The following is a 51768-nucleotide window of genomic DNA, read 5'->3' as shown; positions in this document are numbered from 1 at the left end:
GGTTTTTCAAAAGCCTTTCTCTGGGCTTTATATCATGTTTGTTTGGCCAATCTCTCTTCATGCACCTACAGGACAGTCTTCGTGATATGTATAGAGTATGTTTTAGTATCTGCCGAAACGCTTTCTGTGGCTCTTCTTTTTTCCGATTTTCTTACCAAAACCACATGAAATTTGGAATCAAATTTCTAGCTTCAGAGAGGAAAAATGTTGCTATTTTTCTTGGGATTGCATTAAATTCATATATTAATGGGGAGGTATCCAGCATTGTTATGCTGGTGAATCATCCTATCCTATAGCAAGGAACAAATCCACTTTTTTGTCTCAGCAATACTTTCAGGTTTTGCACATAACTTGTTAGGTTTATTCTTTTGTTTTGGGTGAGGTGGTTCCAGGGATTGAACTTAGGGGCATTCGATCACTGACCTACATTCCCAGCCCTATTTTTTTTATATTTTATTTAGAGATAGAGTCTCACTAAGTTGTTTAGCACCTCACTTTTGCCGAGGCTGGCTTTGACTTCTCAATCCTCCTGCCTCAGCCTCCTGAGCTGCTGGGATTACAGGTGTGCACCAGCGCGCCCAGCTAAGTTTATTCTTAAGTAAGTAATTTATCTTGCTGCTTTGATTGGTACAATTGATCTTCCAATTGATTATGCAAAGCATTTTCTTTTCTTTTTAACAGCTCACTAGGTGATTCTCATATGTAGCTGGGTTTAAAAAACACTACTTTAAATGAAAAGTCAGCATCAACCTTCAAATTAAAGGTTATGATTTCAGTGATAATTGACCCCCAACCCTCCAAACTTGTCACTTTTTTTTCCGTGTTCACTATTGTCATAGTCCCATTTGTTCTCCATTCCATCCCTCTGGTAATATCCTGGTGATCTTTGATCTTTCTCTTCCATGCCCTGCATTTAGCCAGAGAACTAAGTTATCTGCTTCCTTCTCCTTGACATTGTTCAAACTCAGGGTTACTCTTCAGTCCCATCTCTAAATCCCCTGGCGAGGCCCTGGGCCATGCCTGATTCTTTGCAACCTTCTCTCCCTTGGAATCCCAGTCTTCTCCTGTCCCACTCAAAGCATTCTTCCCTGCTTCCGTCATGTTGCTTCATGCTGCCAACCACATGAGCCCATCAATCATCTGAGTCTAATGAGGCCTTTCGATGGTAGCTGCCAGTAATTAGGCACGGTGGAGCATCTTCTCTTCGCCAGCTGAATGTCTCAAACTGGATTGGCACTCTCCTCCTTAGTTCTCTCCTTAAATTTTCCAGGGTGTGCAGAATTGTGACCTTACCTGGTCATTCTTCAGCCTCAGGTGTGTCTCACTTACCAATTGGGGTCTGGTGTTTTCAAGAAGTTTGCTCTGATCCACCTTGCAAACTTCCCAACTAATATCATAATTCCCAAGCCATCTATCCCATGATCTCTTCTCATATAGTTAATGAAGTGGTTCATACCACGGCTTTGACATCAAATAGAACTGAATTTTAATACTAGCTGCCTGCCCTTAGCAAATTACTTTTCCTGTCTTCAGCCTTGGCCCCCTCTTCTGGAACACAGCTCGTCACAGTATCTCTGTCACCTTCCTCACTGAGTTTAAAAAAGCATCGGATGAACTATGATCACAAAATCCTTAGAACAGTGCCTGGCAGAGATTTTTTTTTAAGCTAGCAATTTGTATCCTTGCAATACTAGCGACCTCTTATAACAGGCTATATCATGTCTTGAAGGCAGACATGATAACTCATTTTAATTTTATTGGCATTTTTCATACTATATCTTTTGAAACTTAACAAATTCTTAGACTAGCTAACACATAGATCAAACACATATTTCAAAATTTATAAAAAAATTTTTAAAAACCAAAAGGATATCTCCCTCTCCTCTATGCCCTCTCAGCTACCTGGTCCCCCTCCCAGGGAAAGAAAACTTTTGAGAGATCAATAAATGCTTGTTTCCTATGGACTTGGCTTTTCTCACTCCCTGAAAGTATCTACCTTTTGTCTTTGCCCTGCTGCTCCCCTCACCAAAAACCTTCCCTCGACTGCATTTTCTTGTATCACAGTAGTTCCCACTCATCTAGGTGGGATGCATTCCCAGACTCCCAGGGGATGCCTGAAGTCATGGAGAGTATCAAACTCCAGATACACTGTTTTCCTGCACATGCATACCTGTGGTCAAGTTGCATTTATATAGGAGACACAGTAAGAGACTAAGGGCAATAGAGTGACTATAACAATATGCTGCAATAAAAATTATGTGAATATGGACTCTACCTTGAAAGAATCCAGATACATGCCACATTAATATCTTCAGCCCAAAGTTGACCTTGAGTAACTGAACCATGGAAAGAGAAACCATGGATAAGGGAGAACCAATGCCTCTTCACAAAGGATCCCAGGGCCCTCATCCGCTGGGTCCAGCTGGAAGTTACTTTTCCCTTATTCAAACACCATAGCATTTGTGCATTTTGGTGGCACTCATCATTTTTGACCTTGTACTACACTGGAAATGGGTAAATGTCTTACCCTCTGCTCATCCCTGGAGACAGAGACCTCCGTGTTCTTCACTGGGCACATAAGAAGTACTTAGTTTAATGCTTATGTTATTAAAAAATAAAATTAACAATATAGAAGGAATGTTCTAGACCAAAAGAAGCTAGAAAGTCAAAGCAAACCAAGATAATGTCCAAAACCAAACACAATCATAATTTGGGGAGAAATGAACCCAGTGATGTACTTGTGTGAAGAACTGGAGAAATTTGAGTATGGACTACATAAGAAATGATACAGAATTATTTTCCATTTGATTAAGTGAGAATATGGCATTGTGGAGACCGTCCTTATTCCTAGGAGATACACACTGAAGTATTTAAGGGTGAGGTTTCATAATATCTGCTATTTATTCACAATTGCTATAGTCAAAGAAGATGGACAAGAGAATGAGAGAAAGAGGAGAGTGAGATGGAGGGACAGGAGCAAAGGGAGAGAGGGCAAAGCAAGTTGGCCAAGTGTTAACAGTTGTTTCATTTAGATATGAGTGTGTGTTTATTATGCTTTGTACTTACCTGTATGTTTGACAGTTTTCATAACAGAAAAATACGGAGTAATGCCTATTGTTGAACTGAACTAAAAGAAGACTTATGGCCTCTCCCTGTTGGAACTTCTCTTTGGAGCTCTGAATACTGGCTCAGGACCCCTACCTAACACCTCAGTGCCAGGGAACCGTCTTGGCTCAGAATAAGCGAGTTCCTCATATCCAGTGACACCTAATCCCTCTCACAGTGGGACATGGAGAAGGCATTCGATCCTGAAGGTTATGTGCCCACTGATGCTGACTTCATGCCCTGGCAGAGAGCGAGCCTGGGAATGCTGCTGCCTGGCTGGGAGCCCCTGTGTCCATGCTGTGGAGCCAGACATCAAACAGGGAAAATAGTTAGGGAAGAAGCTGCCAGGAAGGGCAAAGTGGGCTCCATTCGGTGCTTCCCAAATGGGCCTGCATTCTTGAGACACAATCCATTTTTTTTGCAGCTCATGGGGATAAATGCAGCCCTCTGCTCTGCCTGGGGATTAGCTATGGCTGTGGAATGGCTCAAAGGACAAGGGCTCCTTCTGTTCCCAAAAGGCAGCTAATAATATACCAATAGGTCATCTGTCCCCTTTTATCAAAGGGAGAATTCCACACCAGGAGAGTATCAGTTTGCTCCTGAAGCTGCTTCTTGAAGTAGCTAGATGTTCTCTTCCTCAGGATTTTCTCTTGGGATAGACATCTTCTAAAAAATAATAATAAAATAAAAATGTATGACTATCTCTTTACCTCATCACATGACAATAAAAACATATTCAGTATAATCTATTCACCATTATGATGAAGAAAGCCACTCATACCAGGATATAATACCTTCAGGAAGAAAAGAAAATTTATATTTGTCAAACATCAATGTGCCAAATGCAGCATGGTGGGCCTGAGATTTGAATATCCTACTGAACATACATAACTAGTCCGGGAGGCAGGTGTATCCTCCCCATTTCACAGATGAGGAAACTGAGGAGAATGGTGCTTAGCAGTGGGGGAGCTGGGAGCCACAAGCAGACTCTATTTTTTCTGCCACAACCTACAGCCACTGCTACTGTGTGGTTCTCCCCTCTCCTACAGATGATTTCCTAAATGACCGGATCTTTGATTCCTGATATCTAGTTTTTATATTGTTTTTATTTATACTGCAGTTGTCTTCACTTCTTTCTTCCTCATGATGTCTTCTATAGAGTTGAATTCCATCCCTGATGCTTCTCTTTGTGGCCTCCGGAAGTTTCCTCCCTCTCCCCATCCTCCATTTTCTCACAGACAGAAGAAAAGTGATTCACAAATGAGCCCCTAAGATCTTCTAGCTGAACATTCTGTTCCATGTCTCTGCCATGTTTTCTCCTAGTTTCCCTTACATCTGCTTGCTGAGGATAAGAAATTTGATAGAAGGAAGAAAGGATGGGTAATTTTGGAAAAGCTGGGATGGGAAGCCACCAGCATTTAAAGTTTGCACTAGGTTCAGTAACATGACATGGGTTCTGTCTTACAAGAAACTCAGAAGCACAGATGATTTCTTAGACTGGATGTAGTTAAAAGGATAGGTGAACTGGTGACCACACAGGAAAAAGCAGAATTAGCCCATATTTCATGTCCATAACATCTTGCCCAACAAATCTGGGTGTTAAAGAAGGAACTGCAGACCCCCACCCTCCAAGCATCCCATGGCCTGCCCTGAGTGAGTCTCTGCCCAAGATATAGACAGGGCCCCTTGCACTGTCCCTTGTCTACATGGGGCTTGTTAACACTGCTGCTCTCCTAGCTGACATCTACCTGTCCTGCGGCTGTCCTGACTAGGTTTCCCAAGGAGGCAAGCAGTCAATAGCCTGATAACTAGGGTTGATGCGTCCCTGGAAAGGCAGGACAGAGCTCAGGAGACAGCTTCCGCCCAGGACATGAATGTACTTTAAGAAAGAAGTGACAGTGCTCGAGAGGCACAGCTGTTTGAAATAAAATTGGGTGGGTTAGATGGGGCCAGCCCTTCTTATTCCCTTGGCAACCCACTCACCTTGCCCAGCGTTTACAGAACTGGCATTTGATAACCATGCACTGCTTTGATCTGAAATTGCCTAAATCTTGGAAGGGAGTCTATATGGTCCACATGACTCATCATTTACGATATAATCTATTCAGGAGAAAGCCCTCATCTTCCATTACCTTTGTGTCTTCTTGAAGTACTCTGGATAGGAGCCAAGAATACAGAGGGTGTTTAATAAATGCCCCCTCACCACGAGGACTACTGTCCTGCTTACCCTTCCCACCCACCGCTCTTTGAGAAGCCTGTACGTCTGAACTGGATATGGGTGCTGTGGGAGGGGACAGTCTTTTTTCTGAAGTGGGACATGTTCTCTTTAGAACAGTCAACTATGGGATGCTCACGCAGCACCCTCCCAAAGATTCAGTTGGAAAATAAATAAAAAGGAGAGTGGAAATGGAGACAAGCTTCAAATATATCCTTATTCTTTTCTTAAGGCTTGATTTTTCCAACCCTGATTTAGAAATGACCACATTTGTTAGACAGCCATCCAGTTCCCCCTCCTCTGTAGGCCACCACCTTCCCCCACGACCTCCCATCCAGGCCAGCAGCTGGTCTTTGCTACTTGGTAATATATCACAGTAACAACGGGCCCTTAAGCAGCTGTCGCTGTGAATACTGGCTGATGGCATAGTTCCCTGTCATTAATTTACTTGTTGGTCCTACAAGAGCTTAAGAAAGGATTTAGTTAATAATGATACTAATGAGACAGACAGTTACAGGGTGAAAAAGAAGAGGAGGGAGAAGTGGAAAAGGAGAAGAAGAAGCAGGAATTATTATTATTATCTATGATTGTTATTATTCCTGGCATAAGTTTTACAGTCACACAGTTCTGCGGCACCCTGCGTAGTGACAAAAGTCTCTGTGAAATCCTCCAAGAGGATTTCAACTTTTTTATCCTCTATTATATTTGTTTTTCCATACGATGAGATTCCTAATCAAAATGCCTGGCTGCATGTCCCCTCTTCCCATGAAGTGAGGGACACTGACTGCTCAGGGAGGTGACAACTGAGGAAGGGAATGAGGGGCCTCCCCAGTGAGGCTGCTCCCTTGCATCCAGTGGGGGAAGCACCAACCCCAAGTTTAGAGAAAGGCATCTCAAACTCCCAACTTTCTACAGTTGGAAAATGGTCATGGATCCTGCTCATTTCTATATATACCTTTCCCTTGGCAACGACCAAAAATACGTGTGGAAGGAGCTTGTTCTCAGCTTGTGGCGTCGGTCATTCTCTTTCCAAATATAGAGAAAGAATGAGCTGAGGGGGTTAGTGATGGCCTATAAAAGCCCAAGGGAGCAGCCGCCCCTCTGTGGCTCCTCTCTCGTGGGCGTGGGTGGAGGTAAGTCCCAACACTCCTCTCTCATGCCTCCTCTCAGCCCCCTGCTCCTTGGAGGATACTAACCTGGCAAAGGTTCATTGCTCTGTGCTGTGGCCCTTCCTGGCTTTTATATGGTGGCCCTCACTTTTCCTCCCCAGTGTTTCCACAGAATTATTTAGATGTAGAGTTAAATCTCCCTGGGCCCAAATGCTTAGCCATGATCTGCCTCCAACACCTCACCGAAGTTGGGGCTCTCTCCTCCTCCCACTCTTCCTGTCCTCCTCGAGTGCCTTCGTGGGCAGGATCGCTATGGACCCCTGTGAGTCTGTCCATGGGCTGATGTTCTCCTGTTGCCTCTCTGATAGAGGAACTGGGCCAGTGTCTTCCCTACTTGGGCTGGACACCTGTCAAGTGTCTCTTCCCTGAGGATCACACTGGCTATGACCACCAGGTGGAAATCAGCCAATTTCAGAGATTTCTTCCATTTGCAGATAACAAGGAAGCCTGTTACTACAAGCGTTTTTATCAAGGGCTCTGTCCCAATTCCTGCTTCTAAATGGAAAACATTGCAGACTGAAGAAGGTGCCAGAATGAACTAGGGGAGCTGGACTGCTGGATATTTGGAGGCTTTCCTTCCTTAATGGCCTCCTTGTGGGTCATCCCTATCCATTCCTCCAGCTCTCCTCTGGGCTAACACTTTCTTTTCTTTTTTTAATTTCTTGTCCTTTATTCTTATTACTTAACTCCCATCAAGAGCTGATTCCAAACAGAACCATACCAGGCAGTCCCAACTGTACCTAAGCTCCTCTGTGTGTGTACTGTCACAGGTCCATAGTTCCACGGCTGCTGCTGCCTTCTGCTGTCCTCCTGCGGGTGTGACTCTCAGGTAAGAATCAGCCATGTCCCTTGGCTACTGAAAGTTTCTGGGTGGTTCCAGGTCACCCATTACTCCCTCTTCCCAGTGGCCTTCTGAAGCTACAAAGCTTAGGCAGGAAAGATGAGGTACAGAGTCCAGAAAGGTGGCAGCACTGTGACCTTCCACACAGGGGCTGTAGGCAGAGACTCACTTCTATTCTTAGCCACTGAAGGAGCTGCACACTATCTTTGACGAATGCCTTTGTTTCTCCATGGTGTTTATTTTTAAATATTCCCTCTGCCACACACGGGTATTTCAGAAGAGGAAAATAAGGTCTAGAGAGTAGTGCTCATCTCTAGGACCCATTCAGCAAATGGAGAGAACTAAGTAGTTGGGATTAAATAAGGTCTATGCCTTTTGCATGCAGTAGCTACTCAATAAATATGTGCCAATTTGATTTTCTCAGCCTAAATGCTTTGAGTGGAGCTCCATCAGGCATGAAGTCAGCCTTGTTCTTGGGGGAATCCCATTTGAGGGTCAGGTGGGGAGCTGCCTGGTGCCAAGACCGGGAGGCAGCTGAGCCATGGGTGGATTTGCCTTGCAGCTGACATCATGAGTAGTGATTCTGAAATGGAAGTGTTTGGCGTTGCCGCTCCTTTCCTCCGGAAGTCAGAAAAGGAGAGGATCGAGGCTCAGAACCAACCTTTTGATGCCAAAACCTACTGCTTTGTGGTTGATTCAAAGTACGAATATGCCAAAGGCAAAATTAAGAGTACCCAAGACGGGAAGGTCACTGTGGAAACTGATGACCACCGGGTAAGACTTGTACACTCCCTTTGTGGGCAACTGGCCTTCTGTTCCTCATGTTACCTTGTATATGCCCCCATCCTACCTCCAGCCACTTCCAGATGAGGCTCTTGGATGCCTCATAGGAAATGGATTTAGACTTCATGGGTGTCCTCAGAGAAAGCAAGGCAGTACTGGCCTCAGGTTGCAGAGTGGGAAAAGAGTCCCACTTGTGGTAGATCAAAGCAATTAGCTTTCAGGTGCCTTTATCAATGTTCACATGCTCTGGGCCAGAGAGGATCAGCTTTATGTGTCTCAAGGGTGTGGAGTTGGGAGTCCAATACTAGGAAGAACGCTTTTAGAATATTCTCCTGTGGTAGTCTAGGTTTCTCTCTAATTCTAGGAATGGCCATCTAACAGAGGACATATGGAAAATACATAAGGGATGCTAGTGGATCATAAGCTCAATATGAACTAGCTGCTTGCCTGGATCAGAAATGCGATTATCATTGTGGTTCACTATAATCTGTTCCAAGCCACTGTGGGAATGAATGCTGGGAGAAATTCTGGATTTGGACTTTCTATTTTCTCTAATCTTGAACACAAGAATCTGCAAATGTTCCAAGAAAAGTCAAAGAGTAAGAGACAGATAGAAGAGGAGTGAGGGAGGGAGAAAAAAGAAGGGAAAGAGGAAAAATAAAACCCGAGAGACAAGTAAAGGCGATGACGTCATTGAGTTGGATGAAGGAAAAGGGCATTGAAACTTGTCATCTAGTGCTACCGGGCATTGAAGCCCCCAAAGGTAGCTGTCTACATATTTTAGATAAAGAAGCTAAGAATGGGCTTATAAAACGGTGCACGAGGAGCTAGATTTCATGAAGGGTAATCTAGGACCGTCTGAGAAGCCTTGTGCAAGGAGGATGGATGGTCCTGAATGGTGTGGATGAATTCCTGCTTGGAGGCAGGGAAAAGGCAGGCTTCCACTCACATTGTCTGGAGACAGGAGCAGGAAAACTGGCCAATTTCAGAAGGGGTCACATAAAGAAAGGAGGTGGGGGCAGGATGAGGAGAGGAAGATGGCTCCCCCCAAGGATGCCTGAGGCTCTGCCCCGCTAAAGCCTGAGGGCCTTGGGGAAGAGGTTTTGCTTTTTGAGAGGAGTGCAAAGACATTACAGTGCACGGAGACACTGCATCTGCCTTGTGGTCCCCTCCCCTGGCTCATAATCCTCTGTTTGCAGAAGGGCCCGGAGGGGTAAAGTGGGGCTGCAGGACTTTTATGAGCATGTGCAGGGAGGGTGGTAAAGGGGGCAAGGTGTGGGGTCAGGGGGCTGGACAGCTGCCTTCAGAGTACTCCAAATCTTGGCTAACTCAGAGACCACTGACCTGGGGATCCAATGCCACCTCCCTCTCTGTCTTCTCTCCCTGCCTCAGGACTGCCCTGTGGACATGCCATTTTCTCTGAGTAGGGAGGAAAACTCCCCTCAGTTGCTGGAGCTAGGTTTTGGCATAGTGAGCACTGCAGAGCTGAACGGTTCCTATTGGCTCCCCCTCCTGCCCTCAGTCCCCACATCCTGCACAGAGATCCTCTAGTCTCATTTCTGTCATTGTTCCCTCACTCCAGGCCCATCAAAGCAGAAAAGGGAAAAAGTCTTCAAGAAACCGAAACAAAGCATATTCTACCATCAACATCATAGCCGCCTAGTAGCCTCGTCTTCCTTTGCTGTCACTCAGGTGTTCCCCAATGTTCCCCTGCTGTCGCTGTGCCAGTCTTTATAGGAGATGGACACCTGCAGCAGCAATGCACAAACAATAGTTAAGCACCAGAACTCTTCCTCTTTCAGACCCTGGTGGTGAAACCGGAGGATGTGTATGCAATGAACCCCCCCAAGTTTGACAAGATTGAGGACATGGCTATGCTCACTCACCTGAATGAGCCTGCAGTGCTGTACAACCTTAAGGACCGCTACACGTCCTGGATGATCTATGTCAGTGGTGATGGGCCTCGTGGCTTTCCTGGGACATTTGACATGAGGGGAAGAGGGAACGGGAGGTGGAGACATTTGTGTGGGTGACAAGGTCTTGAAAGATGTGTGTTTGACCTGCTGTTGAGGGGAAATGGAAAAGAAAAAAGATGAGAAAGCAAGAGATGAAGGGGGTAGGAAGAAGAGGGGTTGTTGGCAGGAAGGTGGGGAGGAAGACAGAGAGCTGGCAGAGCGGGAGAGATGAGGCCAGGGTGGGATTGGCATTGTCACTTTCTGCATGAGGTCCAGCCACCCTCCTCCCTGAGACTCAGTTGCCTCATCTATAAGTAGAAGCCATGTCTCCTCTCCATTATGAGTTTTTCAGAAAGAAACACAAATAACAACAAAGGCTAAAGTTTTTAATATACATATACATGGATACATATGTATATGGTTTCCCCCACAGACCTACTCGGGCCTCTTCTGTGTCACTGTCAACCCCTACAAGCGGCTGCCGGTGTACAACCCAGAGGTGGTAAATGGCTATCGGGGCAAAAAGCGCCAGGAGGCCCCTCCCCACATCTTCTCCATCTCGGACAACGCCTATCAGTTCATGCTGACTGGTGAGCACCCTAGGAAGGGGCAAGAGGGCGAAGCCTGCACTGGACAGGCTCAGGGCAGCTGTCCCTGAGTCCTGGACCTGCCCCCTCTAGTGTCCAGCACAAGGAAGAGAGGGGGAGGAGCGCAAAGAGGCCAGACCATTTAGGGCTTTGCAGGCCAGGACAAGTTTACAAGAACTGGTTAATGTAAGGGAAGAAACACACAAAGGAAATACAGAGAGATAGGTGAGGCTGCTCACAGCAACACAGGTTTATTCCAGACAAACCTGCGGAGGGGGGTCCTGGCAGAGGCTGACACCTGGCTTCCACTTAAAGCCTCAGGAAGTTATAGGGGAGGGAAGGGGTAGGGAAAATTTTGCAGTTTGGCCACTGCTAGGGGATAGCAGTGGAGCAACAATGAGAGGTAAACAGGGCATATGACAGAATAACAGGGGGCCAGGTGTCCAGGTTGTCAGGGAAGGATTCTCGTGGTCATCACCATCATTCTTTATGCCGGCCACTGTACCACGTCAAACTGGATGTCTCTCAAGATTTCAGTTCCAGGGCACAATTCTCATCATAGGATATTATTGTCTGGGGTTTAGATCAGGCTGACTGTTGTTCTGGGTCACAGTAAACACAGGGTGACAGTTGTTCTAAGGTGGAGGATATGTTTTAAAATGGCATTGCCTAAATCAAATTCTCCCTAACTTACACCACATGAAACTGACATTGCACAATTTAATGGACTGCTTGAGAGATAGATGGAATTAGGGAGCTTTTTTTTTTTTATATTGCCATCAACTCTGATTTATTTTTCTTTTGGCAGATCGTGAAAACCAGTCCATTCTGATCACGTAAGTATTCAAGGAATAGACTGGTTTCATAGCTGTGGCCAAAGGTGTTACTTGCATTATTCTGTTCATTTAAAAGTTTTGGAGAAAGTCTACAGTGAACAGATAGGTTTGGGATGGGCACAAAAGCATGCATAAGACCCCAGAAAATGGGAATTACCTATCTTTGAGTCAACTAAGCAAGTGACTAGGAGGCCTCCTGCCTGGGGCTCTGTCTCTTTAAGTGGTCTCTCAAGTTTGTTTGATAGGTGTATATCAGATGTGGTTCAGGCTGTCCAGATGGGTGATATCTATATGATATTTATACGTTTAACAGGACTTATTTCTTCTTCTTTTTTCTCCTTTCTCTGTCTTTCGATCGCTCTGAATAGCGGAGAATCCGGGGCAGGAAAGACTGTGAACACCAAACGGGTCATCCAGTACTTTGCAACAATTGCAGCTACTGGAGACCTCGCCAAGAAGAAGGACTCCAAAATGAAAGTATGGAGGGGAGAAAGGCTTGTTCAGCTTGTGCTTCTAACCTCTGTCTTAACTTCAGAATTAGGAGGCTCAGTGTCTTCACATTTCCCTCTGCAAGGAAAGGAGGGCAGGCTAGGATGTAAAATCTCAAAGGATAAGTGATCATCTTAGACAACACAGTATGTAGATCTCACAGGACCAGATCCTGTGATTTCTTCAGAAATAAGGCTCCAAGCCGTAACTAAGAAAGATGAAATTGGGGGCATCTCAGGATGCCTGTCTTTAAGGGTAGAATCAGATACCAACCAAAAAGAGCAATAGTCCATATCTGCCTTTGAACTCAAATGTGTAGCCACATTATGAAATGAATACAGACGATCTAAATGAACTGGAGAATCAAGTGTTCAAGTAATGTCCTAAAGGGAGACCCAGCTAGTGTCAAATACGAGGGGATGGGAAAAGTGTTTTGAGAAGGGCATGCTGTTGATTTGGTTGGTCCTCAAATTGGAAAGTCAGGGAGGGAGGGACAGGCCTCACCAGAGCTGCCAGGCAGGAGAAACAGAACTGGTGAGAAGTTTTCATTGTCATGTTTGTGGTTTAAAAATAAATCTTCCTTCCTCCCTTGATTTCTTCATCAGGGCACTCTGGAAGATCAAATCATCAGTGCCAACCCGCTGCTGGAGGCCTTTGGGAACGCCAAGACTGTGAGGAATGACAACTCCTCCCGCTTTGTAAGCCTCAGTTGGTTGCAATTGAATCTTATTTGTAGATTACAAGACAGGAAAGATGCCTGTCCCAGGGAGTTTAGAGACCAGTGGAGAGCAACAGTGAGACGATGTGACAAATAAGACACTTTCCCATGAACATCAATAAACAGGGCATGTGACAGAATAACTGGGGGCCAGGTGTTCTTTAGATGGGGTTGGTAGGTAAAGCCTCTCTAAGGGGCAGTTCTTTGGCACATGAACCAAGATCTGCAGGATGAAAAGGAGCCAGGCTTGAAAGTCATCAGGAGGAGGAAGGATGAAGGGAAGAGAAGCACACAATCCCTGAGGTGGGGAAGGGCCTGGGGAAGGGACCTAACGAGAGTCTGTGAGGTAAGGGGGCAGGTTGCATGAGACAGGCAAGAGGGAAGAAGTGACCTGGTCATGGAGGAGGACACAGGCCACAAGAAGTTATCTGGAATCTACTCCTAGTACAACAGGAAGCTCCTAAAGGATCCTGTAAGCAGGGAAGTGATATGGTTTGATGCACATGCTGAAAAAATTAGTCTAGTTACTTTGTTGTCTAAATATGTGCAAGGGATGGGGGAGCACAGGCCATGAGGAACAAGAGCAACAAGGCCACACCATTACTGGAAAGAGAAGAAGGGAGAAGTGGGGAAAGGTTCAAACTACAGGGGAAGGCTCCCGTTCACACTGCCCTGGAAACCAGGTGGAGTCACTGGAGCCATGGTAGGATCAGGTCTCTCTTTCCCCCTCTGCAGGGAAAATTCATTCGAATCCATTTTGGTACCACTGGAAAGCTGGCCTCGGCAGACATTGAAACTTGTAAGTAGATAAACTGGGATCAGATGAGGTCTCAGCAATTGGGGAGCACTTTGGAAGCCAGGGCTTTGTTTGTGTTCCAGATCTGCTGGAAAAATCAAGAGTCACCTTTCAGCTGAAGGCTGAGAGAAGCTACCATATCTTCTACCAGATTCTTTCGAACAAGAAGCCTGAGCTCATAGGTAAGGGAGTTACTGGCTGCCTTGGTCTTCATGCACCAGGGGTTGTGAATCACTACATCATGGAGAGTTGTAATCTGTCCATAGGTGGCTCTACAACCAATGAAGGACATTTATTTTGGGCCCATCATGTGGCTGTTTGGGCAATGACATGCCAATGTGAAAAACATAATCAGAGAGTCAGTAACAAGATCAAATCACTATTGGATTCAGCCCTGGCTTATCAAAACCTACTGAATAACTAAGCCTTTAATTGTCTTTGAGCGCCCCCTTGTGTTCTGGCACAGAAACCAACCTCTCATCAAATGTGAGGCCCAGGCATCAGCCTGTGGAGAGTCACTCTGCTCCTTGTTCTGTACCTAACAGAGGCATCCGTGCACACTGTCTTCTCTGCTCTCTGGCTGTGTCTGCTCAGCCTCTGGTCAGCGGCTTTTCAACAAATTTTTTTAAAGGCTATGATTATACCAAACAACCTGTGCTTCCCACAGGCGGGGTAACCTCCTGTCCTGACTTTCACTCAGCCAGTTTTCCCTATTAGCTTTCCTTAACCTACAATGACATGCATCTGTCATATTTGAAGTAAGAAAATTTAAATATTCTCTCTAAGAGTTTTTTTTTTTTTTTTCAATGCTGGGGATAGAAACCCAGGGCCTCAAGCATGGTAGGCAAGTGCTCTACCACTGAGCTGCATTCCGAGAGTTCTTAATCTATGTAGCATTGAGAGACTGCAAAGTCTCCCCTGGACTGTGTTTTTAGTCATAGCCTTAATATTGTGAAGCTGTCTAGAGGTTACTAACTCTACATTTAATTTGGCTCCAGCAGTTAAAGTCCTAGGCCAGGATGCAAGAGCTCAAACCCACAAGGTGACATTTTCTTGCATCTCCTCAAACTATTTGTCATTTCAGAGCTGCTTCTCATTACGACCAACCCTTATGACTACCCATTCATCAGCCAGGGTGAAATCCTGGTGGACAGTATTGATGATGCTGAGGAGTTGTTGGCTACAGATGTAAGTGGGAGAGATGGAAAATGTAGTGTATTCCTCCTCCATCAATGAGGCAATGGACTAACAAGCTGTTCTTTCCATGCCAGAGTGCCATTGACATCCTGGGCTTCACCCCAGAAGAGAAATCTGGACTCTACAAGCTGACGGGAGCTGTGTTGCACTATGGGAACATGAAGTTCAAGCAGAAGCAGCGAGAGGAGCAGGCGGAGCCAGATGGCACAGAAGGTAAAAAAATCCCCACAGCAGACCATAGGCCAGAACTGGTAGGTTGTTCACCATTTGATGTTTCTCTTGAAACCAGTTAATACTTTTTCTACCTAGAGGGGTACAAGACCCTTTTCTGGGCCTCAGATGCCTATAAGCACCATCACTTCCCACTCTAGCAGAATCCCTAGAAAAGTCCTGTTTCAGATGCAATGAGAAGTAACCAGGGCTTTCTGGAACCTAAGTCTGCCTTTTCAGAAAATCCCCATCATATTCTCTGAGTGACTTTCCCACATAAGCAGCTCAATGTTATGGAAATGTAAGACATACCAAGATGAGCTCAGCCAAGCTTTGAACCACTGCATGATTTTCAGAGTCTCTTCTACCTTGTTGAACATTAGCTTTCTTTTGTTAACAGTGGCTGACAAAACAGCCTACTTGATGGGCCTGAACTCCTCGGATCTCCTGAAAGCTTTGTGCTTCCCCAGAGTGAAAGTTGGGAATGAGTATGTTACCAAAGGTCAAACTGTGGATCAGGTAAGGTACTAGCTCAAGGCCAGAAAGGGACCAAAGTCCCTTATGGTCACTGTCTTCCTACTTATTAGCTGATCTTCCCCACCCCTCACAGGTCCATCATGCTGTGAATGCCCTTTCCAAATCAGTTTATGAGAAGTTGTTCTTATGGATGGTCACTCGCATCAACCAGCAACTGGACACCAAGCTCCCTAGACAACACTTCATTGGGGTTTTGGACATTGCAGGCTTTGAAATCTTTGAGGTTTGTATGATTTGTACTCTTCCTTTTATACATGTTTGTATGGGGAACTTGTTTTTCATAATCCTAAAGGGAAGATGTCAAAGTGTTTATTTTGTAGAAAAGCTAGATAGAGTGAATCAGGTTAAAAAAAAAAAGGACCATCTTGGGAGGGTTTGTATCATTTTGAGAGGCAAAGACTTCTGTAAAGTGGAATTTTAAAGGACATCGCCAAATAGTTTAACACAAACAAACAAACAAACAAAAAATGCTATCAGTGACTTAGGGAAAGCCAGAAAGACAAAGATACAATTTGAGAGTAGTAAGTCAATCATGTAATATTTTTGTATAATTATTCTACTGCGTCCATGAGAAAAGCATACAGATCATCAAAGTGTGTATTTAGTCTCTAGGCAGCACTAGACATGCAGGAGAAAAAGAAAAAGCCGAGCTTGTGGTTGTAGTTGGGGGAAAGCGCAAGTCAATAAGGTGCACAGAAGAGTTAGCACAAAACAAAGTGCACAAGAGATGCTCAGACTATGGGAACTCAGGAGAAGGAGAAACAGTTTCTAGTTGGACGTTTGGAGGTCAGACTCCATGGAGGAGAGGTGGTCAAAGCCTGGAAGAATGTGACTTGCTCTGAAAGGATGAATGAACAGGGGAGGTCCAAGGCAGTAGGCAGGAATGCTAGTGGGTCTCTGCTTTTGAAAGTAGACTAATTTTTCAAATGAATGTTATATTTTGGTATCAGTATAATAGCCTGGAGCAGCTGTGCATCAACTTCACCAACGAGAAACTGCAACAGTTTTTCAACCACCACATGTTCGTGCTGGAGCAGGAGGAGTACAAGAAGGAAGGCATCGAGTGGACCTTCATTGACTTTGGGATGGACTTGGCTGCCTGCATTGAGCTCATTGAGAAGGTAACCTTCTCTGTCTACTTGGTTCCTTCTGCCCATGTACTCTGCTTTTCACATTTACCCAGATGCCTTTTTGCCTTGTCTTAAATCTAGCCACTGGGCATCTTCTCCATCCTGGAAGAGGAGTGCATGTTCCCCAAGGCAACAGACACCTCCTTCAAGAACAAGCTGTATGACCAGCACCTGGGCAAGTCCAGCAACTTCCAGAAGCCCAAGGTGGTCAAAGGCAGGGCTGAGGCCCACTTCTCATTGATCCATTACGCAGGCACTGTGGACTACAGTGTCTCGGGCTGGCTGGAGAAGAACAAAGACCCCCTGAATGAGACTGTGGTGGGGCTGTACCAGAAGTCCTCCAACAGGCTCCTGGCACACCTCTATGCAACCTTCGCTACTGCGGATGGTAAGAAACTCCAGAAACAGGGAGGGTCTTGTCCTCACATGATCTCCTTCCCTTTGTTCCACAAGACCCAGTAGACTTTGTAGATCCAACAGCACCAACCCTCTTGTTTCTTTCAGCTGACAGTGGGAAGAAGAAAGTTGCAAAGAAAAAGGGTTCTTCCTTCCAAACTGTCTCTGCACTTTTCAGGGTATGAAAAATACAAGTTTATTTGCTTCTGGTTCACTTAAGTAATATCAAAATGAGAAATGGAGAGAGATTCTCTACCCTGAGTTTATTTTAGAATAGTAATACTGTCTGAAACTAATCACTGAGGTCAAGGGATAATATGATCATACATACATGAGGTGGAACAAATGTGGAGCCAAAATTTCTTTCCTTTTCTTTTTGAAGGACAATTTTTATTATTTTTATGTGGGGCTAAAATTTCATTGTCAATTGTACTGCATTTGGCTGAGTTGGCTGGCCAGGGAGGAGAGTTCCCACCACCAACTCTCCAATTCACCTTTAGGCAACAGTAATAGCAGCCCATGCTGTGGCAGGAGCAGGACACAGGTCCAAAGTTGATTTCAGAAACCATTTTATACTCTGGCTCACTGGGAGGTAAAAGACTGACAGGTTGAGTTCCCCTTATCTAAAATACTTGGGACCAGAAGTGTTTCAGATTTTAGACATTGGAATATTTCTTATACACAGGAAATTTCTTGGGGATGGGACCCAAGTCTAAATGTAGAATTCATATATGTTCCATATATATCTTATACATATAATCTGAAGATGTCTTTATGTAATATTTGTAGTGCACCTGCATTTTCCTTATGACCCATCACATGAGGTCAGGTGTGGAATTTTCCTCTTGTAGTGTCATGTCAGCACTCATAAAGTTTTAGACTTTGAAGAATTTTGGATTTCAGACTCTCAGGTTAGGAATGTTTAACCTGTGAATCAGTTCTTTTCCTATACCTCTAGACATAGGACTATTAAAGGAGAGGGTTCATTTTACTGTTCTTTGGAATTCGTGATAAATTTATATACCTAACTTATTTTTCATTGTAACATATCTGTGTCTTTGTAAAAGCCATCAGTGGGCTGTTAAATTGATCTTTTCCTTTTAGGAAAACCTGAACAAGCTGATGTCAAATTTAAGAACTACTCACCCTCACTTTGTGCGCTGTATAATTCCCAACGAAACCAAGACACCAGGTGAGGCACCTGATGGCTCTCTAGAAGGTGCTCAGTTTGTGAGAAATTCTGTGTGAAGCTGACGTGTCTTGCTTCTGCTCTCAGGGGCTATGGAACACAGCCTGGTCCTGCACCAGCTGCGGTGTAATGGTGTGCTGGAAGGCATCCGTATCTGCAGGAAAGGATTCCCAAATAGGATTCTCTATGGGGATTTTAAGCAAAGGTATGCAATAAAAATATTGTATATGCTTCTTAATGAGATATACAAAGACTAGAATTTTAGAGAGATATTGGCATGAAAAAAAAAGCATTTCAAAAGAACAGTTGTAGGCTTTCATATAAAATAAATAACCTGCCACTCAGTCAAGACAAACTACACTTGTTTCTTCCATGTTTTTCTCTGGGACTGATCTGATATACAGAATGGCAAAAAAAAAAAAAAAAAAAAAAAAAAAAAAACAGGGCCTAAAGGTCCCAAGGTCTAGATTCAGGCTAGTTAGCAGTGAGACTATGGTCCAGTTTGGTTTTCTTTTCTTTTCTTTCATTTTTTTTTTTTTTTTTAACTCTTGTGAACTTGGTCTTCTGGCCTTTAGGAAGAGAGGCCTAGAGTTGCTGGTCTCCAGGGTTTTCGTCTTTGTCAACAGCTTATAATTAATTCTGTGTCTACAATGGCAGATATCGAGTGCTGAATGCCAGTGCAATCCCAGAGGGCCAATTCATCGACAGCAAGAAAGCTTGCGAAAAACTCTTGGCCTCCATTGATATTGACCACACACAGTACAAATTTGGACATACCAAGGTAATGCCTCAATTCTGACAGATGCTGGCCTATTTGTCTTGTTAACGTCTCCAGACAACTGACTAAAGTCACTCTTCTCCCCTCTAAGGTATTTTTCAAGGCAGGCTTACTGGGAACCCTGGAAGAGATGCGGGATGACCGCCTGGCCAAACTGATCACCAGGACACAAGCTGTGTGCAGAGGATTTCTCATGCGTGTGGAGTTCCAGAAGATGGTGCAGAGGAGGTAGAGCAAGGTCTTTGTTCAAATGTGCACTCTCTAGGGAGAGAGGGAGGCTCCCTTAGGAAAGAACAATGTCGTGTTTTTTAGGGAGTCCATCTTCTGCATCCAGTACAACATTCGCTCCTTCATGAATGTCAAGCACTGGCCCTGGATGAAACTCTTCTTCAAGATCAAGCCCCTCCTCAAGAGTGCGGAGACTGAGAAGGAGATGGCCACCATGAAGGAAGAGTTTCAGAAAACCAAGGATGAACTGGCCAAGTCAGAGGCAAAAAGGAAGGAGCTAGAAGAAAAACTGGTGACTCTGGTACAAGAGAAGAATGACCTGCAGCTCCAAGTACAAGCTGTATGTGTTTTAGAAATCTTTTCTTTTTTTCTTTTTAAAAAAAATATCCTTCTAGATTTGTTTATGTATTTAGGAAAGCTGGATTATTTGTGGGATTTTTTTAAAATTTTGTGTTGAGATGCTCTATAAAGGATTTCATATAGAACATAAACACTGGAACATCACAAACCTTATCTCATTCAAGGAAATTGTGATTTTTTTGTTTTTTTAAAGGAAAGTGAAAACTTGTTGGATGCTGAGGAAAGATGCGACCAGCTGATCAAAGCCAAATTCCAGCTTGAGGCCAAGATCAAAGAGGTGACTGAGAGAGCTGAGGATGAGGAAGAGATCAACGCTGAGCTGACCGCCAAGAAGAGGAAGCTGGAAGATGAATGCTCAGAACTGAAGAAAGACATTGATGACCTTGAGCTGACACTGGCCAAGGTTGAAAAGGAGAAGCATGCCACCGAGAACAAGGTACTGTCCTGGTGGGTCTTTCTTGTTTGATGCAGTCATTGCAAACTAGACTTTATTTCTTTTTATAATTGCTTGTGACTTCTTCTTAGGTTAAAAACCTTACTGAGGAACTGGCAGGGTTAGATGAAACAATTGCAAAGTTAACCAGAGAGAAGAAGGCCCTGCAAGAGGCCCACCAGCAGACCCTGGATGACCTGCAGGCAGAGGAGGACAAAGTCAATTCTTTGAGCAAAATCAAGAGCAAACTGGAACAGCAAGTGGATGATGTAAGTAAACAGTGTTCATCAGGACTCCTTCAGGGCTGAAAGAGCACCCAGGGGTCCTCTTGCAAAGCCTTTGTTCCTAAAAGGAAATGGTGCTTGTTTTTAGCTGGAAAGTTCTCTAGAGCAAGAAAAGAAGCTCCGAGTAGACTTGGAGAGGAACAAAAGGAAGCTGGAGGGAGACCTGAAGCTTGCCCAAGAGTCTATATTAGATCTGGAGAATGATAAGCAACAGTTGGATGAAAGGCTCAAGAAGTAAGTCCTAAAACCACTGCTCTCAATTTTATTAGTTACTGGGGATTCTGTTTTTATGCAGTGTACACTTCCCTCCTCAGGAAAGATTTTGAATATAGTCAACTACAAAGCAAAGTGGAAGATGAACAGACTCTGGGCCTCCAGTTCCAGAAGAAAATCAAAGAGTTACAGGTAGGAGGCCTTTGGATTTCTCTTTCACGTGTGGTGTCACTCACTCAGTGTGCTGGAGCTGTCTGCTCTAAGCCATTTAGAACAAATGGGCAGGACAATGGGGCTGCCTTTCTCACAGTTTCCTTTCCTGCCTGCTGACTCTGCAGGGATGCACAGTGATTCCCATAACTTGAAATAAATTCACAATTATTTGGGCCAACATTCAGTTGAGTAGAAAATATCCTGGGTTGGTCACTTCGGGGGTAATGACCATGCTGGTAAGGAAAAAGCCATTTGAAAGGAAATTTAGCAATATTCCTATTTTTTGGGGAAAAATCCATAAATAGGTTTGTCTGATAGGAAAGGAAGCTAACCTGTTCTTTTATTTTTATTAACATGCATTACTTAATATGTACACATTAATTGGCTTCAATGTGATATTTCAATGCATGCATAAGGCATGCACTGATCCAATTCAGCCTGCCTTTATACAACCCCCCCCCCCATCCTTTCCAACCTCTAGTAATCACTATTCCACGTTCAGGCAGATTTTTTTTTTAACCTCCACATATGAGAACACGTGATACTTGTTTTTCTGTGCCTGACTTATTTCACCAAACATGTTGTCTTCCAGTTCTATCTTATTAACTGCACATGATAGGATTTCATTCTTTGTATGGTTGAACAAAATCCCATTGTGTATATGTACCACCTTTTCTTTATTCATTCATTCGTGGATGGGCTCTTAGGTTGATTTCATATCTTAGCTGCTGTGGACAGTGACCCTGTGAGTTAGTTACTCTGGAGGAGTGACTGACTGCTCGCTCTGTACAGGCTCGCATAGAGGAGCTGGAAGAAGAAATTGAGGCGGAGAGAGCGACCCGCGCCAAGACTGAGAAACAGCGCAGCGACTACGCCCGGGAACTGGAGGAGCTGAGCGAGCGGCTGGAGGAGGCGGGCGGCGTCACCTCCACCCAGATCGAGCTGAACAAGAAGCGGGAGGCGGAATTCCTGAAGCTGCGCAGGGACCTGGAGGAGGCTACCCTGCAGCACGAAGCCATGGTGGCCACGCTGAGGAAGAAACACGCGGACAGCGCGGCGGAGCTCGGGGAGCAGATTGATAACCTGCAGCGGGTCAAGCAGAAGCTGGAGAAGGAGAAGAGCGAGTTCAAGCTCGAGATCGACGACCTCTCCAGCAGTGTGGAGAGCGTGTCCAAGTCTAAGGTGCCTGGCTAGGGTGGGAGACACGTAAGGGAGACACGTTGCACCTGGGACCCTTCATACCTGACCACTGCCCGCCTTCTCTCCCTTTCCCAATACTTCATTCAGGCCAATCTGGAAAAGATATGTCGAACTCTGGAGGATCAGTTAAGCGAGGCCAGGGGCAAGAATGAGGAGATTCAGAGGAGCTTGAGCGAGCTGACCACACAGAAGTCTCGGCTTCAGACTGAGGCAGGTGAGTGATGTGCAGGAAACCAAAAGGGCGAAAACACAGGCGCCTAGAACAGCGTGTCTGAGGGAGAGTCTCTAGAAAAGAACATTTTCAAGAGAGAAGTAATCAAAATAACCTACAAAGGGGGCCATCTACATTTTCCTAAAGGAAGAGAACACTGAGTTTGGTAAAAACCAGAGAGAATAAGAAGGGACTCAAAATATCACCTTGTTTAAGCTCTGTCACAATTAGGATCAACTTGCTTCAGATGAAATCTCATTGGCAGAAATAGGACGAGAAACTAAGACTCATGGCCTTTCTGCTTCTTGATGCACATCATGTGCATTCGGGTGTTTTAGAGAATAAAGAGAGAAACAGGGCCAATTGCTCTTAATGTGTCATAAAAATATAAAGGAACATTATTTGAGGCTTTTACATTGAAAATGTGGCTCCACCCAGGACTGGTCTGTCATCATAGGTTTTGCTCATCCATCTTTTCCTGCATCCATAGCCAAGACAATGGAGATGAGAAGTGTAGCTAGTTGTCACTTCTACAATAACCTTAAGGTTGACCTCTGGAGTCATAAATTCCCACCCTCTTTTTTTCTCTGACTTTTGTATAAGGATATAAACCTGAACTTACTTAATTTACGCAAGAGTCTAACTTCACATTATTAGAAATATAAATCCAAAATATTCCTCTTTATGACCAACAAACAGCTGGAAATACCAGCCACTGGAGAGGTTTAATGGGAGTTGTTAAGAACCACTGGTAATGCTTCAATTTACAATTATTCCCCCCACCTTTTTTTTAATGAATAGAAGCCACTCCCATCTTTCATAGTTTAAAATGATATCAGGTTATGCTTTCCATTTCTTCTTCAAGAAGAGCCCACATCTTATCGTTTATTCTTTCCCCAGACCTTAGTACAGGGCCTTATACACAGTAGAAACTTGGTGAATGAATGAATGCCATGAAAATATTTCCTTCTGGATATAGGTGAGCTGAGTCGTCAACTGGAAGAAAAGGAAAGCACAGTGTCTCAACTTTCCAGGAGCAAGCAAGCATTTACTCAACAAATAGAAGAGCTCAAGAGGCAACTGGAAGAAGAGAGCAAGGTATCTCCTCTGAAGGATACTCCCTTGATCTAATTTTCATATACTACCTGCAAATAAGATAAAACAAACAAAACTGCAACTTTATTCCATAGGTGATGTTAGCAGGGAACATACCTAGGTTGTATGATGCACATAGGATTAAGTCCACTGGGGGCTCTTTCTTAACTCCCACAGGCCAAGAATGCCCTGGCCCACGCCCTGCAGTCCTCCCGCCATGACTGTGACCTGCTGCGGGAGCAGTATGAGGAGGAGCAGGAAGGCAAAGCCGAGCTGCAGAGGGCGCTGTCCAAGGCCAACAGTGAGGTTGCCCAGTGGAGGACCAAGTATGAAACAGATGCCATTCAGCGCACGGAGGAGCTGGAGGAAGCCAAGTACGCAACTCTCTGCCCTTAGAAGAACTAGAAACCTTCAGTAATCATATGGCTTTAGAACTCCTTGGGGATACATTTGATGAATTTGTTTTTGTTACTAGATGTTTTCCTGTTACATGTGCCTTTGAATATAGTGCTGTGCCATTAGAGGAACTTACTGTTAGTACATTTCATTAAGACAAACAACTTTGATCTTGCTTAAAGACAAGACAGATTATTGATCACGGATTTTGAGCAGACAGGGAATTCTCCTGGGCTTATGAAAGCACTGGGTGTTTGAATCACATAGATTAGTGATTCCAACTTGATGAACAGTGATGTTCAAGAAGATTGAAACTTAAATAGCATCTGCTTTTCTTTCATATTCTTTAAGGAAAAAACTTGCTCAGCGCCTTCAAGATTCTGAGGAACAAGTTGAGGCAGTGAATGCTAAATGTGCTTCCTTGGAGAAGACCAAACAGAGATTGCAAGGGGAGGTTGAGGATCTGATGATTGATGTGGAAAGAGCCAACTCTCTGGCCGCTGCTCTGGACAAGAAGCAGAGGAACTTTGACAAGGTGTGGGATCAGCTTCTTCTTGGGTGAATACCATGATGTGGGGGAAATTCTAATAGCCATGGAAGGATGAGACTGGGCCTCATACCTGACTCTACCCATTCCCAGGAAGGTGGCCTTGGGAAAGTCTCTGAACTTCACCAAGATGTGGTTTCCTTGTCTGTGAAACAGAATGGGAATGGGATGGGGGTGAAAATCCTTTTCCAACATTATCAGTGGATATTAATCAATTTCTACAATGTCATTCAGCCCCAAGCCTTGTTCCTTCCCTCTTGTGTCAAGATGGTTGTTATGTGGTACTCTAACTTGGGTTCCAAGGACAGGCTTTTGGAATATTCCCCTCTCAGTATGGCAGATAAGGATGATTTGAACCAATGTTTTAATAAAACTCTTAGAAGTTCAGGGCCATTTTCATATTAGGAACAAAGCAATTTAGCCTAACTAATTCCTTCCCAAAAGATCCATTTGCTTTTTGGAGATAGCAATTGTTACGGATTATCTTGAGTAAACTGATGGAATGAAATCCTGGTTAGTCCAATAATCAAGAAGGATCCAGACACCACCAACTTAGTACTAACTCTGAGACTATTTGCCTTATGGTAATATTTAGTAAGAAGCTTGGAGGAGAACTCTTAGAGATCCCTTCCATCCTGGTGTTTCAGGTGCTAGCTGAGTGGAAGACAAAATGCGAGGAGAGCCAAGCAGAACTGGAGGCGTCTCTGAAGGAGTCCCGGTCTTTGAGCACTGAGCTCTTCAAACTGAAAAATGCCTATGAGGAAGCATTAGATCAGCTGGAAACTGTGAAGCGTGAAAACAAGAACTTAGAGCGTAAGCTGCTCCAAACAGTGTGCGATGGTCCGAAACCGCCTCCCTTCACACTCCATAGCCAGTGTGCTGGATAGGGATGGCTCCATTATTCAGATCCCCGCATGCATGTGTATTGAGGCACCCTCAGAAAGCGTTCACTATCCAAGCGTTCTTTTTGAGTCTCTCTGAGCTACATCTTATCTCTAGGAAACAGGATTCCTTAGAATTTTAATAAACTAGTGAATTGGTGCTTTGCATGCCTGGCAACCCGTGCAGAGGCATCCAAGTACAATGGAAACTTATTTCATTGCAGAAGAGATAGCGGATCTCACAGAGCAAATTGCTGAAAATGGCAAAACCATCCATGAGCTGGAGAAATCAAGGAAGCAGATGGAGCTGGAAAAGGCTGATATTCAGCTGGCTCTGGAAGAAGCAGAGGTGAGCATGAATACTGGGGGAGGCGGCATCAGAGACAATGAGGGGGAGCCTGGGAGGCCAGCTGAGCCCATTCTGTGTCTTGGCTTTTGCCTTTGCAAAATCACAGTCCTAAAGCCTTTCCCTTTCCCGTCAAAGAGTGTAACTGAGGTTGAATGAAATAATACCTGTGAGTTATCTTGAATGCATTGGAGAAAGTCATTACATTTAAAGAATGAGATTTTACAAAATCTTAGGTGAATTTCAAATATTTGTAAAGTGCTTCCTGCTCCGGGGAAATATGATGATTTAAATTTATTGTTGTTGGGCATGGTGGCGGAGGCTGAGGCAGCAAAGCCAACCTCAAAACTCAGTGAGACCCTGTCTCCAAATACAAATAAAAAGGGCTGGGGATGTAGCTCAATGGTAGAATCTCCTCACCACCCCCAGATTCAATCTCCAGAACCATGAAATTAAAATAAGTGTTATTATTGTTTTATTGTATAATCAAAACTAAATAGCAGTGAACCTTATTCTATTTTTGCACTGAAGATAATTTGAGGTTTTTTTAAAGTAGCTTTGAATATTATTGAGTTCGATTTAGGAAATATCCCACTGAAGTTTTGTTACCCCAAAGGTCATAGAACAGACTTATAACAGGCATGGATACCATTCGTTTTGCTTTTGTTTTTTAAAGGCTGCTCTTGAGCATGAAGAAGCCAAGATCCTCCGAATCCAGCTTGAACTGACGCAAGTGAAATCAGAAATTGATAGAAAGATTGCTGAGAAGGATGAAGAGATTGAGCAGCTGAAGAGGAACTACCAGAGGACAGTGGAGACCATGCAGAGTGCCCTGGATGCAGAAGTGAGGAGCAGAAATGAAGCCATCAGGATCAAGAAGAAGATGGAGGGAGACCTGAATGAGATTGAGATCCAGCTGAGCCATGCCAACCGCCAAGCGGCAGAGACCCTTAAGCACCTCAGGAGTGTCCAGGGACAGCTGAAGGTTGAAAGGGCTCCCTTGGGGGGTGGGAGAGACCTCTCTTGTCCTCATATTCTCAAAGATAGAGAGATGGCTCATGGTCCTAGTACCTCCACTTCAAATAGAATTTTCCTTTTCCCTCTGGCTAGGACACTCAGTTGCACCTGGATGATGCTCTGCGGGGCCAGGAGGACCTGAAGGAGCAGCTGGCAATCGTGGAGCGCAGAGCCAACCTGCTGCAGGCAGAGGTGGAGGAGCTGCGGGCCACACTTGAGCAGACGGAGAGGGCCCGGAAACTGGCTGAACAGGAGCTCCTGGATTCCAATGAGAGAGTGCAGCTGCTGCACACCCAGGTAGGGGCAGAGAGGACAAGGTGAGAGGGTTCGGCCTCCGACACAGCTGTGTAACGCCCATCCTCTTGCTGCAGAACACCAGTCTCATCCATACCAAGAAAAAGCTGGAGACAGACCTCACCCAGCTCCAGAGCGAGGTGGAAGATGCCAGCAGGGATGCCAGAAATGCTGAGGAGAAGGCCAAGAAGGCCATCACAGATGTAAGGCTTCTCTTTCCTGTTTCGCAGGGCCACCAGAACCATGCTTCATTAAAGTCTATGGTCTTCCCTCATCTCCAGATAGTGCCCTGTGAGACAGGCAGAGTCTCCCCCAGGACACACAGGGTGGACATGTTGCTCCAATACCACTCTTACCTCCCCTCAAACTCAGCAGTTACCCCCTCAACATTTAAAAGTAGGACATAGGAAAAAAAAAAAAAGAAGAAAGAAAGGGATCACATCCTGCTTATTTTGCCCATGGAACGGCATGATTTTCTTTCCTTCACTATCTGACTTCTTCCAGATATGGGAGTGAGGCTTCCTGCTGTCACTGTCCTATTAGGTTTCTCTCCCCTTTGTCTAGCTGAACTTCCTGGGTATCCTGGAAGCTCCAATAGCACCACCTGCTGCCTGATGGGAGAATACTACCTCAAAAACTATTTTGCTTTCCTGTGTGTTCAAGCACCACCTTAATTCTCCAGACGCCTTCCTTTAATCTCCAAATTTGTGAGACTGGGTATTCAATCAGTCTTCTTCAAGTCTCAGGATCCTTTGAAAATAATTATCAGTGATAATGAAAGAAAGAATTCTTGGAGTGGAACAAGGTCCCAAGGAGTCCAGTTTCAGGAAAGGGAAGATACTGTTTCCCATCCAGGCCTTGTGGGTTTCATTTATTAGGTTATTTATATCTCGGTTATTTTAAACAGTTTTTATCTCTCTCACATATATATTTATTTATATGTGTGTATTTATATATGTGAGTGTGTATTGCTAGGGTGGAAGACATGCTCACTAATTGTCCTACTTATTATCCTTTGACTTCAGCCTGGCCTCTGGTTTCCTCTGGGGCACCCAAGTTTCAACAGCTCTAAGGCCCCTAAGCTTTGTCTTCATCTGTGTGGGTCTGATTTGTTTTTCAGGCCGCCATGATGGCTGAGGAGCTGAAGAAGGAGCAGGACACCAGCGCCCACCTGGAGCGGATGAAGAAGAATCTGGAGCAGACAGTGAAGGACCTGCAGCACCGGCTGGATGAGGCCGAGCAGCTGGCGCTGAAGGGCGGCAAGAAGCAGATCCAGAAACTGGAGACGCGGGTACTTGCAGGAGCAGCTCTGGCAAAGCTGAGCCCAGCAGCCTCCACACTAATTTCTTGATCATTCATGCTCCAACCCCACACTAATTTCCTGACCATCTCCCTCAGATCCGAGAGCTGGAGTTTGAGCTGGAAGGGGAGCAGAAAAAGAACACAGAGTCTGTGAAGGGCCTAAGGAAGTATGAGCGGCGAGTCAAAGAGCTAACGTACCAGGTAGGCAGAAAGAAGACCCAACAAGCATTTTCTCTGTAAGGTGCAAATGCCACCTTGGATTCTCCACCTGTGTAGAGGAAGAAACACTTGAGCCCAGCAAACTAGCCAGGCCTTGTACATCTCTATTTCCTCTTCTCTAACAACATTCCATTTTTGTCATTTTTAGAGTGAAGAGGACAGAAAGAATGTGCTGAGATTGCAGGATCTGGTTGATAAACTTCAAGTTAAAGTCAAGTCGTACAAGAGGCAGGCCGAGGAGGCTGTAAGTCAGGGAAGAGGGTAGCTTTGCAATGGTGGCCTGGTCCAGTTCCTACGGGAGCTCAGAGAGAGAATCTTATCTGTTGGGCTCTTTGGTTTCAGGATGAACAAGCCAATGTTCATCTCACCAAATTCCGGAAAGCTCAGCATGAGTTGGAGGAGGCTGAGGAACGTGCTGATATTGCGGAATCCCAAGTCAATAAGCTTCGTGCCAAGACCCGAGACTTCACTTCCAGCCGGGTAAGCTATTGACCCTGGTGATTGCAGGGAACCCTTTCCTTTAGGGCGGGGGAATCTCAGGCTCTGGAAGAAAAGGAATTTGCTTCAAGTCTCTGAGCTGAGCACTAAAGTCAGGTCAGTAGTTGACAATACAAAAAACATCATTCATCCAGAAAAGGGATGAGATGAGGAGTGCCTAGTGAGCTCTCTCAAGCGCCCCCTGCTGGTATAAAAGAGGCTGCTGCAGGAATACCCTGCAGAGCCGAATGAGCTTATCTGCAGTCACTATACAAATAGGAGGATTACTACTCAGAGTATGGGACTTGCTCTATTTGATGGCCAGTTTCTAAGGCTGTAGGGTGACTTCACATTGCTTAATGGTACATCCTCCCAAGGTCCAAAAAGTATTTTGTGTCCCACCAAGATAAACAAGTAACTCCCTGATGCTTGCTGGGAGAGAGGATGGAGGAAATATGTTTGTGCTGCCTGACTTGATTAAAAGTGTCCACTTTCTTTCCAGATGGTAGTCCACGAGAGTGAAGAGTGATCGAGCCCTGCTGGAACAGGACAGAAGATATGCAAAATGTATATTTTCATGCTTCCTGACCAACATTTAACTTCCATGTGACTCCTTTTCACATGAAATAAATTTTACCTTGTTTTCAGTTTGGGGCATTTCATTGGATTTGTCTTCCTCTTTCCAGCCTGGAAATGATTCCTTGGATGATTTTTATGCCCAGTGTTGAACTCTCCATAAGCAGAGGGCTTTGTAAATGCAATTGATGAGTGCATATATATGGGAGGGAGAGACTGCTTTGGGTTTAAACTTGAGAGGTTATATAAAAAAAGAAAAAAAAGACAATTAGGTTAGCCATTGCTTTGGCAGTGGGTAGGACGGAGTTTTTCAAAAGAGTCATGTCTTAATATGATATAAGGGAAACACATATGTAGGTTCAGAAAACTCTGATTCAACTTCATAGGGTTATAAGGAAACGGACCAGATCACCCTCCTCTATATTCTACAGGGGAAATATCTAGTAAATATTTATTGGGTGGTTGCTCCATGCAAGCAACTGTGTCAGTAGGAATACACAGATGAATAAAACAGTGTCAGGTCCTTTTAATAGTTCAATCTAGATTTCCCACATATCTGTTATCTTGGCTGAATCTGCAGTATTTCAGAGCAGCACAACCCCAAACCTCACTACTCAACTCAGGGTGGGCCTGTCATTATCTAGAAAAATACAGCAGGAAGTCAGGATAACTATCCTGCTGACCTGTGGCTGGACATACTGTCTTCTAACCTGGGACCGTTTGTCATAATTGAACTCATCAGAAAGGGCTGCCAAGTTCTTTTATTTATCTGATTCTAGAAGATTAGGAGATGACCCAGCTTGACTCAGGTGGGAATTAAAGTAGTTTGAATCAGGTGGGAATTAAAGTCCATGGGGAGTTCTCTTCAGTGCTCAATACCAAGTTAAGCAGCTTCTGGAATTTGCCATTAGGATAGAAAGGGGGCTGCTATGGATGTCCTATTTTGCCTGTCAGTGATTTCAAAGCTTTTTGTTTCTGAGGCCAAATCACTGTCACTTTGACTTATTTTCAATACTTCACAGCAACACTATGACAGAAAAGTGAGATGTCCTTCTGGTGGTATCTGTTCCTGAGAGGAAATTACAGCAATGTGAACAAGTCTGATCCATGCCCAGGCCTCAGACCTGGCCAAAAGGGCTACAGTCATTCAGTCATTCAGAATTTATGGAGACCGCTATGGATTGCTTTCCTTGGAAAGCTGGCATCAGAGAGAGCAAACAAAGTTTCTCACTGCAAAGATATCCCAATTATTAAGAAAAGAGGAAATGAATTGGAATTTCACCACTCTGATAAGAAATAGAAACCCTTAATGAATTATGACTACTAGAATCATTAGAAAATAGGCAGCTAGACATAATATGTCCCCTGACGGAGGTACACACTGTTACCTACAAAGAATGCCTGCCCAACAGCTTCCCTGGATCTGATCAAGCCTAGGGATGTGACTGTTACCAATTTAGAAGCAATACAGGGGATAGAGACATTAGGTGCAATCAATAAAATCCAAGAAATAGGGAAATCGATGGAACAAATCACCTAGTTCTTTCTTTTTTCCCCCATCTAATTCTTTCAATAAATAAATTGCAAATCAAAAATAATAGAAACGAAAGGGGGAACTATAGAATAAAAGAGATGTAATGGGCTTATCTATCAATTGCACTATATGGACTTGGTTTGTATAAATAAGTGTTAAAACATAGATACACATATGTGTACTCTATTTTGTTAAATCTGAATACAGACTGGATATCTGATGGTGATAAGAGATTCTTGTTCATTTTTAAGGCATGTGGTACTGTGATTATGTTTTCTGAAACAATCCTTATCTTTTAAAAGCACATGCTAAAATATTTCCAGATAAGAAGGGAAGGGAAAGTAAGCAAACTATCTTTCAAGTCAACTCATATGACAGAATTTAAGATGTGAAGAATTAATAAAAGAGGTTTCTGATTTATTTTATACAGAATGGGGCCTCAAACTTGAAAATCTCTTGAGGCTTTGGGACATGACAGTGTCTACTTATGGGAAAATGTGCCATGTCTCATAAAGGAGATGAAATGAAGTTTGATTCTGGAAGTTACCTATGACTACCTCTATTAGGCTTTGATTTTGTGAAGGATATACATGAGAAAAATTCATTTTCTAAGAGTTACTATTAAGATGAATTTTACCAGCGTTCCATATAGTAAAAGATATCCATGATTATGAAACCATAAGCCCTGTTATTGAAGAGAGAAAAATGAGAGTAGGAAGTCCCTTCGAAATAAAGAACTGCTGTGCCACAGAGGCCAGAAAGCGGGTGGGGCGAGTCTTATCTGGCAATGGAAAGGAGGAAGATAAAATCAGCCACAATTTACTGACTCTTACTGATGCACTCAGTACACACTATCTCTTATCATCCATATAAAGACTCAGTGATGATGAACTTGACTTAATACACCTGCTTATTATAGATGATGAAGAAACTAAAACAGTGGGCAACTTGCTGAAGGTCAAAATGGCGGAGCTGAGCATGTCTTAAGATTCCAAGACTGATTCATCCTACAACGCACTGACTATTTATCTGAGCAGCTGGCCTAACAGATATGAGAAACACCTTGAGGAGGTGGATCATGGGACAAAGAAGTGTCAAAAATGGGCTAATAAGACCCAAAGAGTACTTCTTTTCTGATTACGATTTCTGATCACATCTTTTAGGCATTCCATTATAACCCTTCTCTTGCCTACCAAATTGGCCTACCTCATCCTCAGATAGTCTACCCTCAGACAGGCCATTCCATCATTTGGTGGAAACATGGGTGACCTTTAGCTTATTTGTGATGTCCACTGGCTCTTCTGTTCATGAGCTCTAAAACAGGATGGCAAAAGGATGAAGGGTCTTCTTCCAGTGTATGTCTTTGGGAGGGGTCCCCCATTTACAAATTTTAAGGGCCATTGCAATTATTTTTGCCTTTTTAAAATATATTGCCACAGTCTTCTATTCTTTTTTTTCTGGTATTGAGTTTATTTTATTTTTCTTCCTATAATCTTCATATGATCCAGAAATCTTTGGTTTTCTGAATTCCTTGTAATGAATCTCTAGTCTCAAATCCCAGCAGTGGATTTCCATTTTTATTACTTTTTATAATACTTTAATTATACAAGAAATACATAAGAATAGGATTCAAAAAAGATCTGTCAAGTATAAAAGGACTGCCAACTAGGATGGTAGCCTCCTTCCTTATTTGGAACAGATGAGATCTTAACTTATTATTGGCAGGTGTCCCCCCTCTTAAGGACATGAGGGACACAGTTTCTAATAGGAGTAACATGTCCTTATGAGGGAAAATGGGCTGTAGTTTGCAGCCTGCCACCAGTTGGTGAGGGGAGCTTTTCATTTCTCCATGCCTGGGTCATCGCGACAGCTGAGAGTTTTAATAAAGCAAGTGTGCCTCAGAATGGGGGATGAGCAACCACCCAGAGCACAGAGGTCTATTTACACCACTCCCAATAATCCCACTGCTAAAAAGAGCTGAAGCACAGAGGTGCCTTGGTGATCTGGTTGCCTTCAGCTATGCCGAGACATTCCTGAGGCTCTCATTCCGGAGGCTCTCATTCTGGAGCCAAGGACTGAAGACGGCTCCGATTATTTTTATCTAAGATGTTGCATGCTTTCCATGACAGCAGGGAACAAGAAGCTTCTACTCTTGGGCATTTTAGAGCTTACTCCATGTTATAGCGATGAGATGTGGCCTTCCTTCAGGAGTCCTGAGGCGATTAGGAGAGCAGGTGATGTTTGCCTAGGTCATCCTCATGGAGAACCCTGACACCACCTTATGGAGAAAAGAGGAAACTTAAATTAAAAATATTAAAAAATAGAGCATTATCATCACATAGGCTTCCCCAGTGACTCAGGGATACAAAGACAAGTGAAATAGAACCTCAGAGCTTAAGAACAGTAAAGGGAATATAAGCACTCAAATAATAAGAAGAAAAAATAACTAACCATAGAGGTAGTGGGTAATTGAGGAAGGTGACAGGGTAAAAAAGTCTTATAGTCAAAAAACAAAGCAACAGTCAATGGTTTTAGCAAGGAGCACAGTGTTGTGTATATAGCATGCTCAACACATACTTGAATCAAATTCCTAGTAGTGAGAATACAAGGGAGGGAGATGTGTTGCTCTTGAAGAAAACAATTTCTCTCTTTTTTTTCTATATCAACGATCTGCCTCCACATATCAGTAACAAAGAGAGAATAATAACCAGAAGTCCAGAGGGTTTTTTGTTTTTACAAATATGGGAACAATGCTATCCATGAATTTTTATTATTATTATTATTATTTTGGTTTTCTGAAAGAACAAGGATAGGCATGGCTATTTGCAATTCACACAGGCTCATAACCCTAAAGTGAGGATCAGGTATCTGAGAGAGGCCCAGGGGGGTAAGGCGCTGCAGTGTGAAGGCAAGAGATCCTCAGTGCCTAAGGCCAGGGTCAGAGCCACCATCCCTCCAAGTTTTGCTACCGGAAGTTTCAGGCATGTGTCTCCTTACACTGGTCTTTCTGAATCTGTTATTTACCAACTTTTTACTATGTGCCCAAAATCATGAATAGAAGCAGAAATCCTCAAGCTAGACCAGGAAAAGCGGGAGGGGATGAAGTTCATGTTTCAAAGTCTCAAGGCTCAGAGAAGAGGGATGGGGGTGGAGGGACACACATTTCCAAATATGGCCCAGTCTCAGCCCTGGGTGAGATGAGCATCCACAGCAGCTGTGCCTATTTTGGGGCCTGGGGTCTCTGTCCCAAGAGCAGCAGGTGTCAAGACCTGACGGACAGGGCATCCCGGCATCATTCCCAGGGGCAAAAGCCAGCTTTTCAATTAATTGTCTTCAGCTAGAAATATCAATTGTCCTTGTTTTCTGTTTCCTAGGGACCCACCGGCTTTGGCTATTCAAGCCTGCCTCATCTCACAGGTGTGCTCAGGGCAATTTGCAGGTTTTGGAGAAGAGGGTAGGTTTAGGACATGCATCCCTTTCTGAACTGGTAAGGAGGGAAGGAAATATTCTCTCACAATCCCACCCTGATGCAAAAAGCCCACAGAAGAGAGAAGTTAACGGGGCAGACAGGTTGACTGCCTTTGCTACCATCCTAAGATTTAGTGTTCTGGGCTCCTGACCATTCTGATGAAGGAGCAAAAGGACATCCAGTCACGGAGAACTGGCATTCGAGCTGCCAGGCAGTTTCAGACATTCTTCTGAACACTAGTATAATAACTACCAACATGCCAGGAACAGCAAATGTTGTAAGCCTCCAGATACCTCATTCCTTGTTGAAAAGTAGATTAAAAAACCATGAATTTTCACCTTTTAAAATGATTTGCTTTCAGTCCCAGAGTAAACCCCAATCATAACAGGGTCTTATGTGTAGTGAGCAATCCATAAATACACACTGATTAGATCTGATGTGGCCATCACTGACCTGCCATTGGCAAGAGGACACAGCCCCGTGGAACTCGTTCTCATCTTTTGAGAGGTTCCATAGACATCACAGAATAAAGCCGCTCCCTTAGGGATGGATGATCAGCATTTCAGCTGTGACCTCACTAAGTCCTGTTACAATAGGGTGTTTCTTCCCCGCACTTCCTCTGTGCCCACCTTAGAGATGGTCTCAGAGGGGCAGTGCCTGCTAGGCGGTCTCTAAACCTAGCTTGGGTGCTGTCAGCAATGAGACTCCAACCTCTGTAGGTCTCTTCTCTTCTATTCCCAGAATAGCTCCCCAAACTGAGATTCAAATTTCTGACTCTGAGCTGGAGACATTTCTGCTGCCTGATCAGCTGGTGCTGAGCAGGGCTCCTGGTCACTGGACCTGGTTCCCTCCCCTCCTTCCTTCAAATTCTGTCTTGTCTTGTAATCCCGAGAAATCCATGGTCTTAGTTTCATTGTCTGAAATACAGGATAAGAGATGAACATAGGCTTTTTTTGTGGCTTTGACATTTATGTAAGAAAACATTAATAGTAGTCCTATGGTTTAAATCATTTGAGCTCCTGAGATAAAAAGACCGCTTGAATACTAATCATTATTCTAAAAGAAAGGAAGAAGCAATTCTGACAGGTCTCTCACTGCATTTAATGGCTCCTCTGAAATCTGATTTGGATTTTAAAGGCTGGTGATATGAAGATCTGGCGATCTCAGGTGCACATGATTCACAAGCTATTTAGTCCCAAAGAGCAGGCAGGTGCTCCTTGGCTTACAATGCAGTTCTATCCTAGGAAACCCATCAGAAGTTGAAAACATCAGTGGAAAATGCATTGAATCCACCTAACCTACCAATCATCCTAGCTTAGTCACACAGCACACTGGAATGTTGGTTGTTTTCCCTGTGGTCACAGGGCGGACTGGGAGCCCCGGATTGCGCCACCGTGCAGTAACAGCAGAGGATGTGCAGCCTATAACTGTTGGGAAAAAGGTACAAATTCAAAATTCAAAATACAATATCTGCTGAATTCATATTGCTTTCCCACCACTATAAATGGAACCATCATTGTAAAGCAGAAAGGACCGCGTGAGATCAGGAATCACAGAGCAAGAATGAGGCACCAAAAGAAGGTTTATTGGGGGACACTCCCCCGGAGGTTCAGGGGTCTGCGAAAGGGTGAGGGCCAGGGAAGTCACTGGCGGGAAAGGCAAGAACAATACTAATAATGGAAACTGTAGGGAAGAGGGACTAGGCCATCTAAACTGCAGCTACGACAGCAGGTCGGCAGAGTGGCGTTTAGGAGGATCATGTCTGTTGTGGGGTAGTCAGGGCTGACTGAGTTCACAGGGCGATTGCTTCAGCCAGCAGGAACCCATGGTGGTTGGGGTCGATTGCCATGTCAGCTTCCAGTTGGCCATTTTGGGTTGCCTCAGCCAGGTGGAAAGTCCCCACAGCCACCATGAAACCAGAGAGTGAAGGGAGGCCTGCTGACCTAACAATCATAAGTTGGGCACCCTCTGTACTGAGTTCAAGGAGAATGATGTCACCACTGAGTCCAAATTAATTGACACAAGTGAATTCTCCTTAGGCCTATGTGAAACATGATTCTGACCTGACACTCCTCTGACCAGACACTATCAGGGGCCCCTCAGCCTATCAGTTGAGTACATTCTTCTTAGACTGATCCCACACATACCTGCCAGCATGGCTCTCTTTTGTTACCCATCAGGTTGCTTCTACTTGTTGAAATCTTGGCCACTTCAGGTTCTCTTGGTCCTCACCACCCATAGGGGTCATGCTCCAATCTTTATGTACTTTCTAAATTACCTCTGCTCTTCCTGAGTATCAGTTGTGACTTATTGTCTTACCTTGATAACCTAGTTCCTACCCCAATACCTTGCATTTCCAAAATAACACACACACACACACACACACACACACACACACACACATCTTAAATAGTGAAAAAACACTGGATTAGGAGAAAGAAAATCTGGGTTTCAGTCTTAACTTTACCTCGTTTCTTTCATAATCCTGAACAGCTCACTCTCTAGGTTTTTGAGTTTCTTACCTAAAAAAGGAAAGGTCTGCATTATCACAAGGATTCCTAGACTGAGCTGGGCACTGATATTTTTAAAAATACAAAATTTAAGGTTCTACCCTCAGAGACTGACTGGATTAAAGACTGGGAATCTGCATTTTAAAGACTCCCTGGCAATTTTAACAATCTGCTTAAAGATAAACTCTTAGAAGAGTTGTTTTAAAAAGCAGATTCCTAGGTCCCAAGCCAGATCTACTAGGTGGGAACTTCCAAGGCAGAGACATGGTAACTTGCACAGTTAACAAGAACCCCAGATGACTTTATCATAAAGTGGATCTGGGAAACACAGGCCCAGATCTGTGCTGCACAAAGAAGCCTAAAGACCAATAGTATTGCATCCACCTGGGGATTTGTTAGAAATGCCAAACCTCAGGCTCTCCTGGGCTACTGAATCAGAATCTAATTCTAGCTCTTGCTGGACTTAGCAAGAGTTTCTGGTGATTGGCAGCACAATAGAATTAGAGAAGCATAGCACTCTTGTCTGTTAGCATGCTTCAGAGTCCTCTGGAGGGCTTGCTAATGGACAGCCACACCATTGATTCCCTACCCTCTAGTCTCTGATTCTTCGGTATGGGTGGGGCTTGGTGACATGCTGCTGCTGGTCCAGGGAACACATTTTGAGAACCATGCCCTGGAGTGTTTCTCAAAATTTTATTTTCAAGAGTGAAACTCTCTATTGATTCATTTTTGTTTGTTTGTTTGTTTGTTTTATTGATCTCTCAGGCACTGGCAAAATCCTATGCACTCACCCTAAGTGTGTAAGATTCTATGAATTAACTATGTGTATAACTATTTAAATGCCAAGTTTTGGGCACAATGGAATTTGTTGTAAAAGTTTCAAGAAAGTCACCACATGGGAATGGATATAGTGTGTGGTCATCCACACAGAGAAATCCTTTCCTCTTTCCCCTCCCTCTGTTTGGAGTGGTGGGAGATGCTGCTCTTTGGATTGCTGCTTGAAAAGCTACATGAATTCCCCATGGGAGTATGCTTTGTTACTCTCAGAAACTGATTTTCTCACTCTTGTCCCCAGAACTGAAACTTGGACACCGGAATTTGAAGGGTAGGGTCATGTAGAAGGTGAGTGACCACTTCAAGGTCACTTCATCTGTTGCTGTGCTAATGATGAGTTCTGCTTCCTCACATGTTGAAGTTTGAGCGTTAGAGAAGCACACCAAGGCAAGCTTATGAAGCAGGGTTTATTTTAACAGGGGTAACACACACAAAAAAAACCTTCTCCTGAGAGGGAGAAGGGGGCCATAGCTGGTATCCTGGTATCCCAAGAAGCCAGGAGTTCTGCCCTTTTTATACGTCCTAGGCTTCCTTTATTCTCCTGTCCTCTTCCCTTATCTTTCTCCTTCCTGCTTATGGGACTAGGAATTTGACTAGACCTAGGAAATGCTCCGTGGGATGGCCAAAAGGTGAGAAACAGGCTGAAGGGGGAGAGGCAGGATAGAGCAGCTCAGGACACATTAATTAACAACATAGGGAGGAGCAATTCCTGCAACAGGTTACCTTAGCAACAGGTTGGAGCAGGGGGAGGTTCTTGATTAGGGCTCTGAAGGAATTAACATTTTAATCCCTCAGGGGGCAGTCTCCAACTTCCAGGGACTCACTCAAAATTGGCCTCCTTGATTGACCTGACTCGATTTACCTATCTATATTGCCTGCCTAATTGTGGCTTCACTAGGACCACAGAACTAGTGCTTGCCCTGGGAGACCCAGTGCGCTCACTTTCCTACTTCCTGCCCCCTTTGTTTACACGGTCTCCCAGCTGTCCCATTTCAACCACCATCAGTGCAAGCTCCCAAGTGGTGCCTTCCACGCTCTCTTCTAGAAGGCTCTGTTGCTCGGCCTGACATCTTTCATTCCCTGACATCAGAGACCCCCACTAGGTGGCACTGCTGCTCTGCCAGCATCACAGTCCCCAGTGAATCTACATTACGTACACTCACAAGACTGGGATTCTAATTAGAATGAGATGAACTCCATGTTTGTATAAATAAGTCAAATTATACTCTATTGTCATGTACTACTAAAAAGAACAAAAAGTAAAATTAAAAAAAGATCCTTATGTGACAGAGCTGACTATGGCTCTGGCAGTGTGGGTGAAGAGCAGAACGCTCCCCTAAATTCTTTGTCTACTTCTGTTAGAGAAGTTCAGAATGGTGCTGTGCCATATTGGAGTCAAAGAAAAAGAAAGTTGGTAGCACCAACTCTAATTTAAAATTTTGTTCTTAATGGATTTTTTTGCATTAAGTTTGATTTTATTATTTTTATTTATTATTTATTATGTATTTGTTTATTAGATGCATATCCATATACACATATAATAAACATAAGCATGTTGTAGTAAACATAAATATACATATGCATATATATATATTTTGGGAAGGATACTGGGTATAGAACCCAGGATTTCACACATGCTAGACAAGTCACTGAGCTCTCTACAGTTTCTTAAATTTGATTTTTTTTTTAAATTTGCAATACATTATGATTCATCTGAGTTTTCTGGATCACCCTCTTAGCTTTTACACTGTGGGGGTGGGGAGCTACTTGCCTCCCCCTCATTTGGAGTTGAGCCACAGTAGTGTGATTTGTGCCCCAGTGTCAACAAGCATTATGGTGATGGCTGTTCTTGATGCTGTTGGATGGTTCTTTTATTTTTTGAGGTTGAGACACTGAGCTGGGGCAACTTTTAGGGCAGAAACTGTTTCTGGGGACAGAAGCTTTGGGCAGGATCAGTTTGCTCTCACTGGCAGGTACCCAAGTCACTTCAGGAGGCCACTCATCCTCCCTATGAATCCACTTCTTCCAGCCAATATCCCTGAATAGTCCTGGGTCCCAGAGTGCTACCATGGGTCACATGATGAAGACCCTGCTAATGTGAGAGAAAGGTCTCCATCCCCTAAACCCAGCATATCATCTTGCCTTCTAGGGCATTCCCCTGCCCGGATGGATTTAATTCACCTCACAAAGGGGATATAATGCCTATCACTCCTTCACATGCTGTGTTTAAGCACCTGTATCGTCTCTTCTTCTTGCTTTGAGAGGGACCTTTTAGCTTTCTTTCCAGTAATAAACTAGTGCTCCTCTGTAGCTCTCTGTGGCACCTCTTTTGATGGTCCTACTTTCTTTCCTTTTTTTTTTTTTGCAGTGCTGAGGATAGAACACAGGGCCTCGTGCACACTAGGGAAACACACTACTATTGAGCTACACCCCTAGCTTCTGGTCCTACTTTCTTTATATGGGCCCAGGCTCCCTCTACAAAGTAAAGTGAAAGAAAAAGAATCAAAACAAGCTGCCCACTGAACCCATAAGCATGCCCTTACTCCCAACACAGGCTCAGAAACAACCTGAGGAGCTTTTAAAAATTTCAGTGATGCCCATAGCCCATATTCTGGCTCACACCTATGGTCCTAGCTACCAGGAAAGTGGAGGCAGAAGGATCACTTGAACTCAGGAGTTTGAGACCAGCCTGGGCAACAGAAGAAGACACTACCCTATCGTGTCTCAAAAAGAAAAAAAAAAAAATCTCAATACCCAGGACACACCCCAAATCAATTAAATCCGAATCTCTAGCAGGCAGTCCCCAGGCATCAGTAGTTGGTGACATCTCCAAACTTTCAAATGGAAACAGTTCCCAACCAGTGGGAGCCAGTGTACCCCAAACAGACCTGAGTTCTCCTGAGCAAAGGCTGTTACCTACAGGCATGTGTGGGCGCTGCTGCCTGTGGTAGGACAGCAGACTGAGGGACAACCAAACATCAGAGGCTTTTAGGCTTGAGAACTCAGTCTTTTACCCACTCCAGATTCTCCTGTATAAACCTGCCAGTGACCCCCCAGCTCAAGCCCTTCCCAGGATGTCCCACCTCCACAGGTCCACTATATTCACTAGTGGCCAAAAAGATGCTTTCATATGCCACTGAACTTGGCTCTGGACACTGGAGATACATGGGAAATAAAATTACCCTCTTGTCTCTTCAAGGGTCATCAGAGAGTCGCCATATTCCTAAGAAATTACGTTCATCTCTACCAACTGCTCCCTGTTCCTGAGTCTTGCCCCCGCTTCCTGGCTATCCTCTTATGGGTGGGTTACAGTGGCAACATCCTTCCATCATCATTAAGCTCAGGTTCTAAGAATTTTATCTATTTTTTTAAATTATAGAAGTATTTTCATAAAAATGCATTTATAAGACATAAAATAGAAATGCCCCTGCCTAGTCCATTCTCCTCTCACTTCCAGTCTCTGGGGCAGGGAAGGGTGGGGAGATACCATCCTTAACAGGTTACCAACACCCAGAACTGAATGTCATGTTTTCAGAGTGAGACATCCTCTCTGAGCTTCAGTTTCCTCATATGTAACATGTGAATAGTTACTGTACCTACCTCAACGGATTACTTGTATGACACAAAGAGCCTGGTATGGTATTGTTGGATAGTAATGGTAGTTCCCAAAGCTAACTCAATTATCTCAGACAGTTGCTGAAGCCAGATAGATATGAAGTACTCTGGCCTGGCCTGCTAGTTATACTCACATCACAGTAGGACTGGGTTCATGTGGGTTAATAAACTCAGCCTGAAGCCCCAGGGCTAATGGTATCTGCTAGTAAGCACTAAATCAAAAGCTTCCAATCCTTTTTAAATCAAGTTGTATTTGATGGAAACTGCCACAAGAGGGCAGTGCTGGGCCACTTAAGAAGGGGATGACATCATGGTTGGATAAATGTAGGTCCATCCAGCGGAGTTGCCATGGTGGAGGCAGCTTCAATACTACACACCTCGGCTGTAACCTGGAGTGTCCTGCCTGCTAGTCTACCTAGGTATCAGTTCAACAGAACCCCCAGGTGTCAGGCTATGTAGAGGCAAATGCATCCAAACTCTTTTCCACTGTCCTTCTCCAATCTAAGCCCACTTCATAATCATTAAGCTCAGGTTCTATTCTGATGTCCCACAACAGGTTCCCTGTGTAACTAACTATATTCCTCTCCAATTACTCATTTTCTAAAGAGGCACATGAGTCCTAAATGACATCATTTCCCACTAAGCCTACCTGAGAGTCCTTCTCAGCATCTCTACCAACTGCTCAGACTTGACATCAGAGATTTTGTATTCAGCAATATATGAGCACCTACTATGTACCAGGCACTGTTCTACTTGCCATCCCTTCCCTGGCCCAAAACAGGCCCCATAAAGGGTTGATGTCTGTCAGACAACTTTCTTGATTTCTCCAGAGTAAGAATTACTCAGAGCTGCAGCAAGGTGTCTATACTTTCGGGCTTCTCCTGACAACAAGCATAAAATGAAAAAGACTCCAAATCTCAAATTCCCACAGCATACTCTAGGCTGGACCCTACCACCTTCCCTTAGCCAAATTCAGAATGGTGATAACGCCCTCCCTGCCAATCTCACTCAAACTTTGAAGAGCCCCTATAACTGTGACAAGAACTTAGAACTCTGATGCTGCCCCAAATTAGACTCTTCCCCCTTAACTCCATTCCCTACCAAGGGGTAAAGAAAATACTCACGGAGATTTTACTTTCCACAACAGTATAGATGTCACATATCATCTCTCCCTGTCAGACATTCAAATGTTCTTGGACTTGGCAGCCACATGCACCATGGACTTAGGGGCTGCCTACATACCACCCTGTCTTGAGGTATTCACTTAAGACTGTTTTGATTATCTGTGCTTTTCAAGGTAATAAGGAAAACTGTTCCTGTATGCTTATGCAATTTTACAGAAAGGAAAGCTGATAGGGTCTTTCACATGAGGGCTACAGACTATTTTAAGAAAAGAGAGAGGAAGGATACAAGGAATCAAAGGTTTTAACACTGCTTAAACCAGAGAGATCATCAAATCCTTGTGGGGGATTTATTGCTAAGATGGAATTTAGCTGACTGAATGATACAAGATGCTCAAGATAGCAATAAAAGAAGGGAATATTTTGGCCTATTTAACCACTCCAAGATAAAAAAATAAGACACCAAATGTCCATCAATGAATGCATGGATAAAGAAAATGTGGTACCTACACACAATGGAGTTTTATTTGGCCATAAAGAAAAAGAAAATTATGGATCTTGCAGAAAAATAGGTGGAACCAGAGACCATCATGTTAAGTGAAATAAGTCAAACTCAGAAGCTTAAGTGTCATATGTTTTCTCTCATTTGCAGAATATAAAGAGGCAAAAGGAAAACAAAGGTGGGGGTGGATGTCCTAAAAATCAAAGGGAGATCACTAGAGGAAAGGGACAACCAAGAGGTGGGAGGTACGGAGGAAGGAGGGTAAATGCTGGGGAGTGACATTGTCCAAATTACATTGTTATACTGTGTGCATGTATGAGTATGCAACAACAAACCCCATCAATATGTTCAGCTATAATGAAATAAATAATAATAATGAGGAAATAAAAAAAGAGAGAAACCAAAAAAGTTCACAATGGAGTTACATTATGAGCCTGGGTCCAGAAAAGGCACGAGACCACAGGCCTCATCTAATTTATGTACTAATGGGCCCAGTATGCAAAGTAGAGAGACCAGATAGGACATGTTGACTAAAATAAGAGTTAAGTTTCACAAGAGAAGGTATTCAAGAAGTCACCTGATGGCCCCAGCAAAAAAGCCCTGACAAAGTCACATACAGCAAATGGGCCATAGAACCTAGAGGCAAATGGCACTGAGTCTAAATACTTCTTGAGATCATCGTGAGCATGGTATACTATCAATCATGTGCCTAAATCATCAAGAAAAGGTAAGTACACAGATTGTACTCTGCTTAAGAGAATAGAAGAAACAATAAGAGCAACAGCAACAACAACAAAAAAAAAACATGTTATATGACTCCACTTATGAAAAATATCTACAGTAGGCAAATCCACAGATAAAGAAAAATTGAGTGGGTGCCAGAAGGTGGGGGAAGTGGATAACGGGGGGTGACTGCTTCATTAGCATGGAGTTTGTTATAGAGGTATCAAAATGTTCCAGAATTAGATAGCAAATGATGGTTGCATGTTTCTGTGAATATACTAAAGATTACTGAATTTTTAATAGGTGAACATTATGGTGTGTAAAATATAGCTCAATAAAGCTCTAAACAAGAGGACAGGAAGGCATGTAATACAATTTAAAAATATTCCATTAGAAATTACTCCAAACCTCAACAGAGATTAGATTCATTTACCTAGAGAATTCACAGTTTAGAAAATTTCATTCTCAAGCCAGGCTGGAAAAATGAGGTGTTTCTATATAATCAACAGAGTTAAATTCAGTAAAGTAAAGAGATTAGAGAAAGAAAGTACAAAGCATACCCCCAATTCAGTAGAATCATAGATTCTCAGAGAAGGGACTCAGGGGATCATGTGACCATTCTGATATGATCTCTTATTTCATGGATGAAGAAGCAAGTCTGACAGCACAAAAGGCTTGGAACTGAAAATAAAGTCTCTTTCATCAGCCTCACTCCCTACATAGCTACTCTTCTTTAGTTTATTGTATCTTCTTCCATAAATAATGTTCTATTCACGTGCACACACACACATACACACACACACACACATACACACACACACTCTTCCCTACAGTCCAATTAGACTAAAATTGTAGGAGGAAAACTATAAATTAATTTTAAGGAATATTAATATAAAAGCATATACTGAGAGTTACTCTGGATTTTTTAAATGATAGAAACACTTCCTTGAATTTAAGCATTCTAGGAAATGTTGCCTTGACAAATTCATACCTGAAATCGGGAACTGGCCACCTATCAACATGTGGGTGACTCTGAATGACACTCATGCAACTCATGGTGTCCATGGCCTAAAAAGACACAGAAACACACACTGTCCCATTGGGACATGCCACTGCATGTCTCATACTTCCTTCTGCGCTAGACAACCACCATCTCCTAGGTAACACAAATATATTTCTGTTTCTCTGATCCTAGGGTTTTATTTATTTTTATTTAAGTGATACATAAAAACAAAAATCACACATATTAGTGGGGTACCACATGATGTTTCAATATATGTGTACATTAGTGATGTTTAAATCAGGTTAAACATGTTTATCTTCTCAGTCATCTATCATTTTGCATGGTAAGATCATTCACAACCTTTCTTGTAGCTTTTTGAGTACAGAATCATTATCTAGGATCATTCTACTATGAAATAGCACACCAGAATGTCTTGCTCTTGTCTGTGACTTAGTACCCATGGATCAACTTTTTCCCCTTCTTCCCTTCCCACTGCTCTCCTCAGCCTCTGGTAACCACCATTGTATTCTCAGCTCCTGTGAGAGCAACATTTTTAGATTCCACATGTAAGTGCAATCATGCAGTAATTGTCTTTCTGTGCCTGTCTTATTTCATTTAGCATAATGATCTCCGTGCTCTGATTCTAGGTTTGTGTGGACACTCTAATTTATACTATTGGGGATGGGAGACAGAGATGTCATTTAATGGGATTATGCCTATCACACAGGGATAGAGGCTTACATTTCCACGGGGAAAATGTAGCCTCGGCATGATGCACAGAGAATGTGGCTAAGAGGTGATGGTGCTATCAGGAAAATCACTATTGGCCACATTTTTGGGAAAAGGGCAACATAATCACAAGGTTCAGCATAAAGACTGACTTCCAATCAAATGTGAAGTACAATGTCGGTCTGGCAGGTAATCAGCAGTTTAACACAGAAACAGGGCCATTACTTTGAAATATGACATCAAAATAGGAGGAACACAGTCCAGGTCTCAAAGTCCCCTTGAAGACTCTCTACCCTCCAAAGTATTTTTAGTCATAGTAATTGTAGATGGTGAGCAGAACACAGCAGTCCTCAAAATAAGATGGCTCTCAAAAACATAAGGTCAGCAGATGCCATCTCCGTAAGTCAAGCCTGTAAGAAAGATGGGATTAGCTGTCTAGGGCACAGCTTTCCAGAAGTAACCCATCTTGCAGAGTGATTTGGAGTGACCTTACTGAGGAGATTAATGTGCTTCTCCCTGGTATGTCATTAGCAAGCAGCAAAACAATCTAACACTTAGGAAACCGTTTGTTGTAGTAACCAGGAGAGTAAACGACAGGGTGGTGGTCGCATGAATATTTGGAAAGGGAATGTTGGAAAATGAAAATCTATCAGTGTGTTGCCAGGAGGCCTAACAGGCATTCTGGATGAATGACCCTGACCCTTTACATAAAAATGGTCTTAAAGGAAGTCAAGCCTTCAGAGTTGGATGGAAATAGAACATAAGAACATCCAACATTTGTCCTATGCTCAAAGAGTGCTAGGTTTGGATGTGAAATGACCGCCCAAGGCTCTTCTCCAGCCTGTGCTGCTGTTAGGAGGCAGTGGAAGCTTTATGCGGTGAGGCCTAAGGGGAGGTCTTCCATACTGGGGGTATGACCTTGAAGGGGACAGTGGGACTCCTATACCTTCTTCTTCTACTCTCTTTCCCATCTTGGCCAGGAGGTGAGCAGTTTTGCTTTGCCATACACTCCCACCATGACATGCTGCCCCCTCCCCACTGCCAGAGGCCTAAAGCAATGGACCTTCCCTACCACAGATTAAAAGCTCCAAAACTGTGAGCCTAAATAAGGTGATTATCTTGGGTATTCGTTACAGTAACAGAAAGCTGAGTAATGCACCAAATGATACTCAGGTCTAATTTACCAGGGAGAGAATACTCTGGAATAGATTGGCTCTACTTCTTGGACCCTGAAGAGTTCTACTATGGCCCAATTTCTGACAACTTGATTAATCCTAGATGCCCTGCTTAAAACCAGGTTGTGGAACTTCACTCTGTCATCCTTTCATCCAGTATTCATTGAGCATCTACTGTATATCAAGCACTGTGGTAGGAACTGGTACAACCCAAACACAGCGGAGGGAGCTTCCAGGCCTGTGTTGACTCGGGACTGGAAAGTGGGTGAAAATCACAGTTGCTTCTAAAAAGAACAAGGAGCCTCCTCCATCATTACAGGATCTGTATTTACTCTGTATTTATAGTCTATTCATGAAATCAGAAGATCAATTATCTTATAACTTTAGAATTAGTTTAGTGAGAGAAGATCCCAGGTATCATTATTTTTTACGCCTGTCTTGGTGATTCAAAAATGAAAACAGGGCTGAAAATCCTTGATCTGGTTTAACCATTGGGCTTTCTAGGTAGGTGAACTGAGAGCAGAAAGAATGTGCCTCAAGTGACATTTCCTATGTGTAACGCTCACATAAATTCAGGGATTTATAGCACTCTAAGGCAGACCACAATTTGTTTTAGGCAATTTCTCCTGAATCTAGTTATTGTCTTTGATTGTTGTATTTACCATAGCCATATGCACCTCTACATACTAATTTTTTAAAAGAATGATTTTTTTTAACTTAATAGTATTTAAGCAATATCGCTGGCAGTAAAAGCTGCAAAACACACTGTAAAATTAATAACTATTAAAATGCAATGGACTGAGCAGGAGGCCATCTTAATTTGGTTGCATGTCACAGCTTACGCATAAATAACATTTTGGGACACGGGGGTAGGGGACTGCAGTATTGGGAGCACTGGGAAGCCTTGGAAAGTCTAGGCAGGTTGTAGACTTTTACCAGGAGTTCCCCACAGAAGGGGCTGAAGAAACTATAGGTGACCACAGGTACTGGACAGCAACTGACCCTCCTGGAGTCTGTCAGTCCTTGGTGGCATTCAAATGAATATGGGTTGATGATGAGGTAGGAGGAGTTAACAATGGGAAGATTTATTTTACCTCTTTTGGAAAGGCCACGGGTCACCCTGTAGCAACAAACGATTAAAATGAAGTTGCCTATACATCATCTGAAGTCTGCTGATGCAGACATGCTGAAATTGATTTAGAAGGAAGAAAAAATATGATGACAGCAAGCTCATAAAGTAATATCCCAGAGATGCAGCTTAGATTAGATGCCATCTTTGAGCCTTTTGGGTTCATAAAGATTCAGGATTTTTAATTTATCATTCTACTTACCAAGACTTATTTTCTTTTTTGAATAAGCTCATTAATCTTGCCATCTTGTTTAATATGTTCTGAGTTGATGTGTGATATTCTGAAAGGAGAGGGGGAAAAATGACTTATTCACCAGTCTCCCCTTCAGTTCTGTTTCAGGATGAGTCAGTTTTTAGATTTTTGACCAACAAATCTTAATAATCAGGGTTTTGATGAAGAGGTTTCCAATTTTTCAAATTTGGGATTAAAAAAAAAAAGTGTTGAAAGGAATTGGAGAACCCATCATCCAGTAAAGAGAGATGACCTGGAATCCTGGGACAAAACCTAAGACTTTGTCCATTTCTCTCTTTCTCTTTCATTCTATTTTTAAGAGGTTTTCCAGTGGACTCAGTAATCCCACTCCTAGGAAAATCCTTTGGATGGATTCTTATTCAAGTGCACAAAAAGACATGAATTTGGATGTTCAATGCAGCAACAACTTTCACAATAGAGAAAAATTAGAATTGTCTTAAATAATGGAATGCTATGCAGCAATGAAAACAAAGGAATTAGAGCTATGTGTATCTCAAAAAAGATAAGAGTTAATTGGAAAACCACAAAACACTGGACCAGGAAGATACTCACCAACTTCAGGATAACGGTTACCACTAGGATGAAGGCAATTATTTGCAATAATTTTTAAACAGCTGAAGGAACTATGAAAACAAAATGACTGTTAAACTTAGATGGTAATGGATATTTATTAAATTATTCTCTAGACTGGGCATGGTAGCACATGCTCATAATCCTAGTGACTTGGGAACTGAGGCTGGAGGATCACATAAGTTCAAGGCAACTTAATGAGACTCTGTCTCAAAATTTAAAAAAATTGTTTTCCAAAACTTTTCTGTCAGCTTAAGAATTCATAGTTGACAAACAAATTATTTAAGCTATTAAAGTTCTACATAAGATGTGTGTTTATAAATTTATTGGGTGGAAATAGTCATTTGTGACAGAAAGGCCTATGTTTTTCATTCTGGGGAACAAACCCCAAAGTCACCTTCTGTCATATAAGGTGACACACATAAAATTGGCAGAGAAGATCTGCTGAAGAAATAAACTTCAACTTAAAAAATGTATACAGTTAAAAAATAGTGAGTTAAAAGTGTTTCACTTATTTGAATTTGGTGTCAACATGCCTTATATACAAACAGAGATATGAAAAATTATGGTATATATGTGCATTAAGAGTTGTAATGGGGCTGGGGTTGTGGCTCAGCAGTAGAGCACTTTCCTCGTACGTGCAAGACCCTGGGTTCGATCCTCAGCACCACGTAAAAATAAATAAATGAAATAAAGGTATTGTGTCCAAATACAACTAAAAAAAATATAAAAAAAGAGTTGTAATGCAAAAAAAAGAGTACATGTATAATGGCATAATTTGGTGTGAACATACTTTATACAGAGATACGAAAAATTGTGTTGTATGTGTAATAAGGATGGTAATGCATTCCACTGTTGTCGTGTATTTAAAAAATAAATTTTAAAAAGCGTTTCACTTAATGAAGTAGCTTTGCTTTTAAAAAACAAATGGTAGAAGATGATGATTTACTTTTTGATTGTTTCTTAAATTTACTTTAAGAATGACAAAAATAATAAACAATCATTTTAACAAGTCAAGCAATAAAGAGATAGTTTAAAAAGTTGATAATCTTCTGTCTGTCTGTCTTTCTAATTCCATCCCCAACCCTTTAAATTATCCAAGGTTAACAATTAGGTATTTGGTCTTCTATAATATACTCTATAAATATTTTAAAAATTGTTTTCACAATTTTTTAAGCTGATTCATTTTTTTGTGATCAAAATTATTTATTTTTGTTATTGCCAAGTCAATCCATAGTCATTTTAGAAAAATATGCAAATTTCAGATGAGCAAAAACAAGATAAAATAAAAACAATGGGCATGAATTTTTTTTTTTAATTCATAAACTTAATAATACTTAAGTCCCAAATCAAAAATGTAGGACAAACTCCACTTATAGTACACAAGTGGCTATCTTCATTGACAACAGTTACTTTTCATCAGAGGTGGGCAAATTTTGGTGGGTATATCACTCTGAGGTTCAAAGTAGGGAGCCACCCTGTCTCCCCAGAGTACAGCAGGGTATGGTCAGAGACAGTTCTACTCCCTGTCACCAGGCTGCTGGCTCATCACTCCTCAACCCTCCTGTCACGTCTCCATCCTGTCCTTTCTCCTCTGTCCTTCCCTTCTCCACCTCCCTCACCCCACTCCTTCCCCTTCTCCAACTGGCCAAAGAAGTGTCCATGTCACTCACCTCTTGGGTAACTGGAGCCCTTCAGCTGTTTGGGTCCTTGTTTGGAAGGGCATTTCAGCATTGCCCTGGGCTCTCAGGACTGCCAACTTCCCAGAAGGCTTCATCTGTCAAAGTAGGAGGGTGACTTAGAATTCCTTACAAGAACTTTACAACAGCAATTAAAATAATGTATCTTAGTTGCTAGAGAAAAACAAAACAACAACAACAACAAAAAAAAAAAAAAAAAAAAAAAAACCAGTTTCTCCAGAAGAGCCCCAGTCCTCTATTTTCCCTCTATTGCAGTTTGCGTGGGGGGGAATCCCTGGAAGACATGCAGGAGAAAAGCTATAAGGAAAAGATTCAAAGGTAGCATCCCATCTCTCCAGGAAGAGGAAGGCCCAGAGACAGATACACAGGTGGTAGAAGCAGATTTAGGGAACAGAAGAAGAATCTGGACATTTTATGCAGAAACTATCACTAACTTTCACCTTTAAAGACTTCAGAGACTGGGGGTGGAGTTGCCTGGGTGAGTGGATGGTCCTTTCTTTTCTCTCTCTTTCTTTCCTCCCTCCAAGACTCAACTTCTTTCTTTTATATGTGTACCCAATCTTAAACACACTTCTCCAAAGAACACATTCATTTGAAAATAGATTAGCATTGCTAGCTTTGCCTCAAATCATGTGGATGTGCTTTCCCCGGGGACATTTGCTGGTGTAAAAAATCACAACTCTCAAGAAATGTATATAACCAAGTGTGAACAATAATGTGAAGCATGGACTTGGGGTGATAGGATATGCCAGTGTGGGTTGATGATGACAAATATACCACTCTGATGCAGGAGGTTGATGGTGGGGGAGGCTATAAGTGGGTGAGGAGGGATATGGGCTATCTCTGTACTTGCCACTCAGTTTTGCTGTGAACCTAAAATTGTTCTTTAAAAAAAAAAAAAAAAAAGCACAGTGTATTAAGACTTTTTTTTTCAAGTCAATCACTCCCAGGAGGCAGAAATCACACCATACTCACTTGTACAACATAGCTGTTAAGCAAAGGCAATCACAATAAAGATTCAAGGACTTTTAAGACAGTCCCCAGGGTCTAATATCAGCAGACACCTAGTCTTCATGTGGGGACAAGGAGCCTTGGATGGGGTCCGTAGTCCCTTGCCTGCTGCCAGGATCTTTGGCATTATCATTTTACACAGGGAGATGCAAGAATGTCTTCATAATCCAAAGCTTGGGCTCCTCCTCCTTGATCCCCACGGGGTAAGAAATCTGAGGACAGAGTGAGCTTGCCAGACTTGTCCTCCTGACATTGCAAATTTGGCTGAGAGATGGGGTCAGAGCTGCAAATCCCACCAGGACTGTTCTCAGAAACTAAGTGATAGGGTCACCTAACCTCAACTGCTCTACCTGACCCTGGGTTTCTCTACCAGTGCTGACCAGGGAAACGTTATTATTCTTACATAAGAAGTAGGTTCTAGCCGGGCATGGTGGCACAGGCCTATAATCCCAGCAGCTGAGGGGAGGCTGAGGCAGGAGGATTATGAATTCGAAGCCAGTGTCAGCAACTTAGCGAGACCCTGTATCAGAATAAAAAAAAATAAAAATGAGAGGTGATGTGGCTCAGTGGTTAAGCACCCCTGGGTATAATCCCTGGAACCAAAAAAAAAAAAAAAAAGTAGGTTCCATTTTTATCTCTGTTTTACAGATAATGAACCTGAGGTTTA

At 43.2% G+C, this 51768-nt stretch overlaps 1 protein-coding gene and 1 long non-coding RNA gene across 2 annotated transcripts; one reads left to right on the top strand and one right to left on the bottom strand.

The window, feature by feature from the left end:
• Nucleotides 1-7900: 7900 nt before the first annotated feature.
• On the top strand, nt 7901-29294 carry Myh3 (myosin heavy chain 3). The gene is made up of 39 exons (XM_005332879.5): nt 7901-8104; nt 9916-10059; nt 10502-10658; nt 11464-11491; nt 11860-11968; nt 12586-12678; nt 13434-13497; nt 13578-13676; nt 14579-14682; nt 14766-14904; nt 15302-15420; nt 15512-15661; nt 16389-16559; nt 16650-16956; nt 17073-17143; nt 18069-18156; nt 18241-18358; nt 18811-18934; nt 19023-19159; nt 19244-19499; nt 19713-19955; nt 20045-20221; nt 20325-20470; nt 20551-20641; nt 21455-21844; nt 21950-22076; nt 23053-23171; nt 23346-23542; nt 23916-24099; nt 24759-24924; nt 25217-25341; nt 26015-26323; nt 26449-26652; nt 26727-26852; nt 27770-27940; nt 28048-28152; nt 28319-28414; nt 28513-28650; nt 29150-29294. The coding sequence occupies exons 1-39, from the start codon at nt 7901-7903 to the stop codon at nt 29174-29176; spliced, it is 5823 nt and encodes a 1940-aa protein (XP_005332936.2). The 3' UTR covers nt 29177-29294.
• A 3027-nt stretch (nt 29295-32321) lies between these two features.
• On the bottom strand, nt 32322-50275 carry LOC120884197 (uncharacterized). The gene is made up of 5 exons (XR_005726495.2): nt 50064-50275; nt 47770-47848; nt 36694-36748; nt 35529-35653; nt 32322-33035 (listed from the first exon to the last, which is right to left on the bottom strand). It is a non-coding gene; the product is annotated as an uncharacterized LOC120884197 (long non-coding RNA).
• Between the last annotated feature and the right edge of the window lie 1493 nt (nt 50276-51768).

This window comes from Ictidomys tridecemlineatus, chromosome 3, assembly GCF_052094955.1.
Source record: "Ictidomys tridecemlineatus isolate mIctTri1 chromosome 3, mIctTri1.hap1, whole genome shotgun sequence".
Lineage (NCBI taxonomy): Eukaryota > Metazoa > Chordata > Mammalia > Rodentia > Sciuridae > Ictidomys > Ictidomys tridecemlineatus.
Note: the sequence above shows the minus strand (reverse complement) of the source record. Positions and strands in the feature narration are given on the sequence as shown.

What these genes read in the sequence shown, in the direction of transcription:
- Myh3 (XM_005332879.5), top strand. Translation starts at nt 7,901, where the DNA reads ATGAGTAGTGATTCTGAAATGGAAGTGTTTGGCGTTGCCGCTCCTTTC. An exon ending in GAGGAGCTGGAGGAAGCCAA is followed by an intron (nt 23,543 to 23,915) that starts GTACGCAACTCT and finishes ATATTCTTTAAG; the next exon opens with GAAAAAACTTGCTCAGCGCC. An exon ending in CCAAGAAGGCCATCACAGAT is followed by an intron (nt 26,853 to 27,769) that starts GTAAGGCTTCTC and finishes TTTGTTTTTCAG; the next exon opens with GCCGCCATGATGGCTGAGGA.